Genomic DNA, 72,089 nt, shown 5'->3' on the forward strand with positions numbered 1-72,089 from the left:
TCTACTCTGTCTGGGATTGAAAGGTAGGCCTACTCTGTCTGGGATTGAAAGGTAGGCCTACTCTGTCTGGGATTGAAAGGTAGGCCTACTCTGTCTGGGATTGAAAGGTAGGTCTACTCTGTCTGGGATTGAAAGGTAGGTCTACTCTGTCTGGGATTGAAAGGAAGGCCTACTCTGTCTGGGATTGAAAGGTAGGCCTACTCTGTCTGGGATTGAAAGATAGGCCTACTCTGTCTGGGATTGAAAGGTAGGCCTACTCTGTCTGGGATTGAAAGGTAGGCCTACTCTGTCTGGGATTGAAAGGTAGGTCTACTCTGTCTGGGATTGAAAGGTAGGTCTACTCTGTCTGGGATTGAAAGGTAGGCCTAACTTTTGAAAGTTTCATGCTCAGATTTCTAATGAAGTCTCGGATTTAATAATTTACAAACAGGAAGAGTTTCATTACAAACAAAACACTGATTTGGCATTGGAGAAATGTGATAAGATGAACAGGTAGGCAGGCATACGTATAGGCCATTTTGGTAATTTGTGTGGTATTAAAAAGGATTCTGTTAACATGTTGAATTGCATGACATTTTTATGAAAGGCAATTTTTTCTGCAAATACGAGGATAGATTCATGCAATACTTTTACTATTAAGGAGATATTTCCACTCCTACTCTTGTACACAGTGGTCTGCGAACCCTCAACCTTCTGCCTCACAGCCCTGTGTGTCATCAAATGTATTTAGTTTGCCATGTAATGCTCATTGGACCAAGAACAGTTTCGAAACTGCATATCTAAGAACCTGGTCTGTCCAAGAAGTGAGGGTAAATGGTAGACCTCTCTTTGACCTCTCTCTCTCTTTGTTTGAATTATTATTTTTGGGGAAATGGGAGGGTCACTTGTTTTTATTCAAGTGTGGGAGGGTCAGGTCAAATGTATTTTGTTGAAAGGAGGACCATCCGTTTTCATTTCAGAGAGGTCCGATTTTCTCCATGTAACCCTTATTATAAATAACGTTCACTCCCTAACCACATATGTTATATCTGGTGTCCGACGGTAAAGTCGATGATGTGCGGTGCTGCTCGTGGCATACTCACAGATATTCCCTCTTTATCTCTAAATCTCCCTTTATTACTCTTTGTTTCTCTCTCCTCCAACATGAAACTGTTGGCTTGCATAACCAAAGAATTTCTCCACAAACTGTCAGAAACCGTCTCAGGGAAGCTTATCTGCGTGCTCGTCCTCACCGGGGTCTTGACTTGACTGCAGTTCGGCATCGTAACCGACTTCAGTGGGCAAATGCTCACATTCGATGTCCACTGGCATGCTGGAGAAGTGTGGCTCTGTGTGGGCAAACGGTTTGCTGATGTCACCGTTGTGTACAGATTGCCCCTATGGTGGCAGGCATAAGCTATGGACAACGAACACAATTGCATTTTATCGATGGCAATTTGAATGCACAGAGATACCGTGACGAGATCCTGAGGCCCGTTGTCGTGCCATTCATCCGCCGCCATCACCTCATGTTTCAGCATGATAATGAATGGCCCGATGTCGCAAGGATCTGCACACAGTTCCTGGAAGCTGAAAATGTCCCAGTTCTTCCATGGCCTGCATAATCACCAGACATGTCACCCATTGAGCAAGTTTGGGATGCTCCAGATCAACGTGTATGACAGCTTGTTCCAGTTCCCGCCAATATCCAGCAACTTCACACATCCAATGAAGAGGAGTGGGACAACATTCCACAGGCCACAATCAACAGCCTGATCAACTCTATGCGATGGCGGTGTTGCACTGCACGAGGCAAATTCTTCTACTACTTCTGTGGATTTTATATGGCGGTTGGCAACCAACTTTAAGGTGCATTACCGTCACCAACTGGACTCGAGTGTGGACCAGAGACAGGGAAGGTCTAAATCCTTCCCAGTAATTTTGTCTCCCTAAGGAACTACATAAATAAATACTACATCCCCTGATGATTTCTCCAGCAGTTCATTTAATCCTGGCTCTTCAAACGCATTACTCCTCAAATCTAATAACAATTGCTCCCTTTCTCTCACATATTTCTGGCACTGAAATACATGTTCCACTGTCTCCATCACCTCCTGACAATGATCACACCTCCCAGTCAGATGTTTCCCCTCCACTTTCAATGTACTATTTAGCCTTGTGTGTCCCAGTCTCAGCCTTGTGTCTACAATTTCCTCCCTTCTTTCTCGGCCTGAGGCCCTTCCAGCCGCCCGCCGTCAACTTTCCTGGATCTTATACAGGTGTCTTCCCTTACTCTCCCTGTTCCACAAACATGAGCCAAATGGTAATCACACCAGATACTGACTCGTTTTCTGATCCACACCCCTACTTTTTTTTAAAGGCACAGTATCAGTGACCAACAGATGCATATCTGTATTGCCAGTCATGTGAAATCCATAGATACATTTTTTTATAATAATACCATTTTTAAAAATACATAGATTAGGGCCTAATGAATATATTTCAATTGACTGATTTCCTTATTTGAACTGTATAGTTTCAGTATAGTTTTTGTTTTTCTAACGGGTTCATTCATTATTTTATTTCAGTTTATTGAATTGTTTTTTTAATTATATCGTTTTAGATTTAGTTTCACTTTTAGTTTACTGTAATAACTGACTCAAGTATGCTTGGTTTCCTCAGAGTTCATTGAAATGCAGTAGTACAGCTGTAGACATCCTCAGACAGAAGCCCTGGTTTTCTGACACTCAAATGATGTAGTTAATAGCATATATTTAGTACATTGAGGTTCTTGAAAAACGTCCCTGCCTCTACCCCTACACATGTTCATTCTAATTTGACAGATCGGACAATGCTTTCTCTGCAGTTGTAGGCTACCTGTGTTTGAGTGCCTCCCTCCAAATAGGCATACCCCTCCCCCTTGCTACTTTAGGAACTTGCACCCATTCATTCTGATTCATTAACATTCCTGCCACAGATTTCCACAAAGAACCGGAGTGGACGACAGAACAACAGGCACAGAAAAGAGGTAATGAAATATAGTGGACTGGACTGGAACAAGTTGATGAACAGAACATCCCCGGCTGTTACGGTGTTGCAATAGAGATGCACACACACTATGATCTAAAGGTATGGTGCATCTCATGCCTCCAGCTTTTACTAGCCTACTGCATTTTAATGCGTTGTCAAATTAACTCAAATTGACTAGATCTACCTATTTCAACTAAATGTTGAATTAAACACATTCAGTCTGTATCAGTATTGAACTGAGATGGTTATCTGTTGTTTTTAAACTTTGGTAAATTGAGGAGAACATGTGAAATGGACTGTGGTTATGATGCAGTAGGTCACATTCTAACTAGCACATCAAAAAACCTTCTGAATCACATTACTCATTGCAGGGTTCACCACAGAAATAGCTAAATAGTAGGCTGTGATTTCTGTCCCTTACTTTTGTATGGCATTTTATTACCGTTTTTACGTCATCATGAGTGGGTTTAATTTAGTATTTTTAAAGCGTTCCAAATGTTAAAATCCAGGACAGTTGAGGCACATTTCATTTGATTTCAAGTGCTCATATTTAAAAGGGCAACAATCAGGTTTAGATCCATGATTCAAATGCAACAGTCTTTGTAGACAGGTAGTTGATAAAACATGTTGGAATCTTGGCTCAAATAAAATAATCTTCCCCTTATCTGTTCTGATCAGTAAGCTGCCCTTATTTCCGTGTCGGCTAGTTTACCATGCTTACCTGTGCACGGAACAAAGAATGCTTACTATGTAACTGCCAAGTCGTAGTGCTTGATGTGTGGCAAGGTGTACATCATGCTTTCTCACACTGGTAACACTGCTGACAACATAACTTAATATTGTTAGGAGTAAATGTAAATGAGATGTTTCGTCTAATAAATATGGATATTGTTTTAGGACCACACACGTTTAAAGGAATGTTTTTGATGCTGTTGCCATCTTCCTGTTCATTGTCGGATGTTTTTATGTATTCGTATTGTAATGGGGTAATTTAACATCACTAAAGTTCGCATTTAGTTTAGACTGATCAACACAATGTTTAGCATATTCAGATTTTCTCTAATAAACATAAACATAAAGTGTTCTATTTGTAACACTCAAGGGCTGTGTTTAGACAGGCAGACAAATTCTGATATTTTTTCCACTAACTGGTCTTTTGACCAATCACATCGGATCTTTTTCAGAGCTGATCTGATTGTTCAAAATACCAATTAGTGAAAAAAGATCCAAATTGGACGACCGGTGTAAACACAGTTAAGGTGTGAGTTGATGGTCACTCGACTTGAAGCAGAATGTTATGGATTATTCTCATATCTGTTGATAGTGATTGATGCCAGACTGGGTGTACAAGGACACACGGATTATTCACTGTTGTGTTGTATTGATGACATTCTGTAGCAGCTGACAAAGTCTCTTTTTCAAGAGAGCCCTGGGCAAGAGGTGGTGGATTTAAGGGAGTTCCCCCCACCATCCTGAAATTCAATTCTGTAAATTTTTAGTCTCTTCAGTTGTAACCTAGTCATCTTACATTTCACAATGGCAAGGCATCTGGTTTCATGCGGTAAAATCTATTCAGATTTCTAGGAGTTTCACTTATTGCCGACTTGCTCAGACATGCCCCTGTGTGATCATAAGGTTCATATGAGCCTGACCGGAGGGCTTTCCACAGCACAGAATACCTTCACACTGCATGTGCCCCTCTCTTTAAAGGCTAACTCATGCTTTAAATATTTTTTGATCAATAGATGGTCTAATGTCAATTTGCTTTTCAATGTTGTAGAACGGTTTAGAAATTCACTGACTCAGGTAGAATAGCTACGAGTCTGTAACTTGAAATGTGTATTTCCCCATTTTGTTGTTCTTTAGGAACTGGGCACCCTGCCCTAGTTTCTTATCAACACCCCAGTAAAGAGAATAACAGCATGGATCTGCCTCAGCCTGTTCAACCCTCTGTTAACCGTCTTTATACAGTAACATTTTAATATTGTGAAGCTTGATGTCTTGGTTTGGTAAGACCAGGATGCCAGTCCCCCATACTAAACCCCTGGTTGAAGTCTCCTCCTCCTTCCTCTCCGTCCCTGCTCCCACCCTGTGTATGGATGTGCCTGTCACTGTCAGTTCTCCCGTATTGTATTGGAATGGAGGCCTCTTACAGAACCCCACAGGGTCGGCCATTGTCAGCTCTGTCAGCAGCCAGCCAGGCCGGCCCCCAACATAGAAGCTCTATTCAGGGATGTATTGAACAGGGATGGCCCTAATACTCACAGATATTCCCTCTTTATCCCTCACTCTCCCGTCCTTACTCTTTTCGTCTCTCTCTCCTCCTACACTGTGTAGGTTTAGAGTGGTGAGTCAGCCCTCAGCAGAGTGGAACCCCTCTCCTCACATACAGAGCACAGAGCTGCCAGACAAGGTGTTCTCCAGGAGTGTTGCCCACCCCCCACACACCCCACCGCTCTATCCAAACCCTCTAGGACAGACACTCCTCTGGACAGGACCTCATTTTTGTTTACTGTGAATGAAGAGATAAGGTGATGATGTCAGATGACAGCTGTTGCCGAATATGCTGCAGGGGGGTGTATAGCTGCTACTGGAGGCACCCGAGTGAGAGGATACGAAAAGTGAGTACTGTATGCCTAGAATTGTATTGTGTGTAGAATATACTGTAACTTCAGGACATTCATTAAGACAATTATGATTTTTGGCACCAACTTCTCACTATCCTCACCTTTTGGTTAATGTACATTTGACATTTGACATTTGAATAATTTAGCAGACACTCTTGTCCAGAGCGACCTATAATCAGTGTATTACTATGCACTGTAATTCCATCTAGCTCAAATGTTGTTTTAGTGATTTCTCTCAGGTCAGAGCTACAGTTGGTCTACAAGGAAATGTTCACACTGCTTTGATATGTGTTGCAATAAAAATCATCATCGTCATCGTCACCCAGCAGCAGCAGTCCCTGAGACACTGCCAAGGGAATTCAGCTTTGAATTTGCTTGCGCCTTCTCTACAGTTCAATTTCTTGTACCTGCATTACCGGGATTATAATGGATTAACATTCCATTGGACAGCATTCAGTGGAAGCGTGAGGATTTTTCCCCTTTATAAACTCATTGTGGTTGTATAATCGGAAGCCTCTATTCCTAGGCCAGTGAGATGTGGATGGATGTTATTGGAGAGGCATCCATTCATTCAGACCTGTTGTGTAAATAAGAGCAGGATAATTGGGAGGGAGATTGCGATGCAGAGTAGAGCATGTGCATGTGTGCCAGGACTACTTTCTGAACTGAACAAACAAGCTCCTACTGGCTGGGTAAAAACTTATCTGGGATAGATCAAGTGCTGAAAAAAAGTACCCAAATGTCATACTGGAATAAAAGTAAAGATACCTTAATAGAAAATGACTTGAGAAAAAGTTGAAGTCAACCAGTAAAATACTACTTGAGTAAAAGTCTAAAAGTAAATGTAATTGCTAAAGTATACTTAAGTAAAAGTATAAATCATTTCACATTCCTTATATTAAGCAAACCAGACAGCACCATTTACTTTTTCTTTTAAAATGTACGGATATCTCGGGGCACACTCCAACACTCAGATATCATTTAAAAACAAAGCATTTGTGTTTATTGAGTCCGCCACATCAGAGGCAGTAGGGATGACCAGGGATGTTCTCTTGATAAGTGCCTGAAGTGGACCATTTTCCAGTCAAAATGTAAAGAGTACTTTTGGGTGTCAGGGAAAATGTATGGAGTAAAATGTACATCATTTTCTTTAGGAATGTAATGAATTAACAGTAAAAGTTGGCAAAAATATAAATAATAAAGTACAGAAACCCCCCAGAAATGACTTAAGTCATTCTTTAAAGTATTTTTGTTTGGACACAATTACGGGGGGGGGGGGGGATGGTGGTGGTTTGATTCCTTTTATGGATGAATGGAATAGCAGGCGAAACCAAACATGAAGAGGCATTGGAGAGGCTCCAACAGCCCTGAGGGAGCTAACTGCTGAGCCCTTCAGACTCACACACACACACACACACACACACACACACACACACACACACACACACACACACACACTTACATGCACACAAACAAACACACAGACTCACATGCACACAAACACACACACACACACATGCACATGCACACACAACACACTTGTTGATCAGAAGTACAATAACACTCAGAGAATATGTATTTGTAAACCATAGCTAGTGGTTATATGTACACGATTATTCGAATCATTTTCAAATGAACCCCGGAGATCAATCAAATTCATTGGATGCAAGTCCTGCAAACAGTTTCTGACTGTTGAAACAACCCGTTTGCATACTTTTTATTTCATCCTGGAAGTTAAATGTCTTCCTGACAAAGAAGTTTAGTCATGAGATCTTCCAATGTCAGTAGAAATGAGAACAGGTTTAGGGCTCCAGGAGTAATTGTTGACTCTCCTTGCTACAGTGCTCCCGCTGTAGGTTGTCAGTCCTTACCGCTGTGTCCCTCCTCACTCTGTTCTGGATGTACGTCTGTCTGATGGCCTTCAATGACCGCGAGGATGTTAACTGGTGAGCTTGGTCATACACTCTGTGTGTGCATGTGTGCACATACAGCTGCAGACACAAACGCAAACACACACACGCACACACTGACAGCGATGGACTCAAACCCTGTGATCTGCCCTCAATTGTCCCCTACCAGGAAGGCCTTTTCCATTCTGAAACTGTGGGTGAACTGGTTCATGGTGCTAATCATCATCTCTGCTGTATTGACCATCTACTGCACCCTATTACTGGTGAGACACAATGCACACACCTGTCAATGTATTTACGGTATGTCGTTGACATCAGCTGAGTTGTAATGACTGTACAATTGCAGGTCTTTGCGCTGTTCCAACTTGCCTTGAAAGAGCCTTTGGACTTACACTGTCTGCACAAGGTATTAGGGACATTCTTTGTTTCCGAGAATGTTTCCCTTTACATGTTATTTAAGAAGTGCACAGCTATAGTGGCATAACATGAATGGCAATAGCATGGCTGATCAACAATAGTAAGTCACTTCAGGTGTAGCTTAGGTATTGACATGTGTTGACTGCATTATATTGTGTTGTGGTTTGCTCTGCCCAGTTGTTCCTGTTTTTAGGTGTGGTCTTCATCACCCTGGGCATCGCTGGAATAAGTCTACAGTGGAAAGAAGAGTGGCACACTGTTCTTCTGTCACTACAGGTATAGTAGGGCCAATGTACAGCACCATGGAACTGTCTGTTAGGTGTGGTGTGTGTGTGTGTGTGTGTGAGAATGTTCAAGCTAGTGAGGTGTGGAGTAAGCCTGTGTGTTTATGGTCAGTGCTTTGCCAGCAGTATGCAGCTCCCTGCTGTGTGTAATACACTGTATGTAACATTGATCTCCCTCAGGCCACGGCTCCATTCCTACAGATGGGAGGGGTTGGAGCCCTGACCCTGGTCAGTTGGCTGGTGTTCCAGGGCTTCCATAGATCCCGCAGAGTAGGTCAGTGCTGAACTTGTCCAATGAAAATACACAAATACTCACTGTGACATCAATAATATGAGATGTCCAGTACACACCTATAGATATGAATTCAATATTGATAGAATATAATTGAGTTCTGTGAACCCTGGAACAATTTCAAATCCGTTGACTATCTTCTTTCCTTGCCTTTTTGTATTCACAACAATAGTTAAAGTATGACTGATTCGTTCGTTAACCTGTGTCTGTCAGCCTCTAAGATCCTCATCATGGTAGTGTTTGCTGGCGTGTCGGTGGCAATGTTCCTCAGCCCACTCCTCATCCAATCCCCTTGTCTGGTGGACGAGAAACAGCTGCCCCCTAAACCTGCCCTCTTTGGTCATCGCGGAGCACCAATGGTGAGGAAGTGCCCACTTCATTTATCATACTGTGGTTCTATGGTCTCAATATTTAAGTGCTAAGCTGGGAAATGCTAAGCACCTAAAGGTGATTAGCTACCGTAGTCATACAGTGGATACGACTTGATTACAGAGCTATAAGACCATCATCCAAAAATGGCTTATGTGTTACACTTTTACTGTTGACATAAATTCCATAATCATCCCTTATGATTCAGTTTATATATGAACCAGAGGGCTGAAGCGTGAATTGCTGTCGAGTCATGTGATGGCACCACAAGGCATGTTGCTCTGCCCCCATTACCTTGCTCCAGTCCTCTCCACTATCGCCACCGTAGGCCCACTCCGCTCAGCTGTGACATATGCAGCATGGCTCAGTGTTCACACAGAGTCAGGGTAGTCACCGGAGTGTTTCTCACCCATCTGTCCTCTCTCTCTGTGTTTTCAGCTGGCCCCAGAGAACACCATGATGTCGTTCAGGAGGAGTGTGGGGTGCAACGTGACCGCCTTTGAGACGGACGTGCAGCTCAGGTACCCGGGGGACTAGGGCGGCTTCCTGTACATAGACGTGGCAGAGTCGGATCAAAAGTGCACTGCTGTTTCAAATTGTTTTCAGTTTAATAATAAGGATGCATGGGATTTATATAGCGCTTTTCAAAGACCCAAAGAGGCAGTTTATTGACGTTTATTTCTCCTCCAGTAAGGACAGAGTTCCTTACCTGATGCACGACAACGGCAACCATTTCCTGAGGAGGACTACAGATGTTCTACAGAAGTTCCCTGGGAAAGACTTTAACCACAGCACAAACCTCACCTGGGAGGAGCTACAGGAATTAAACACTGGTGATTGGTTCCTGAAGGTAAGGGTGATATCCAATTTCATCAGCCTCCCTTGTATTTTGTAGTGGGGCGGCAGGTAGCCTTGAGGTCAAAGCGTTGGGCCAGTAACCAAGAGGTCGCTGGTTTGAATACCGGAGCCTACAGGATGAGAAATGTGGCCCTGAGCAAGGCAGATACACTAATTGCTCCAGGGATGCTGTACAATGGTGACCCTGGCTGTGACCCCAATCCCTGCAGATGTCTCAGGGGGGAGTTGGGATATTAAAGAAACACATTTCCATTACACAGTATAAGCACCCTTCAAATTATTATTAGTTGGAAATAATTTCCGCTTAGTTGAACTATACCAACTCATTGACTAGGGGCGTCAGGTAGCCTAGTGTTTAGAGCGTTGGGCGAGTAACCGAAAGGTTGCTCGATCGAATCCCCGAGCTGACGAGGTAAACATCTGTTGTTCTGCCCCTGAACAAGGCAGTTAACCCACTGTTCCTAGGCCATCATTGTAAATAAGAATTTGTTCTTAACAGACTTGCCTAGTTAAATAAAGGTTAAATAAAAAAAGAATTGACATAATGACATATATACTATGGATATCTCCCTTTCAGACAGATCCATTCCGTTCAGTGTCCCAGCTCTCAGAACAGGAGAAGAAGACAGCTGGGAACCAGAGTGTTCCCTCCCTTCTGCAGCTGCTTGACCTGGCCAAGACTCACAACACCTCTGTCATCTTTGACTTGAAGAATGACAACAACAATGACACTAATGACACTGTGAAAACCATCCTCAACTCTGGCATCCCCCACGACAAGGTTAGAGGAATGTCTATCAGTGTCACTACTTCACCAGTTCTGTGTAGTTATACTCTTATTACAGTTGTTTGACAGTGTGTTTCTCCTCTCTCTAGATCCTCTGGCTTCCCCCCACACATAGGGAGGATGTGAAGAAGGTTGCACCAGGGTTCAAACAGGTTTACAACAATGTGCTTGATATGAACCTTGACGGAGCAGATCATCTGAATGTCAAGTACAGTGCTTTGAGCTTCGCAGAGATCGGGTGAGTAGCCTACCTCAAAGCGCCCACGCTTTTCTCAGAGCTGTGGCCAAATAAACCTTCATTCCAAAACCACATTCTACCTGTCTGTGCTGACAGCTGCAGGTGTACTGGTTTCCTAATTACAAGTGTTTATGTTGGCGTGCTGAGACAAGGAAATGGCACTATCTTAGACTGAGATACACACAATGCCTCAGGGGGGAATGAGATTCAAATCATGTTTTCGCACAGGTGGATTTCGAATGGCTGAGAGCCCAGTAGTGAAAGTTCCTCATGGGATGATTAGTTTCTGTTGATTTAGTGAAATGAATGGGAAAGTGTTGTCTGAACAAGCATGATGTTTCCTTTAATAGTATGACATCTTACAGTATGATTAACCACTCCTGTCTGTAGTCTTTAACAGGTGTCATGTTTGCTGAAGTAACTCTGTCTAAGCTGAACTCCTACTACTGATTATATGTTGCTGATCTGAGCCAGCTCTTTCACCTAATCTTTTCATTCGCTACTGAATTTGTGTTTGTTTGTGTGAGACAGGGAGCTTCGGAACAGGAACGTTTCGGTGAACCTGTGGGTGGTGAATGAACCATGGCTCTTCTCTTTAATGTGGTGCTCGGGGGCCAGCTCTGTGACCACCAACGCCTGCTCTGTCCTACAGGTCAAGAACCAGCCTGACTGGACAATGGTGAGGGACCAACATCAAACCCCATCTTCTTCACTCTCCCATAGTCACTCCCTCTTCAAAGGTCAAACAGATCACCCCACCCAGACATTGTAATTCTCACAAAGTCAACGTTGCTTTTAAACATTAGTTAACATATACAGTTGAAGTCGGAAGTTTACATACACTTAGGTTGGTCAGAAGTTTACATACACTACTTTGTGCATCACACAAGTCATTTTTCAAACAATTGTTTACAGACAGATTATTTCACTTATAATTCACTGTATCACAATTCCAGTGGGTCAGAGGTTTATATACACTAAGTTGACTGTGCCTTTAAACAGCTTGGAAAATTCCAGAAAATTATGTCATGGCTTTAGAAGCTTCTGATAGGCTAACTGGCATCATTTGAGTCAGTTGGAGGTGTACCTGTAGATGTATTTCAAGGCCTACCTTCCAACTCACTGCCTCTTTTGCTTGACATTATGGGAAAATCAAAAGAAATCAGCCAAGACCTCAGAAAAAAATTGTAGACCTCCACAAATCTGGTTCATCCTTGGGAGTAATTTCCAAACGCCTGAAGGTACCACGTTCATCTGTACAAACAATAGTACGCAAGTATAAACACCATGAGACCACGCAGCTGTCATACCGCTCAGGTAGGAGATGCGTTCTGTCTCCTAGAGATGAACGTACTTTGGTGCAAAAAGTTCAAATCAATCCCAGAACAACAGCAAAGGACCTTCTGAAGATGCTGGAGGAAACAGGTACAAAAGTATCTATATCCACAGTAAAACAAGTCCTATATCGACATAACCTGAACGGACGCTCAGAAAGGAAGAAGCCACTGCTCCAAAACCGCCATAAAAAAAGCCAGACTACAGTTTGCAACTGCACATGGGGACAAAGATCGTACTTTTTGGAGAAATGTCCTCTGGTCTGATGAAACAAAAATAGAACTGTTTGGCCGTAATGACCATCGTTATGTTTGGAGAAAAAAGGGGGAGGCTTGCAAGTCGAAGAACACCATCGCAACTGTGAAGCACGGGGGTGGCAGCACCATGTTGTGGGGGTGCTTTGCTGCAGGAGGGACTGGTGCACTTCACAAAATAGATGGCATCATGAGGAAGGAAATTATGTGGATATATTGAAGCAACATCTCAAGACATCAGTCTAAAGCTTGGTTGCAAATGGGTCTTCCAAATGGACAATGACCCCAAGCATACTTCCAAAGTTGTGGCAAAATGGCTTAATGACAACTAAGTCAAGGTATTGGAGTGGCCCTGACCTCAATCCTATAGAAAATGTGTGGGCAGAACTGAAAAACCGTGTGCGAGCAAGGAGGCCTATAAACCTGACTCAGTTACACCAGCTCTGTCAGGAGGAATGGGCCAAAATTCACCCAACTTATTGTGGGAAGCTTGTGGAAGGCTTCCCGAAACGCTTGACCCAAGTTAAACAATTTAAAGGTAAATGCTACCAAATACTAATTGAGTGTATGTAAACTTCTGACCCACTGGCAATGTGATGAAATAAATAAAAGCTGAAATGTTTATGTAAAATTCTGACTTCAACTGTATCATGATATCCATGTGTAGAATTGAACTTGACATTTTCTTTCATCTTGTACGCCACCTATGGGTCGTATAAATGTACCTACTCGGTTTGCTGGTACGTATTAGATGTGTGTCTGTGTGTGTTTCAGGGACGTGATACATACAGATGTATATGGATCACATTGGACCTGGGGTCATTGCTCATAATGTTCGCACTCTTCATCTTAAAGAGGTGAGTAGCACACTAGTATTGCTTGTAAAAGACAATGGAAACAGTCTGGAATTTTAAGACTTGATTTGTTCCCTTTAGTTTTCTGCTTTGAAAAAGGTGCTGTCTCAGTCATGCTAAAGATGGGTTTTGCTAGTAGACATTGATGATCAATATAATCAACATGAAGAAATTAAAATTGATTTCCCTTTTTAGCAATGTTGACAGTAATTCTGTACGGTACTAACTACTAAGATAATTGCTATCTGCAATGCCTTCAGAAAGTATTCATACCCCTTGATTTATTCCACATTTTGTTGTGTTACAGCCTGAATTTGATGAAAACATTTTTTTATCACCCATCTACACACAATAACCCATAATGACAAAACATGTTTTTTTAAATGTTTGCACATTTATAGAAACTGAAATACAGAATTATCTAATATACATAAGTATTTATACCCCTGAGTCAATACTTTGTAGAAGAAACTTTGGCAGCGATTACAGCTGTGAGTCTTTCTGGGTCTCTAAGAGCTTTCCACACCTGGATTGTGCAACATTTACCCATTATTCCTTTCGAAATTCTTCAAGCTCTTTTAAATTGGTTGTTGATCATTGCCAGGCAACAATTTTCAGGTCTTGCCAGTAGATTTAAGTCAAAACTTTAATTCGGGCCACTCTGGAAAATTCACTTTGTTCTTGGTAAGCAACTCCAGTGTAGATGTGTCCTTGTGTTTTAGGTTATTGTTATACTGAATGGTGAATTCATCTCCCAGTGTCGGGTGTAAAGCAGACTGAACCAGGTTTTCCTGAAGGATTTTTCCTGTACTTAGCTCCATTCGGTTTATTTTTTATCCTGAAACTCCTCAGTACTTAAAGATTACAAGCATACCCATAACATGATGCAGCCACCACTATGCTTGAAAATATGAAGAGTGGTAATCAGTAATATGTTGTATTGGATTTGCCCCAAACATGACACTTTGTACTCAGGACAAAAAGTAAATTGCTTTGCCACATTTTTGCAGTATTATTTTAATGCCTTGTTGCAAACAGGATGCATGTTTTGGAATATTTCTTATTATGTACTTTTCACTCTGTCAATTAGGTTAGTATTGTGGAGTAACTACAATGTTGTTGATCCATCCTCAATTTTTCCTATCACTGTTTTAAAGTCACCATTGGCCTCATGGTGAAATCCCTGAGTGGTTTCCTTCCTCTCAGGCAACTGAGTTAGGTGTAATTATTAACTTCACCATGCTCAAAGGGATGATCAATGTCTGTTTTTTATTTTTTAAATTTCCCATCTATCAATAGGTGCCCTTCTTTGTTCGTAATTCACTGCTTGACTGAGGGACTTTACAATTATCTGTATGTGTAGGGTACAGAGATGAGGTTGTCATTCAAAAATCATTTTAAACACTATTGTTGAACACAGATTGAGGGCATGCAACTTATTATGAAACTGGTTAAGTACATTTTTAAATTTTGAATACTTATTGACTCAAGACATTTCAGCTTGAAAGTATTAATTTGTAAAAACAAACTAACAAAAAAAATCCACTTTGACATTATGGGGTGTTGTGTGTAGGCCAGTGATTAAAACAAAACATCTAAATGTAATCCATTTTAAATTCAGGCTGTAACACAACAAACTGTGGAAAAATGTAAGGGGTGTGAATACATTCTGAAGGCCCTGTATGTCTCTTTAATGATGAATGGGACTGATAAATATGGATTATACCATGCTCTCTTACCATAATACATTTCATTCTTGTGTTGGTGTAAATCATTTAATTTGTAGTGTTTCGGTTGCATTAATGACATGCAAAGAAAATAACTGCTGTGTTTGTGCTTATGATCTTATAAACTAGGACACAAGAGCATCATATAAAGATACATTCTATAATGAGGAAGTGGAATAATGGTTTGTGTCTGATTATCTCTAGAAGAAAAGAGATGCACACATGTTCTGCTTTGGAATCAAGAGAGCTATCTTCCTTCTTACCATCTGAATAGTTCAGCCTGGATCCAGAAATCCATCCCACCCCACCCTACTGTCTGAATGGCTCAGCCTTGTATCAGGAAGTAATTAGGCTAATTGAAAAGACAGTATCTATTAAAAATGTGTGGATCACATGCGTAAAGTACATTTTTCATTCATTATGAGAATTTATGAGCAAAGGTGAAAATACCACATGTGTTGCCACAAGGATGGCTATTCAAGAAGTAATTTCATTGTCATTTTATTTCAATACATTTTAGATGCTTTTTGTGACCATTTGTAAATAGTGTTTTCCTATAGAAAATGTTTGTGTGACACTGTATTTGTAAAAAAAGATATATTTATTTGTTCACTGTATACATTAAGTTTAAGTTTACATTAAGTCTTATTTGGAAACTACTGGTGTTGGGTTCACTGATAAATGTCAGCACTATTTCCACTGGGGCTTACATTCTGAATGAGAGATTTACAAAATGATCACAAATCATCTTATAGCCTATTTTTTTTGTATAAAAATGTTATCTGGATTTGACACCTGTCTGTGTGTGTGAACGCGCCCGTGTGTGTACGCGCCCGTGCGTGAGTGAGTAGTTGTATGCGTGAGACAGAGCGTGTGTGTTTCAGAAAATTACATGTCATGATTTGTCTGTGTGAATAAAAAAAAAATGGAATGTGTTGGGTTCAGTTGCTGCAGATGACTGGTCCTTGGCAATATGAACGTCTCTTCTGCAACCAGTAGATGGCAGGAGTAACCAGGTTTTTGTGCGATGGTCAAGTGTCAAACTATTGAATATTTTTGGTTGGCTATTTTAAGAAGTTGGAACTTAAAGTAATTGTTCCTAGGTGATACTGATGATAGTAATCGGGTTGGTGGTGGTGGATATGAAGACGATGATGATGATAATAATAATTAATAATAGTAATTCAGTTAATTTGTGAAGCACTTTTCTCACACCAAGGGGCAAATTTTTTTTTTTTTTGAAATAATAATAATAAAAATTACAAAAACAATCCAGAACATAGAACACAGGCAACAAACAAAGTTATATACAGGTGTCATCAGATCGGGAGGACATGAGAACAGAATTAGCAGAGATGAATGATGAAGATGAAAATTATGATTTTAGTCCATGAAAATGATCCCACAAAAACCTGGATATATTTTTGAATGACAAGGAATGTGTCGGTGCTGGGCTGCCTATAGACCCACATCCCCATGGGTGGGCTACAGACTCATTCATATACAGTGATCACATGTTTAGGCGAGGGGCCGAGGCCGCGACAGTGGCGCATAAACACTTTCACTATTTCAACAGAATTCCCGGGAACTTCACATGAAAGAAATTCTTCTCGTGCGGAGTGCCCTGCTGCTGCTACGGTTAAAGTAACAGTTCAGTGTAGAGCGAATTTGGGAGTGTCTGTTTTGGTGGTTGCGTTTATAACTGCGGGATTACAGTTGTTTTGGTGAAGAGTAACGGTACAACATTCAACGCCGAATTTCAACTTGTTACTTCTGATTTGTGGGTTAGTTTTCGGCTTGCCTCGAAAAGTAGTTCTCAAAATATTTTATCCACACCATGGTCCACAAGTATGGTAAGTGCCTACATAATGTTTCTCAGGAATTTAGAGGAAAAGTTTTAAACAAAAAGTCTATTCGAGGCAGTTTTTAGAACGTTTAGGCTTATTCGCTGTTATAGTTGTTAAAGTAATGACACGTCGAAAATAGCAACTACAATTGTAGGTTTTCCGTGGTTTTGCCACTGTGTTGTCAACTATGAAGCATGAACAGAATGAACTAGTGCATTTTTGGAAGAAACTTGAAATCTTCTAAGCGAAAACAGGAAGTATGTTTCCATGAACTCATATATAGGCTACTGCCATGGAGCACTTTCACGCTGCCAAGGGAAGTAATTCAGTTTACTCATAATAAACTTTATGTGGTTGTAGTAAGTGAGGGTGGATCATCTCAATGCTGTTAATTAGGCTACCTACACCTCCCACCTGGCTTCAGCAAACAGCTGTGCACCCTCATGCAATGTAAACAGCAGGGGTACTCAAATACTATACTGAACAAAATTCAGAACGCAACGTGTAAAGTGTTGGTCCTATGTTTCATGAGCTGAAATAAAAGATCCCAGAAATGTTCCATATGCCCAAAAATAATATTTATTTTAAATGTTTTGAACAAATTTGTTTAGTGAGCATTTCTCCATTGGCAAAAAAAATCTATCCACCTGACAGGTATGGCATATCAAGAATCTGATTAAACAGCATGATCATTACAAAGATTCACCTTGTGGGCAATAAAAGGCCAGTCTAAAATGTGCAGTTTTGTCACACAACACAATGACACCGATGTCTCAAGTTTTGAGGGAGCGTGCAATTGGCATGCTGACTGCAGGTATGTCCGCCAGAGCTGTTGCCAGAGAATTGAATGTTCATTTCTCTACCATAAGCTGCCTCTAATGTCATTTTGGAGAATTTGGCAGTACGTTCAACCAGCCTCATAACCATAGACCACTTTTAACCACGCCAGTCCAGGACCTCCATATCCGGCTTCTTCACCTGGGATCGTCTGAGACCAGCCACCCGGACACCTGAGGAGTATTTTTGTCTGTAATAAAGCCCTTTTGTGGGCAAAAACTCATTCTGATTGGCTGGGCCTGGCTCCCCAGTGCACCCTTGTTCAGTCATGTGAAATCCATAGATTAGGGCCTAATGAATTTATTTCAATTGACTGATTTCCTCAAATGAACTGCAACTGTAACTCAGTAAAATCGTGGAAGTTGTTGCATGTTGCGTTTATATTTTTGTTCAGTATATTTGAGAAGGTCCGGTCACATACATTTTAGCTATGGTCCGGATGGATAATGTCATTTATCGGCGTAGGTACAAACCCTCAGCTCGCAACCCATGTGACCCCAAACTGTTCACATCCCTCTTGTTGGCAGAGGGAAAAATGTGCCGTTTTAAAGCAAATTTCCTGCAATTCTACACATTTTCCATGTGCTATGTTTCTTCATATGATACCAGGAGTTGAATCCCAACCAAATTCCCCAAATATCAATATATATTGACCCACCTATTGAGTATAGCTGCTATACAGTATAGAGTATGTCTGCTATACAGTATAGAGTATGGCTGCTATACAATATAGGGTATGGCTGCTGTACAGTATAGGGTATGGCTGCTATACAGTATAGACTATGGCTGCTATACAGTATAGAGGATTGCTGCTATACAGTATAGAGTATGGCTGCTTTTCAGTATAGAGTAGACATACTATACTCTAGTTCTGATAGTACTCCCCTTTCCTGCCCATAGCAGCACTAAAAGTCAGACAAACTCTTGAGCAATGAACAAAACCAACTCGATCCTAAATTGCATAGTAGCCTATCACAAGTGTGCCTCTAAACCCTAATTTTAGGAATTTCCTACTGCTTCACGTACACTTAGACTTGTGTTATGCTAATGGTGGAATAATATTGTTAAATGTTTGAAGGACCATAATGGTAATGTGCACTGCACATCTGATCAGTTTCTTAACTTTTTATCACTACGACTGGCTCTGTGAGGGTGTTAACATGAAGCATCCATGTTGTCAGACACAGAGAGGGCAGTGGGTCTGCTGAGACAATACCAGGATAGTCTGACCAGGCCAGAGGAACAAGCCCTGAAGACCAGTGTGGGGAAGGTCTCCGCCATCTTCGGCAGCCAACTGTTTCACGCCCTACTTGGTAAGACGAGGAAAATACACACATGCTTTCACTATTATTATTTTATGAATAAAGAAGTCTCAGTCCAACCAGACAACAAATCAGCTAGTGCAGTGTTTCCCATCCCTAGTCCTCGAGTACACCAAACAGTATACATTTTTCATTACAGCCGTGGACAAACACACCACATTCAGCTCATTGAGGGCTTGATGATTAGTTGACAAGTTGAATCAGGTGTACTTGTCCAGGGTTATAATAACAATATGTACTGTTGGGGATACTGGAGGACCAGAGTTGGGAAACACTCAACTAGTGCGTTTAGTTTCAAGAAAATGAGCGAGGACTCACTAGTTGTTTTTGTGTGGAGGGTTGTTCTTGACCAGAGCTAAAATACATAGATGGCACAGTCAGGTTATATTCATTTTTGTGGGAAGAGCCTAAACGTTTTTCAGTGAAGTCCCATGAAAGAGGCCTTTCAGTTCAACTCACAAAAGGTTTTGCTGTATACCCCCCCCCCCCCTCCTCTCTAATGTACTCGGATGGTAATGAAATCCTATTAAACATGCCCGTGACACTGTCTATGGGCTGATCACAAGCCGGGCCTCTCAGAGAGCTCAATGTTTTACCAGAGGCTCACATTTCTTTACCTTGTGAAAGAGTTACACATATTTTTTCAACTTGCACATCAATCAGTATTTGCACTGTGCCATCTTATGTGGATGTGGTTCATTCGCAACAGCCAAAACACTGCTGTATGAGCTGTAATAACAGGGTGTTACCAGTCCAGAATAGATTTTTGCAATACCATGAATGTGCATGACCTCACCACCTCGACAGTATCATTGCTTAACTGGAACCATGAACTAAACTGACTCTTGAGTGTATTGCAATGATACCTTAATAAGCAGTTATGGCACCAAATCAGCTCCTGTGAAACTATATTTCACTTTAGTCTTTTTACCCTGCAAAGGAGACAAATTAGTTCCATTTAACCAATGGCTGAGTGGCCCCTCTAATTATCATGGCCATTCCCGAATGATGCTACCCTGTGGGTCTGCTGCTTCGGCTGCTCTACCCAGAAATCTGGAGCCTCCATGGGGGATGGGGGTCCATGGAGCAGGGGGGAGGACTGGAGAAGAGGGTAGACTGAGGAGGCTGTCCACCATGACCAGTGGTCTCTCCAGACGTGCATGCCTGCCTGTCCAAACTCGCTGAACAGATACGTAGATGATAATGTGCTATTAGCGAAACTGTTGCTGCGGTCTAACTAGAAAACAATGTGTTAATCCCAACACAGAAAATACCAGATATATTGATCTATCTGTCAGCCTGTTCGTGTGGTCAATATCTCCAGTATTCAAAGGATGGCTTTGTAATCCACATATGACTATCCCAACAGTTTATGTCTGATTTATTAAAGAGGTTGCCTCCATCTCAAAAGAGTAGGCTGGGGTACAGCGAGGGGGTTTAGGATTCCGAATCAGGATTCCAAGCATTCCACTCCAAAGAGTCTGGATCCCGGGGCAGGAATGTGCAGCCATAGTCTGGGGCTGGAGGTACGGTAGAGTAGAGTACTGTAGAAAAAAACTGCTCATGGCTGCCTTTGCCCGCGCCATCCTCACCCTCTGTTTCTCCTGGCCTGAGTTCAGCCTGAGGATACAGCCGAGAGAGTCTGTGGGTGAGAGAGAGAGTCTTAGACGCAGGGGCAGAGCGGGGTCAAATGAGGCCCCGGTTTTCTCCTCAACATGTGGTTTTAATCATCAGCCCAGGCACAGGGGAGGTGCTGAACGTTTACACAGCTAACGGGAACACAGGGTTATTCAAACATTACTCACCGCATTAGCCTCCCAGATGCTCTCTGCTGTTTTCCTTCAGGGCCGAGGTTTGTTTGCTACTGTCACTACTGTACATTTGTACAGTACCTATTTAAATAGAGGTAGATGGACTTTGTTTAGGCTACTTGTTGTAGTGGGATTGTTGTAGTGGTTGTATTTCTTTGTTGTTTTTTTGTTGTTGCCAATGTATCGCTATCGGTATGCTCTGTCACAGTGGGAAAATGTGTAAATGAACCGTATTGGCACTGTGTCAAACAAGGTATTATGAAAGTGAATGAAAACTGGCATGACTGGTGTAAAGAAGTGTTCATCAGTTCAGCTGTGGGCAGCATTGTACAGTATTTGAGTATTTGATGTGTGAATGAATGGGAGTGCCCTTGCTTGTGATGCACTGTGGGAAGTTGGAGCACTGAGCGCTTGATTGGATGTTTTGCATGGTTGCACAATCATGAACAAAGGTCGCCTTAACTGCGGACTCATCTCTTTGTTCCCCGACATGCAAACATGCAGGAAGAGGTCGTGGCTAGAGGGGGGGGGGGGGTTGGGCACACACAAACACCCACCCACCCACGCACACACATACACACCCACACACAACACTCCCACAACTTAGTCCATAAGTAGTGGAGCAGGGTATTATTGTAGGGTAGGAGAGGAGGGAGGTTGGAATTGTACGCTCCTTTACCTCTGACCCAATTTTGTTAGATTCTAATGAGCAGAGTGTCTTTCTGTCTGTTGCTCATTGTCATCCCATGGAAAGCACTCAGGGCCACATTATTTTCAGGCTGATTCACCCAGAGCTGGCCTAAGAGTGGAGAGATGTCTCCAGTACACTTGAATAGGTCTACCGGATATACGTAGAGGTGGGTCTAACATGGGTGTATACACTCACACACACACACACACACACACACATACAAAGCCCACGGTGTCGTTTGTAGAACAGAGAGAAGTAACAGCTGGAGGGAGACATTATAGACTGACTGAGGCACACATTCTAACCAGGACATCCCAAAACGGGTCCACAGTGCTGAACAGAGATCTGTGAGAGACGGCCTGTGAAAGAGGTAACCGGGATAAAACAGGGTTTGTATTTCCTGTTCCGTGGCCAGGAATTGATGTGGTCTTCGAGGGTTGGAAAATGTTTTGGAAAGCTGGAGAAAGAGGAAGCTGCAGCCTCTGAGGTTTCATCTGACTCTGGGTTTTGGGAAAACATTGCATCTCTTCACAGCTCTGAACACACTGTTCTCTGTTGATAATGCACCTTTTTTAAGGGTTTGCCGTGTGAGAATGGTTTCATATAAGTGGTGGTTAGTGCAAAGTAATTTCACATAAATTGAACAATTTACATGAGCGATATGCAGTAATATATTTATCTCAATTATTTTGTTTTACTATCAGGGCAAGTTATATGTTTGCATTGTTTGTACAATGTTTACAACAAAGCTAAATACTACATTGTAAAATCATAAGACTAAATAATAGTGTGTGTGTGTGTGTGTGTGTGTGTGTGTGTGTGTGTGTGTGTGTGTGTGTGTGTGTGTGTGTGTGTGTGTGTGTGTGCCTCTCAAACCAGCTGGGCAGCAAAAATCTCTGCTTCTACTCCTACACAGTCAGACACTCTTACACAGTGATGATTCACATGCCCCCTTCTTCCACTTTTGTTCCCACTGTTGGGATACACACACACACACACACACACACACACACACACACACACACACACACACACACACACACACACACACACACACACACACACACACACACACACACACACACACACACACACACACACATTGGTACATACAGTGCCTTCACTCCTTTAGCTCTAGTTCACAGAAATCACATACATATTTGTACACAATACATATTTATACATTTCAAGTTATTGTTGATCTTCTTTCTACACATTGTTTCTGTCCATGTGTCCTGGCATTGAAGCTAACAAAGTTGTAGCAGGAGCTCTTATGAGAACAGCGATCTCTTTATGTCAACAGTTCAGCAAGGGGGCCAGTGTGTGACATCAGCAACAATGTCTCCCCGCATTCTCATCAAGCGGCTGCCAGTCAATAGGTGACCACAGGACACAGCAGCTAAATGACCCGAAAGGTGATGAAGGGAGAGGAGAGGGAGGAGAGAGAGAGAAAGGTGGTAGCAGAGGGGAAGGGAGGAGAGAGAAGGAGAGGAAGGGGGAGGAGAGGGGAAGGGAAGGGAGGAGAAGGAGGAGAGAGAGGAGGAAGGAGAGGAAGGGGGAGGAAAGGAGGGAGAAAGGAGGAGAGGGAAGAGAGGAAGGGGGAGTGTTTTAGAAACTCAATTAAAGAAGGTGGATGAGTTGAGGAAATGAAGGCAATGGTCATGGTAGGAGAGTAAGCAGGATTTGGGAGGGTGAGAAGTTTTGGGCTGGCAGTGAGGGAGGCCTGCGGTACAGAGCTGGCCACAGTGGAACACAGCATGGCCTAGTGGTGATGGAGTGAGAGGAAGTGACACAGAACAGGAGTTTTTCTTGATCTGACTAACATCTAGGTATAGGAACCAATGACCTCAGGGGGTCTATGGACATCACAGACAGTCCAACATCTTCATGCCATACCATTCGTGCAGATGGGGTATTTGTGGAGAAATCTCTACTTCTCCCATCTAATTTAGTCTAAACTCAATTCCGTAAGAGACAGAGTGCTGATCTTTATTAGACCATACAAAGGATGACTTGTTGTTGGGGCAGATTGGACATTGAGCAGACAGGATTTGAGTCATGCAACAAGTGTAGAAAAGTTTTAGACAAAAACATAAATGAGAAATAGTGAAGAGATGTCCCACCCATACAGAGAACCACACTGAAGGAAACAAACCATTTTTTTTGTGGATTGTCTTTCAAGTACTCACATCTGAGGAGACAATGGCCTTTATTTCGATAACTTGGTGTTTATTCAATTCCTTGCAGATATCCAAGAATGTTACGAGGTGACCCTGCAACTGAACACAACCCAGAACGCAGTGAAGGAGGCCAGTGCTGAGGATGCGGGGGAGGTGAGAAACTTCCAGAAAGTCCTGCTTCACTTTCTCAGTCAACTTGTACACAATGTAAAAATCTGTAAACCAGATTTTTTTTAAATCCCTTTAAAAATGCTCTACACATCTTGCATAATGCACAAAAGATTGTAGCGATCCTTGCTAATGTGAGCCAACTCTATTGGTGCTATGCGTAGGGTGTTTACCTTTCACTCCAGCAACCCAGATTCGCTCCCCTGTCCCGCCATTTTCTACACTGGTGTCAGAAGTGGAGAGAGAGAGAAAGTAGTAGTTGTCTGGGAGAGAGACAGACAGAGAGAGACAGACAGAGAGAGAGAGAGACAGACAGACAGACAGAGAGAGAGAGAGAGAGAGAGAGAGAGTGAGTGAGTAGTGGTTGTCTGGGAGTGATGGAGGAAGACAGACATCACAGCATTAGTCAGTTCAACAGTGGTAACACCATGTGCTCATCAGTGGGCTGCTGATGACGATGTCACACGATGACGATGTCACACAGACCTTTCATTACAAGTGTTTGCAATTGCATCACATGGTCACCACCGGTAATATTTATAGACCAGCTCAGGAAAAATAAACACTGAGAAGTTTGGTAGCAAGTAATTCAATCCAAAGCAGGAGAGCATAAAACACAAACTTTCTAGTAGGGTGTACACTTCAGTAAATACAGGCCATTTACTCTAGACAACCGCCTGTGAATCAGGGCCCTATGTATCTGCTCTAAAGTAGTACCTTGTTGTGATTGATGTTGTAATGGTCCCTGAATGGGAGGTGACACCTGATTTCATATCACCTGAATGATTCAATATTGCCTCATAACTTTGTTCCAGCTAAGTCAAAATGTTAATGAAATTGATCCTTGGCTGATTTCTATGGCCCATTAAGGGAACACTTTTTGGCCTGGCTTTAGTACTGGGATTATGAAATACTACGGCCTCGTATTACACAGTGTGTGTGTGTGTGTGTGTGTGTGTGTGTGTGTGCACGAGCACTCATGCATCCGCTACAACCGCTTTTTCACCTGCTTTAAGTGAAGTGGTTTTTAATGTAATATTGATAGGACATAATAAATCAATCCAGGACATCCGATAGAAATCTCGTTTACCTGGCATGTTCATTCTGACAAAATTGGGTCTTATATCCCGTCATGATTTAACCAGCCCCCAAAACAATCAAGTAATGGCAATGTTTTTTAAAATCCATGCATTAATAGCATTACGTATGGTCAGTCAAATAGGGAATGGGCAATAAACATGTCAGTAATCGCTTACCATATTGAATTGAATGGACGAGTTAACGCAGAAGATTGTGTTGTACAGTTCATGGCTGCTACACGTATCTTAGTGTGTGACATGACAGAAATAGGAGCCAAGCCTGGAGAAAGGAACCTGATTCCTTTGTTGAAGGTGTGAATGCTTTTAGAAAGATTCCAGTCACAGTACTTCAATGTATTTGTTGGCTCTAGGGATTCCTATATGTACCATCTAGTTTAAACTATCCAACCTTAGTGGTATTGCACTGTCATGAACCAATCATTTCCCTGACATAATCAGATTTTCGTTCATTCAATGAATTACAGTCAGATTTAATGCTCACGTGACAGATATCATTTTTCAAATCCCTCATCTTATTGGCCCATGTCAAACACACACTGTGGTCACGCGTCACATCACGTCAAAGGCTTTAACCAAAGACCTAGTGCCCCACCCACCTTTCCTCTGATACACCCTGGTGCTGCTTACAACTACATCAGCCACATGCCCAACCCCGGCCCATACTCAACACCAGCCCCATCCCTAGCCTCCGACCCATCCCTCAGCCCAATCCCTCAGCCCAATCCCCAGCCTCAGCCTCAGCCCCATCCCTCAGCCCCATCCCTCAGCCCAATCCCCAGCCTCAGCCCCATCCCTCAGTGCCAGCCCTAGCCTCAGACCCATCCCTCAGCCCCAACCCTAGCCTCAGCCCCATCCCTCAGCCCAATCGCCAGCCTCAGCCCCATCCCTCAGCCCCATCCCTAGCCTCAGACCCATCCCTCAGCCTCAGCCCCTTCCCTCAGCCCCATCCCTCAGCCTCAGCCCCATCCCTCAGCCCAATCCCCAGCCTCAGCCCCATCCCTAGCCTCAGCCCCATCCTTATCCTCAGCCCCATCCCTAGCCTTAGCCCCATCCTTCAGCCCCATCCCTCAGCCCAATCCTCAGCCTCAGCCCCATCCATCAGCCCCATCTCTCAGCCCCATCCCTAGCCTCAGCCTCAGCCCCATCCCTCAGCCCCAACCCTAGCCTCAGCCCCATCCCTAACCTCAGGCCTGGCCAGTGTGGGCTATATAGGGAGGCAGCAGCAGGAGAAGTAGCAGTGGGGACTAGTGAATGGGACAGCTCAGCTCAGTGGCTGGTCAGTGAGGAGGCCCTAGCAGTGGGGGCTAGTGAATGGGACGGCTCAGATCAGTGGCTGGTCAGTGAGGAAGCCGTAGCAGTGGGGGCCAGTTAATGGGACAGCTCAGTTCAGTGGTTGGCCAGTGAGGAGGCCCTCATCAGCATTCCAGGCATGCTGTCACCTGAGTGGAGGATGGCAGGGACATTAAATGAGTCTGCAAATTCACTGATTTGGTGCAGTGAGGCAGGTTAGGGGGAGAATAGCTTCTGTAGAGATGGAATGAAGGAAGCTGGCTAAAGAGAGGCCTGATGTAAGAGTGGAATATATTAGGTTATCTGACTACATTTAATATTATAGAAATACCATGTGGAATCAAGTATTATGCATTTAGCTGACTAAGAGCAATACATGGTCATGGGAAGTGAATGCAAAACACAAGTATTATTTAATAGGTTAACTTACAGGACAAAGAGGCCTAGAAGCCTAGGAAATATAAAAATATCATACAACCATTCTCTAATGGACTGGATACAGGATAAGAGAGAGGACAACAGACCATTCTCTAATGGGCTGGATACAGGATAAGAGAGATGACAACAGACCATTCTCTAATGGGCTGGATACAGGATAAGAGAGAGGACAACAGACCATTCTCTAATGGGCAGGATACAGGATAAGAGAGAGGACAACAGACCATTCTCTAATGGGCTGGATACAGGATAAGAGAGAGGACAACAGACCATTCTCTAATGGGCTGGATACAGGATAAGAGAGAGGACAACAGACCATTCTCTAATGGGCTGGATACAGGATATGGGAGAGGACAACATCCCATTCTCTAATTGGCTTTATATAGGATAAGAGAGAGGACAACAGACCATTCTCTAATGGACTGGATACAGGATAAGAGAGAGGACAACAGACCATTCTCTAATGGGCTGGATATAGGATAAGAGAGAGGACAACAGACCATTCTCTAATGGGCTGGATACAGGATAAGAGAGAGTACAACAGACCATTCTCTAATGGGCTGGATATAGGATAAGAGAGAGGACAACAGACCATTCTCTAATGGGCTGGATACAGGATAAGAGAGAGTACAACAGACCATTCTCTAATGGGCTGGATATAGGATAAGAGAGAGGACAACAGACCATTCTCTAATGGGCTGGATACAGGATAAGAGAGAGGACAACAGACCATTCAATTTCTACCAGATCTGACTTGTTTGTATACAAAATCAACTGGTGACCAGTCCTCGGACCAAACCAAAAGTAGTAAAACTAATATATTGAACCAGCCAACCTCTAGGAAGGGGTCACGTCTATTTGTGATGACCTGCAGGGTAGGCTTGTTACCATAGAGACAAGACAGCATTCCTGAGAAGATGATTGCATACAGTATCATCAGAGTTCACTCTGAAGAACTACAAGTAAACACAGAGATCACCCATCCATATAGATGACATCAAAGTAATCCTCAGAGAACAAGTTTCAGATAGATACCAGACATGGCAGCAATAGTGTTATTCTAACACACATTTCTGTAGTCAATTCTCTGGTTACTGTTGGAGGGAGAGAGCGAAACATTTTGACCCCTCAGAGGGGGGCAGTGAGTACTGGCCCTTAAATCAATGTCCTTTGTGTTTTCCTTGTGTTCCTGGGCTGTTTGCCATGCAGCCCCAGGTGACAGAGAGCACAAAGAGTTGAATCTAGTTCGGACCTAAAAATGTGATTCCTGATACTGTAAATATGGAATGTCCTATTTGTGTGATTGGTCTATTTCGTTACCATGACTGTTCATAGGAATGTTTCTAGTGAACACTGCATGCTGTTTGTTGACTCATGATAAGTAACTCATAGACTCATCTTTCGACCATGCATGTGCATTCATTTGAAATATGATACAACTGTCTGTATGTCATCCTTTTTACGGGATGAGGGATGTGTTTAACTCAAGCTCTTGCTCAAGTGGGTGTGGTTGAGGTCAAGTAGCCTGCATGCTTCTGTTAGTGTGGTGTCTATATTACACACATCAGCCTCGTGTTAAGGGTAAGATCAGGACACGCTTTCACTTCTGCTGGGAGGACAAAGAATCGCTGGAGCCTTGATCATCAGGATAGTAATCAATCCAATTTTGTCCCGAGCCTTTTGTGACCTTGGCCTACTCTGAACGCTGCCCTCTGCTGTCTGTTAAGGGTCTGTGCGGGTTAAACTGTGGCCACAGCAGCTCACAGGTAGGCTAAGCCTCTGTCAGATTTAATGTTGAATAACGTGGTGTGTAAGAATCAATAGCTGCCAACATCCTCATATCCTTTCATACAATTACAGTCTTTAGGCTACCAGCCTGTCCTGCTTTAGCCTGGAGCACACACACCAAGGAATGAGGGTTCCTCGGGAGAGGGGATGGTTCTATGTGGAACCATACAGACCCAAAGAACCCTTTGAGCCCTTCAATGGATCTTTGCAGTTCAGAAAAGGGTTCTTTCCTCTTTTAGTGATAATGTAGGGGCAGCGGCTCATTAGAATATTATGGGGTGTGGTTTGCGCACAGCTCATTTTGTGCAACTGTGAGTGAGTGTGTCATTCCAATAGATCTAATATGTTGTGTTATGCCATTACAAGTTAAATATGACTATGGACAGTGACGGTGTCTTGTGAAAGACTCATTGAGCGTCAGTTGAGAACTATTGTCTGAATCAGTGGTCCTCGTTTCTCCCCAGGGGCCCCAAGTTGTTCCATAGCTAGAATAACTGATTCAATTTGTCAATTAACACAATAATAAAACCTATGGAATTTTAAACAATATACTATTGCTAACCAGGAGAAGTAAGCCTGTCTCATTCTTCAAAAGGTTCTTTGTAGAATCTTTGAGATTGAGAATGGTTCTATACAGAACCTTTCTCCATTAAGGTTCTATAAAGAACCATTCAAAGGGTTTTAATGATAGTGGAACCCCTTTTGGAGCTATATAGAACCTGGTGTAATAGTTCTTTATAGAACCTTAGGAAAGGGCTCTTTTATAGCACCATAACGGTTCCATTTAGAACCATATGAGCATGGTTCTTTATAGAACCTTCCAAAAAGGGTTCAGTACAGCATCAAAAAGGGATCCGATATGGTCACAATCCAAAGAACCCTTATTTGACACAAATTGAACCATTTGTTTTTAGTGTGTAGGAATTACTCCTGTCATGTTTGTCATGTTCAACAGATCTTTGATAGACTGGTCCGTCCAGTTTATACTGTGGCTTTACTCCATTTGTTCTACTGGGCCCCGGTGACTGTTTGCACAACAAATATCAGTCAGTCATTGGTCGTTAGCAGAGAGGCAGGCGGAAAGAGTGCCCAGCCGCTATATTACTCATAGCTACCCATAAACGTTGTCCATAAAGAGGTCCATAAACGTTGACTCTTTACTGGTTTTACTGTATTGGACTCTTCTCTGGCAGTGAACACTGTGTGAATATTCATCTAGCAACGCTCATCCAAATTGATTTGATTGGATGAAGATACTCCAAACGTTTTGAATTGTTGTAATCAGAGATTGTCTTAATTATAGCAGATAAAACATTTTACTGGCACAGAGTTCAGGGATTTTGGTGGGAGTTCAGGTATTCAATTTATTGTCCAAGACACCTTTTTTGTTGTTGTTGATTTCACTCATCTATAAATGTGCTTATTGTATCAGGTATTTAAAAATATACATTTTGTGTTAAAATAAAGAACATGATATGTGCCTCATTTGCATAAACATGCCAACTTTATTTACATATATGAATAAAGTAACAGAAATGAGTGGAACAGGGCTGCAACCACTAAACACCTGCTCTGTCTACCCTACCTGCACTCACCTGCTCTGTCTACCCTACCTGTATTCACCTGCTCTGTCTAGACCTACCTGCACTCACCTGCTCTGTCTAGACCTACCTGTACTCACCTGCTCTGTCTAGACCTACCTGCACTCACCTGCTCTGTCTAGACCTACCTGTACTCACCTGCTCTGTCTAGACCTACCTGTACTCACCTGCTCTGTCTAGACCTACCTGTACTCACCTTCTCTGTCTAGACCTACCTGTACTCACCTGCTCTGTCTAGACCTACCTGTACTCACCTGCTCTGTCTAGACCTACCTGCACTCACCTGCTCTGTCTACCCTACCTGCACTCACCTGCTCTGTCTACCCTACCTGTATTCACCTGCTCTGTCTAGACCTACCTGCACTCACCTGCTCTGTCTAGACCTACCTGTACTCACCTGCTCTGTCTAGACCTACCTGTACTCACCTGCTCTGTCTACCCTACCTGCACTCACCTGCTCCTTCTAGACCTACCTGTACTAACCTGCTTTGTCTAGGCCTACCCGTACTCACCTGCTCTGTATAGACCTACCTGTACTCACCTGCTCTATCTAGACCTACCTGTACTCACCTGCTCTGTCTAGACCTGTACTCACCTGCTCTGTCTAGGCCTATCTGTACTCACCTAGGCCTACCTGTACTCACCTGCTCTGTCTAGGCCTACCTGTACTCACCTGCTCTGTCTAGGCCTACCTGTACTCACCTGCTCTGTCTAGACCTACCTGTACTCACCTGCTCTGTCTAGACCTACCTGTACTCGCCTGGTCTGTCTAGACCTACCTGTACTCGCCTGCTCTGTCTAGACCTACCTGTACTCACCTGCTCTGTCTAGACCTACCTGTACTCACCTGCTCTGTTTACCCTACCCGTACTCACCTGCTCTGTCTAGACCTACCTGTACTCACCTGCTCTGTCTAGGCCTACCTGTACTCACCTGCTCTGTCTAGGACTACCTGTACTCACCTGCTCTGTTTAGGCCTACCTGTACTCACCTGCTCTGTCTAGGCCTACCTGTACTCACCTGCTCTGTCTAGGCCTACCTGTACTCACCTGCTCTGTCTAGACCTACCTGTACTCACCTGCTCTGTCTAGACCTACCTGTACTCGCCTGATCTGTCTAGACCTACCTGTACTCGCCTGCTCTGTCTAGACCTACCTGTACTCACCTGCTCTGTCTAGACCTACCTGTGCTCACCTGCTCTGTTTACCCTACCCGTACTCACCTGCTCTGTCTAGACCTACCTGTACTCACCTGCTCTGTCTAGGCCTACCAGTACTCACCTGCTCTGTCTAGGACTACCTGTACTCACCTGCTCTGCTCTGTTTAGGCCTACCTGTACTCACCTGCTCTGTCTAGGCCTACCTGTACTCACCTGCTCTGTCTAGGACTACCTGTACTCACCTGCTCTGTTTAGGCCTACCTGTACTCACCTGCTCTGTCTAGGCCTACCTGTACTCACCTGCTCTGTCTAGGCCTACCTGTACTCACCTGCTCTGTCTAGACCTACCTGTACTCACCTGCTCTGTCTAGACCTACCTGTACTCGCCTGATCTGTCTAGACCTACCTGTACTCGCCTGCTCTGTCTAGACCTACCTGTACTCACCTGCTCTGTCTAGACCTACCTGTGCTCACCTGCTCTGTTTACCCTACCCGTACTCACCTGCTCTGTCTAGACCTACCTGTACTCACCTGCTCTGTCTAGGCCTACCTGTACTCACCTGCTCTGTCTAGGACTACCTGTACTCACCTGCTCTGTCTAGGCCTACCTGTACTCACCTGCTTTGTCTAGGCCTACCTGTACTCACCTGCTCTGTCTAGGCCTACCTGTACTCACCTGCTCTGTCTAGACCTACCTGTACTCACCTGCTCTGTCTAGACCTACCTGTACTCACCTGCTCTGTCTAGACCTACCTGTACTCACCTGCTCTGTCTAGACCTACCTGTACTCACCTGCTCTGTCTAGACCTACCTGTACTCACCTGCTCTGTTTACCCTACCCATACTCACCTGCTCTGTCTAGACCTACCTGTACTCACCTGCTCTGTCTAGGCCTACCTGTACTCACCTGCTCTGTCTAGACCTACCTGTACTCACCTGCTCTGTTTACCCTACCCGTACTCACCTGCTCTGTCTAGGACTACCTGTACTCACCTGCTCTGTCTAGGCCTACCTGTACTCACCTGCTCTGTCTAAACCTACCTGTACTCACCTGCTCTGTCTAGACCTACCTGTACTCACTTGCTCTCTATAGACCTACCTGTACTCACCTGCTCTCTCTAGACCTACCTGTACTCACCTGCTCTTTCTAGGCCTACCTGTACTCACCTGCTCTGTCTAGACCTACCTGTACTCACCTGCTCTGTCTAGACCTACCTGTACTAACCTGCTCTGTCTAGACCTACCTGTGCTCACCTGCTCTGTCTAGACCTACCTGTACTCACCTGCTCTGTCTAGACCTACCTGTACTCACCTGCTCTGTCTAGGTCTACCTGTACTCACCTGCTCTGTCTAGGTCTACCTGTACTCACCTGCTCTGTCTAGGCCTACCTGTACTCACCTGCTCTGTCTAGACCTACCTGTACTCACCTGCTCTGTCTAGACCTACCTGTACTCGCCTGGTCTGTCTAGACCTACCTGTACTCGCCTGCTCTGTCTAGACCTACCTGTACTCACCTGCTCTGTCTAGACCTACCTGTACTCACCTGCTCTGTTTACCCTACCCGTACTCACCTGCTCTGTCTAGACCTACCTGTACTCACCTGCTCTGTCTAGGCCTACCTGTACTCACCTGCTCTGTCTAGGACTACCTGTACTCACCTGGCCTCTGTCTGCCTACCTGTACTCACCTGCTCTGTCTAGGCCTACCTGTACTCACCTGCTCTGTCTAGACCTACTTGTACTCACCTGCTCTGTTTACCCTACCCGTACTCACCTGCTCTGTCTAGACCTACCTGTACTCGCCTGCTCTGTCTAGGACTACCTGTACTCACCTGCTCTGTCTAGGCCTACCTGTACTCACCTGCTCTCTCTAAACCTACCTGTACTCACCTGCTCTGTCTAGACCTACCTGTACTCACTTGCTCTCTCTAGACCTACCTGTACTCACCTGCTCTGTCTAGACCTACCTGTACTAACCTGCTCTGTCTAGACCTACCTGCAATCACCTGCTCTGTCTAGACCTACCTGTGCTCACCTGCTCTGTCTAGACCTACCTGTACTCACCTGCTCTGTCTAGACCTACCTGTACTCACCTGCTCTGTCTAGGTCTACCTGTACTCACCTGCTCTGTCTAGGTCTACCTGTACTCACCTGCTCTGTCTAGACCTACCTGTACTCACCTGCTCTGTCTAGACCTACCTGTACTCACCTGCTCTGTCTAGACCTACCTGTATTCACCTGCTCTGTCTAGACCTACCTGTACTCACCTGCTCTGTCCAGACCTACCTGTACTCACCTGCTCTGTCTAGACCTACCTGTACTCACCTGCTCTGTCTAGACCTACCTGTACTCACCTGCTCTCTCTAGACCTACCTGTACTCACCTGCTCTTTCTACACCTACCTGTACTCACCTGCTCTTTCTAGACCTACCTGTACTCACCTGCTCTGTCTAGACCTACCTGTACTCACCTGCTCTGTCTAGACCTACCTGTACTCACCTGCTCTGTCTAGACCTACCTGTACTCACCTGCTCTGTCTAGACCTACCTGTACTCACCTGCTCTCTCTAGACCTACCTGTACTCACCTGCTCTTTCTACACCTACCTGTACTCACCTGCTCTTTCTAGACCTACCTGTACTCACCTGCTCTGTCTAGACCTACCTGTACTCACCTGCTCTGTCTAGACCTACCTGTACTCACCTGCTCTGTCTAGACCTACCTGTACTCACCTGCTCTGTCTAGACCTACCTGTACTCACCTGCTCTGTCTAGACCTACCTGTACTCACCTGCTCTGTCTAGACCTACCTGTACTCACCTGCTCTGTCTAGACCTACCTGCACTCACTGCCCTGTCTAGACTGCCTCATTAATTAAAGTGTGTCAATAGCAGGATTCCCTTGGTTTAAAGATCAACATGCTTGGCTCTAGATTAAACCAAGCTATACATACTTTACATTGTTTGCGAGAGCAGACATAATATCACTTTCTGAGTGTTCATTTTCGGAATCTAATTTTGTAAACATTTCAACTGTATTAAATGAATACTCTATTTCAATTCCACACAAAATTAACTACCATCAAAATAAAGGTTCCTTGTGATGTAAGTGTTGTGACGGTGCGTTAAATCCCTGACGAAGGTTTAGCGTTCTTGTTGATTCAACGATAAGACAATGTATTCCATTGATCCCATTTCCACCATTACCGGGATGTGCTTGACAGGTCATTACAAACATTTCCACGGTCATAACGTTAATTGGAAAAAACATCGGGCACAAGCAAGTATGAAAGAGTCGCAGGAGTCAAATGAAAGCAATCAATCTAGCGACCATTTAAGTGACAAATTGATTTTTCACCCCAAAACACAGGAAATAGATGGCTGAAAAAGACAGCTCCTCGGGTGGGCGGGGCATGCGTGTTGCTATATTAATCAGGTATTGATCCATTCCGTCCTGTCCTTCCTACAGAACTCTGAGGAGGAGGAGGGAGTGTCGCGGGTACGAGTGACCAGCAGGAGGAACCCTCAGAAGGTGGAGCATGTGTTGGGGCTGGTGAGCCGCTACCACATTGAGACGCCTAAGGTCAGTCACCCAGGGTCACCCATGGGTCAAATGAACGCTCCATAACGTAAAGGAGCCCAATCAGAGTGTCTCTCTCACACTCCTGTTCCAGCTTGCTCAGTGAAGCGTCACATGGGTGCCCTTTCGTTATTTTTTTCATTAAGCTCAATGACCTTTTTGAACATTTTAATGATCAGAGAAGGATGTCACAGCTCCTGCATCACACGGAATCACAGACAAATCCCAGAGACTCAAATCAGTGATATCAGTTGTCATGACCACAGCCTTTAGTACAATTCATCATATTGTTGATATGAGAATATTTTCAATTGTTGTAGATTTTGCTGGTGTGGGTTTCTGAAATTCCCACCTCTATTTTTCAATTAGATATTTGTGGAGATGGAGGCTGTAAAATTGCTTAGTTTGGGTTCATTATGTCAAATAAGGAAGTGGCAAGCATGTTGACAGCCATTTCAACTTCATATGTAAACACTGGGCAGATGACGGGGCCTGGTAGTTCATGGTATTTAGCTTCTTCTAATTTGGTAAACTGTCATACTTTCGAATATCTTTAAAAATATATATGTTTTGAGACGATATGTAAATTATGTAAATCATGAATGTATGATGGATCATCAAAGACCAAAAATATCTCTATACCACAGGAGGTTGGTAGCGCCTTAATTGGGGAGGACAGGCTTGTGGTAATGACTGGAGCGGAATTAGTGGAATGGTATCAAATACATCAAACATGGTTCCCATGTGTTTGATGCCATTCCATTTACTCCGTTCCAGACATTATTGTGAGCCTTCCTCCCCTCAGCAACCTCCACTGCTCTCTACTGTATGTTAGTGTAATCTGTAGCAGGTCACGTTACCTCAGAATGGAGGGGTGTGACTCACCTGCTGTCACACAGCCTCTGTCTGTCTGTCTGTCTGTCTGTCTGTCTGTCTGTCTGTCAGGGAGCGGGAGGGAGGCCTCCTGTCCATGTTCCCTAGTACAACAGTACAGTACCATGGAAGGCCTTGTTTTCACATGCCTTTCCAATCACAACACGCCCAGCGGCACACGGCAGCATAATACCCACAGGCGCTGGCTTTTCAGCTGAGCCGAGAACTAGTGCATGGGGCGGGGGCGTTAGGAGAGAGGTTCGGGGGGTAGAGGGTAGGGGGCTGCTGCCTGGGTTAAGGCACGGTGGTACAGGATCACTGTGCTCTATGGTAATGTAATATCAGCATAAAAGCACAGTGACAGTACAGTTTGACTCAATGGTGCTCAGTGAATAGCTGGGCTGGATAATATGGAGCTGGGTGGGTAGTGCTGAGTTCCTCTCTCTCTCATGGAGGGAGGGAGCCGAGGAGGCGGCGGGGGAGGGATGAGTGAGCGAGGGAGAAATATAGGGAGAAAGAGAGCGTGGGGGAGGATGGAGAGAGTTAGGCGGCAGAGAAGCGAGGGCCGGTGCAGTGCAACGCGCAGTCAGAGCTGGAACGAACACCCAGAGCTCAGCCTTCATTGGGTTGCCATGGTAACCACATTCCTCCCCCTGCCTGCATCCCTACAGACAGTTCTGACTCTCTCTCTCTCTCTCGCTCTCTTTCTCTCCATTTTTCATTCCTTCTTTTGCATCTCTCTTTTATTCCCAGTCACATTTCCAGCCATACTATACACACACTCATCCGTACATCCTCAAATGATGCTGTATTTAGCATGGATCATGTGATTTAAATACATTGCTTCACTGCAGGAATTAAATGTGTAAATAAACCGGCGTGATTATGCAGTCTCATGCACACACTTGTCTTTATTCTCTCGCTATCTCTCTCTCCCGCTCTCTGTCTCTCTCTCTACCTCTCTCTCTCTCTCTGTCCACCACTACACCTTACCTATCCAACACCCCTCCACCACTACACCTTATCTATCCAACACCCGTCCACCACTATACCTTACCTATCCAACACCCCTCCACCACTACACCTTACCTATCCAACACCCCTCCACCACTACACCTTATCTATCCAACACCCGTCCACCACTATACCTTACCTATCCAACACCCCTCCACCACTACACCTTATCTATCCAACACCACACCTTATCTATCCAACACCCCTCCACCACTACACCTTATCTATCCAACACCCCTCCACCACTACACCTTACCTATCCAACACCACACCTTATCTATCCAACACCCCTCCACCACTATACCTTACCTATCCAACACCCCTCCACCACTATACCTTACCTATCCAACACCCCTCCACCACTACACCTTACCTATCCAACACCCCTCCACCACTACACCTTACCTATCCAACACCCCTCCACCACTACACCTTACCTATCCAACACCCCTCCACCACATCTATCCAACACCCCTCCACCACATCTATCCAACACCCCTCCACCACATCTATACAACACCCCTCCACCACTACACCTTACCTACACTATTCTCTTGACTCGCCCTTTTCCTTGTTTTCTTCCATCTCACCCTCGCTCTCTTGCTCTTATTCTTACCCTCTCTCTTTCTCTTATCCCCTCCCTTTCTCTTGCTCTCTCTCTCTATCATTATTCTATCACTTGGATGTGCTGTGTTGGTGGAGCAGCTGTTTTCTGCCACTGGGGCCTATTAATAGGAGTCACAGCCGTGGAGCCTTTGTTTCCTGTCTCTGTGTTTCTGGTAGAGCAAACTGTAGGCTCCTTGGCAGGTTATATTCTGGTTCAGTGCAGAGTTTGTGTGTGTGTGTCATACAGGTGAGGTCATACAGGTCATACAGGTCATACAGGTGAGAGTTTTGACGATTGATAAGAGTATGTCTTATGTCAATTCCTCTGGATACATTCCTATTGACCATGTTGACCATATTTGCTGTATGGTTGTTCTTTTTCATATTGCTGGGAAGATGTCTTGCTATATCCCTTTTCTTCTTCTGAGGAAACAGGTGGATAGTGTTCTGATGTAGAGATTCATCCTGAGAGAGACAGACCTGCTATGGCATATAGTCATTACTATATTAACAACATTATCTTTTATCTTAACCTCTAGGCAAGTCAGTTAAGAACAAATTCTTATTTTTAATGACGGCCTAGGAACAGTGGGTTAACTGCCTGTTCAGAACGACAGATTTTTACCTTGTCAGCTCGGGGGTTTGAACTTGCAACCTTCCGGTTACTAGTCCAACCAGTAGGCTACCCTGCCGCCCCTTATCATAAACATCAACATTATCCAAACCACAAGCTTACAACTAGCACATTTTCATTTCACTGGCATTCATAGCGAATCCTGACACCACCCGCTAGTTAGAGGGGGCGTGTCCACAAACTTGAATAATGGCGTTGTTTACTTAGAACGACCAACACACAGTAATCTCAGAATTTCTCGAGGCAAAATATTTTTGAAAACGTTTTGTTTACACTAATGGTTGTCATCATGCCTGTGTGGTGTTCTGTGCTAATTACAAACAAGCGCGGAAATGACCATTCCAGAGATTCACACCCAATTAACCCAGATTCTGCCAGTTGCTTGCGTTGCGCCCATCACCAATGATGCAGTGACCAAAGATTATCAGAGGAATTTTCTGGCTGAAATTATGGGGAATCCATTTCGACGACAGCGGAGAAGTGATGCGATACCATCCATTTTTTTCGTTCACAACAAAACGAAAGATTCTCAATTAGAGTTAACCTAGCGTTAGCTAGCTTGCTAGCCTAGCTGGGTAAGTTAGCTAGCTAACGTTACAGTCCTGTATTGAACACTGAAAGCCATTAGCTAAATCATGGGGCTATCTTTTGGTATACACACTGTCAATCAATTTAACCTATGCCATGGTAGTCACTGTTAGACTGCTAGCTACCTTCAGCAGAGTAAACATGTTCTGTCCCTGGCTGATGTTAGCTAACGTAAACTAGCTAATGTTACCAAATACGAGTCTCAATTTGGAAGCTATCTATTCCACCCTTATCTATAAAACACAAGCTGACTGCTATTGACAAGAATGATGTGTCAAAGTCAAGTGGGCTGGGGAAGGTTTACAGACAGTACTTTGAGATGAGGAAGGGGTTTTTGGTTGTGCTTAGACAGTACATGCATTGTTGTGTATGAGAGGGATTGGGGTATCATTTCTCCTCAATCTCCCATACACAACCATTCATACTGTGTAAGAGCTGTCTTCCTAAGACTTTTCACACCTTCTTTAGCCCATTCACTTTGTTGACTGATCTTTCCTCTCAAAAACAGCTCCCAATGCCCCCCTCATTGTCCCTAAACAATACTCTATCCGGTCCCATTTGGTTAACACCTTTACCAACAAAGGCGTGTTGCCCTACGTCCATTCCGCAAAAAGTGTAAAATGCTAAGAACACAACCATGTCTTTCCAGGAGACATGCAGTACCAGCAAATCTTCTGCAAGAGGACAAAACAGTTGGTGTTAAGAAGCCCTACAACACTTTCGTCAGAGTCTTATCCAGCTGGCCGTTCACTGCAGACCGGACAAGACCATCGCCATAAGCATAAAGAGTCCCAGCTTCCCCAGCCCACCATTGCCAGTGTACCGAAGCCGGATAAAGGACTTATTCTGCGTTTACACAGGCAGCTCAATTCTGATATTTTTTCACAAATTTGGACCAATTAGTGGAAAAAAGATCAGAATTGGGCTGACTGTGTAAACGCAGCCAGTGTGGCTCAACATAAGACAGTGTTTCCCAAACTCGGTCCTGGGGACCCCAAGGGGTGCACATTTTAGTTTTTGCCCTAGCACTACACAGCTGACTCAAATAATCAAAGCTTGATGATCAGCTGTGTAGTGCTATGGCAGAAAGCTAAACATGCACCCCTTGGGATCCCCAGGATCGAGTTTGGGAATTCCTGGCCTAAGACCATGTAGAACATGGGGTCTCCAACCCTGTTCCTGGAGAGCTATCCTCCTGTAGGTTTTTGCTCCAACCCCAGTTGTAACTAACCTGGCTCAGTTTATTATTAGAATTGGGTAGGTCCTACAGGACGGTATGTCTCCGGGAACAGGGTTGGAGAGCCCTGCTGTAGAACCACCATAAAATAAAGATGGATATTTTCTATGAATCTTTGGAATATGTCGGCCCTTATGGATTCATAGAAGATATTTATATAAGTTGTACATGGCTCTGTTGCATCAAACAGATGCTAGACATTCAGATTGACAAATAAACAAATGTTCTTTGGATATCTACAATACAGAAAGGAGTGTACACTATTTAATGCTACATCAAGAGAACTGGGTATTTCACAACAATGGTATATGGTAAAAGTAACATACACATTTTAAGTACAGTAGTACAGTTCAGTGTGTCCAAATGAATGTCAGGTGCAGAGACACAGAAGTGCAGAGAACTGTAGTTATAGATTCTTACACCAGATAATGTGATTCACCAAGACGTTTGCAGACATCTTGTCTATGCCAAGTCTTCTTTCATTGATCGAGACAGGTGTATGTCCACCCCAAAGTACCTCATATCATGATGACATAGACCTGTCTCGATCAATGTGTGAGAAGACTTGAAATGGACACGATGACGGCGCACGCACAGTGCATTCGGAAAGTATTCAGACCCCTTGACTTTTTACCATTTTGTTATGTTACAGCATAATTCTTAAATGGATTAAATCGTTTTTCCCCTCATCAATCTACACACAATACCTCATAATGCAAAGAAAAACTGTTTTTAAAAAAATTGTTGCAAATGTTTAAATCCCCCTGAAATATCACATTTACATAAGTAAATTCAGACTCTTTACTCAGTACTTTGTTGAAGTACCTTTGTCAGCTATTACAGCCTCAAGTCTTCTTGGGTATGACGCTACAAGTGTGGCACACCTGCATTTGGGGAGTTTCTCCCATTTTTCTCTGCAGATACTCTAAAGCTCTGTCAGGTTGGATGGGGAGCGTCGCTGCACAGCTATTTTCAGCTCTCTCCGGAGATGTTAGATTGGGTTCAAGCCCGGGCTCTGGCTGGGCCACTCAAGGACATTCAGAGACTTGTCTCGAAGCCACTCCTGCGTTGTCTTGGCTGTGTGCTTAGGGTCATTGTCCTGTTGGAAGGTGAACCTTCGCCCCAGTCTGAGGTCCTGAGCGCTCTGGAGCAGGTTTTCATCAAGGATCTCTCTGTACTTTGCTCCGTTAATCTCTGCCTCGAACCTGACTAGTCTCCCAGTCCCTGGAGCTGAAAAACATCCCCACAGCATGATGCTGCCACCACCGTGCTTCACCATAGGGATGGTGGCAGGTTTCCTCCAGATGTGACTCTTGGCTTTCAGGCCAAAGAATTCAACCTTGCTTTCATCAGACCAAAGATAATCTTGTTTCTCATAGTCTGTGAATCTTTAGGTACCTTTTGGCAAACTCCAAAGGGGCTGTCATGTCCCTTTACTGAGGAGTGGCTTCTGTCTGGCCACTCTACAATAAATGTCTGAATGGTCGAGTGCTACAGAGATGGTTGTCCCTCTGGAAGGTTCTCCCATCTCCACAGAGGAACTCTGACCAAGGCCCTTTTCCCCCGATTGCTCAGTTTGACCGTGCGCCCAGCTCTAGGAAGAGTCTTGGTGGTTCTAAACTTCTTCCATTTGAGAATGATGGAGGCCACTGTGTTCTTCGGGACCTTCAAAGCTGCATGTCTAAAAACCTGTTTTTCGCTTTGTCATTATGGGGTATTGTGTGTAGGTTGATGAGGCGGGGGGGGGGGGGGGTTTATTTAATCCATTTTAGAATAAGGCTCTAACTGGAAAAGTCAAGGGGTATGAATACTTTCCGAATGCACTGTATTGCTGGACGACTTTATGGAGCAAAAAAAGTATTTTCATAACGGAGCATTTTCTGAATTCAAACTGACCCCCTGCAACTGGACACATACATTTTATGAGACTCCTGTTTGCCCAAATCGAGGACGAATACGGCATCGCTAATGTCATGACGTGCCCTTGGGGGGGGGGGGGGGGGGGGATCATAGCCCCCCCTCCCCCCTCTCTCTCTTCACAGTTTTGACTTAACGACAGGTCGTGAATTCCTTGCAGAAACACTCTCTTCACTGCCATGGAGTATTGAGGGAGAGAACCTATGGAGAACAAAAGACACTGTTCCCACCAAGACTCCTACATCCCAAAATTGAAGAATGAAACAATATTCCTATTGGTAGGTGATCGGTGGGAAATCAAAGAACGACCATGTCGAATTTGTTTCATTTTGTGACTTCATGAAAGACAGTATAACCACATTACTGTATCTTTGTTTGTATACACTTCTCAATTATGGGATTTGCATCGGAATGTTGTATAGAATAAATTAATTAAGTATAAGAATACTTTTGGAAAGATAACAATGTGATTTTAGTCTTCTAAATAAGAATTATTTTTCATAGTAACTTATGATCAGTCAGTGACCCCGCCCCAAGTGAACACAGACGTTGGGTGGAAATTATGAAACGCTCCGTTTCTACTCCAATATAAAAAAAACGCGACAAATTGTACATTAGACCAGAGAGCATGGAGCTGTAGCGACGTTGAAATGGTTGGCAATTTAAATACAGACCAGAGGACATAGGGACGCTGTCCATATGTTACAAATGGTTAAGAAGAAAAGTTCTACAAAACTGAAGACTACGCATTCAGTCTGCAGCTGTTTGAGTACATTAGTCTGTTAAACGCAACCGATCGAACGACCAAATGGTACTCTGAAAGGTCCATTCTGGAGAACATTTCACTATCGAATGACAATTGGTATCCCTGACGTATCCATTATAACAAGCTACAACTACGAAAGACTTTGATCTCTAGTGGACAAACCAGAAACTTTCTGTCGACTGATTCTCCAGCAGAGGGACCGGTGATCACAGAGAGAGACAAAAAAGACCTACAGTTGTAAATATATAAAATGCCATTTATTTTTGAATGAGAGGCTGTTCATGTGCAAAGTGTTAGCATTTCCATGAGCCTAGTTATCAGATGTGTGTACGATAGTGGAGTCCTTTGTCTTTCCCACTCTATCTGTCCCCACCCCTTTCCATTGTCTACCAAGCCGTCATATCGGGCTTAGTCCACTAGGAACTTTTCATTGCATTATGTAGTAACCAATGTATAACCTATTCTGTGTGTGTGTTTATGCAATTCTGTGTGATTATTTAGTTAGTAAATAAATAATGAAGCCAATTCCAAGGGTTTGCGACCTTCAGAATATGACTGATGAGGCAATAATACATTAATAAGTGTACAGTAACTCTTTAACCTCTTTGATCTCTAGGGGCGCTATTTCATTTTTGGATAAAAAACGTTCCCGTTTTAAGCGCGATATTTTGTCACGAAAAGATGCTCGACTATGCATATTCTTGACAGTTTTTGAAAGAAAACACTCTGAAGTTTCAGAATCTGCAAAGATATTGTCTGTAAGTGCCCCAGAACTCATTCTACAGGCGAAACCAAGATGATGCATCAACCAGGAAATGAGCAGAATTTCTGAAGCTCTGTTTTCCATTGTCTCCTTATATGGCTGTGATTGCGCAAGGAATGAGCCTACACTTTCTGTCGTTCCCCCAAAGTGTTAGCAGCATTGTGACGTATTTGTAGGCATATCATTGGAAGATTGACCATAAGAGACTACATTTTCCAAGTGTCCGCCTGGTGTCCCTGCGTCGAAATTGGAGCGTAAAGCCAGGTGCAATTATTTTTCCATTTGAGAGCAAGGAGAAACCAGGCTTCCACGAAGGATATATCATTGAAGAGATATGTGGAAAAACACCTTGAGGATTGATTCTAAACCACGTTTGCCATGTTTCAGTCGATATTATGGAGTTAATTTGGAAAAAAGTTCGCGTTTTGAGGGCTGAATTTTCGTTTTTTATTATTTATTTATTTATTTTTTTGGTAGCCAAATGTGATGTACAAAACGGAGCTATTTCTAATACACAAAGAATCTTTTTGGAAAAACGGAGCATCTGCTATCTAACTGAGAGTCTCCTCATTGAAAACATCAGAAGTTCTTCAAAGGTAAGTTATTTTATTTGAAGGCTTTACTTGTTTTTGTGATAGTTGCCTGCTAAATGCTAACGCTAATGCTAACGCTAATGCTAACGCTAAATGCTACGCTAGCTAGCTACTGTTACACAAATGATTGTTTTCCTATGGTTGAAAAGCATATTTTGAAAATCTGAGATGACAGTGTTGTTAACAAAAGGCTAAGCTTGAGAGCTAGCATATTTATTTCATTTCATTTGCGATTTTCATGAATAGTTAACGTTGCGTTATGGTAATGAGCTTAGGTCTATAAATAGAATCCCGGATCCGGGTTTGGTCGTCGCAACAGGTTAAACAACATTTTCCCGTGGTGCCCTGACTTCCTAGTTACTTAATGTTTACGTAATTATTTAAATAAAGTAATAATAATTACACATAGAGAACTGATTTCATATAACAGTTGTTACATTAATGAATAGTCCACAGACACGACACTAAGGTTGGTCAAAACGTCTCTGTGCTACACCAAACAGTACCTGTCCTGTAACTCCCAGTAATAGATAGCAACAATGTTGGTTAAATATCATTATCTGGTGTAACAGTCTGTAGCTAAGAGAACTGGTGATCAGCAGATGATGGGAGAGGTGGTCATGATGGAATTGCTATTCCAAGGAGACATATGGTAAGTTCAGGGAATACTTGTAAAGCTGTGAGAGGAGTGTTTTGATCAAACTGCCATTCAGATTCTCATGAGTCATGTGCTTGAAATTGAGCATAATGTCTAATCCCTCGAGAGGGATACAGTTCACAGGAAACAGTTCTGCTACAATGGCACACGCAGGCAAAGGAATTCTGTTTCTGTATCAAAAATCCAGTTCAGGAAGAAGCCCAGGCACCACACGGTATTATGTGTAAGACAAAAAACAAACAAAATTATACTTTGAACAACAGTTGAACCATGCCAGCACAACATCAACATTAGGGTAGACTAGTTGAACATACAACAATATCAAGCCTAATAAAAAGAAATAGGGCATAATCTTCAACCTTTGCACAGTGACCAGACCGTACAAATGAGCCTAGGTACTGTAGGTAGGCAGACAGTATCTACCTACAACCATGTCTATCAGGCATGCTTAGGCAAATATATTTTAAGGTATAGCTTCAGTTTTAGAGATTTACAATAGTAAATTGTTGTATTATTGTTTCTCCTCACTGTTTGCTTGTAAACTTAGCTATCTATGGCTATACAATACTTGTTATTTACATCTGTTTGGAATCGTATCTTGCATTATACCTATAATTTTTTGACTGAAATGCATCCAAGGTCATAATCATAACCAATGTCAACCCTCGTCAATTTTGTTACATAGCCAACTAGTAAATTACTTACAGTTGCTGATGCGACACGTTTGCTAACAAGTTACAAATGCGAGGCAAGTGGCGCAGCGGTCTAAGGCACTGCATCTCAGTGCTAGAGGCATCACTACAGACACCCTGGTTCGAATCCAGGCTGTATCACAACTGGCCATGATTGGGAATCCCATAGAGCGGTGCACAATTGGCCCAGCGTCGTCTGGGTTTGGCCGGTGTAGGCCGTCATTGTAAATAAGAATTTGTTCTTAACTGACTTGCCTAGTTAAATAAAGTTTAAATAAAAAAATATATATAAAAAATAACAAGTTAGCAGGCACCAGGCTAAATAGCTAGCCAACTCCAGTCATGTACAAATGTTTGCTGGTAAACCTAGCTTTAGGTGTCACGTTCGTCATATTGATGAGACCAAGGCGCAGCGTGATAAGCATACATTCTTTTTGTGCTGACAGGCAACTACACATAGACAATACAAAAACTAAACCAACCACCATTGTCACACCCTGACCTAACCAAAATAATAAAGAAAACAAAGATAACTAAGGTCAGGGCGTGACATTAGGTGGCTGGTTGTAAAGTTGTAGCTTGCTGTTTAGTAGCTAGTCATACCAATGACTAAAAAGAGAATATGTTTATATATGGCTACTGGTAGTTGTTTAGCTAGCTAAATTAGCAAACAGAAAAATTATTTAATTTCACCCCACTGTAGTATGTTAGCCAGCAATACACAATTTGGGTTTCAGTAGATAAATCAAATCAAATGTATTTAAAAAGCCCTTCGTACATCAGCTGATATCTCAAAGTGCTGTACAGAAAACGCAGCCAAAAACCCAAAACAGCAAGCAATGCAGGTGTTGAAGCATGTTGGCTAGGAAAAACTCCCTAGAAAGGCCAAAACCTAGGAAGAAACCTAGAGAGGAACCAGGCTATGAGGGGTGGCCAGTCCTCTTCTGGCTGTGGAGATTATAACAGAACATGGCCAAGATGTTCAAATGTTCATAAATGACCAGCATGGTCAAATAATAGGTCTGGGACAGGTAGCACGTCTGGTGAACAGGTCAGGATTCCATAGCCGCAGGCCGAACAGTTGAAACTGGAGCAGCAGCACGGCCAGGTGGACTGGGGACAGCAAGCAGTCATCATGCCAGGTAGTCCTGGGGCATGGTCCTAAGGCTCAGGTCAAAAAAAGAGAGAATTAGAGAGAGCATACTTAAATTCACACAGGACACCGGATAAGACAGGAGAAGTACTCCAGATATAACAAACTGACCCTAGCCCCCCGACACATAAACTACTGCAGCATAAATACTGGAGGCTGAGACAGGAGGGGTCAGGAGACACTGTGGCCCAATCCGATGATACCCCCAGACAGGGCCAAACAGGAAGGATATAACCCCACCCACTTTGCCAAAGCACAGCCCCCACACCACTAGGGGGATATCTTCAACCACCAACTTACCATCCTGAGACAAGGCCGAGTATAGCGCACAAAGATCTCCGGCACGGCACAACCCAAGGGGGGGGCGCCAACCCAGACAGGAAGATCACATCAGTGACTCAACCCACTCAAGTTAGCTTGGTGCTTTGCAGGAAACATAACTTACTTAGCTAGGCATCGTATTTGTTATCTGCCCTCTTGGTGCTGGCATCAGCTGTAGCTGAGCTTCTAAACCTTTTGTTTCGAATCCTATTTGCTATATTCCGGTTGAAACATGTATGGTTGAATTTCACCAATTTCAGTTGTGCCCAAAGGATTGTTGTTAGTGTCTGCCTCCTTTTAAATAAAGCCTGCCTTGAGGGAGGGACGGGGGCCAGAGCAACACAAGTTGTAGTCTTTCAGCGACTGGAAAATTATGTCTGCTTGTATATTTAGCAATGAATCCGCCAATAGCAACATCGCTGAAAGAAGTCCACTGGCTCTATCGAACAAGGACAACCATATCGACACCCACAAAAATGTTTAGTATGATCAGTAGAACATAGAGCCATCGCAAATGGGTTTTGGTGTGACTGCTCCTTTAAGACAACAGGAGAGGATCAGGATGGGTTATGGTGTGACTGCTCCTTTAAGTCAACAGGAGAGGATCAGGACGGGTTTTGGTGTGACTACTCCTTTAAGTCAACAGGAGAGGATCAGGACGGGTTTTGGTGTGACAGCTCCTTTAAGTCTACAGGAGAGGATCAGGATAGGTTTTGGTGTGACTGCTCCTTTAAGTCAACAGGAGAGGACCAGGATGGGTTATGGTGTGACTGCTCCTTTAAGACTGCCTCAACGTCCTCTCTCCTTACATGGGCATGCATCTTGTCAGGTGACCAGGGAGTAGTCACATTGCTTCTCGGAGAGTGCATAGAAATGACCGAAATGCTCTCTACACATTACACATGCTGTGTGTGCAGGGGGTGGGGGTGTTGCTATGGTGATAATGTGTGTGTGTGTGTGTGAGTGTGTGAGTGTGTTGGTTCTTCCAGGTGGGTTTATATAATGGGGGATGTGAGCGCTAGGTAACAGTACGCTGACAGGCAGATGTGCTGTGAGGCTGTGAGGTGGGATATGCTGTAGCCATCCCATAAGCCAAAGGAAAGGTCCTTCCGTGACACCGTAAATCACAAGTCTCCCCTTTTCATTTGTCAAGGGAAGGTCAAGGGTTGCCGATTTAATTTCAGAAGATAAATCACCATATATTGTTGATACAAATCTTCCCAGCAGTCCCCAAGCCTTTAATTGGATACAGTGTTTACCCAAACAAACACAAATATACGCACACACACACACACACACACACACACATACGTGTATGTGTGCACAAACATACACACACGCACATGTTGTTCAGTTGGTCAGGTGCGAGGTAAATTAGTATGTCTTCATTATTCGCTTCTAGACATTTATATTACCTGATATTGACCCTGCTTTAAGGATAAAAGAGAAATTCATTGTCATTTTGGATATTGGTTATTTCTATAACCAGGTTTCCATTCAATTTTTTTTTTAATGCGGGTAAAGTACATGTCGGATACATAATGTCATAACAGACCTGATGGAAACAGGTAAACTTTCCAAATGTCGATCCCACAAAAGGTGGGATCTTTTTGTGTCAGTAAAAATAATTATGCAAGAAATGTCGATGGAAATGCTATTATACGCAAATCTCGGGATATGTTGTCGGAATTGGTTCAGCCACCGAGCTTCTCCATGCATCGCCCCGACAGAGATAAACACCTCTCTGGGAAGAGGAAGGGCGTGGGTGTATGCTTCATGATGAACAACTTATGGTGTAATCATAACAACATACAGGAACTCAAGTCCTTCTGCTCACCCGACCTAGAATTCCTTACAATCAAATGCCGGCCATTTTACCTACCAAGATAATTCTCGTCAGTTATAGTCACAGCTGTGTACATTCCCCCTCAAGCAGACACTAAGACGGCCATCAAGGAACTTCGCTGGACTCTATGCAAACTGGAAACCATATATCCTGAGGCTGCATTTATTGTGGCTGGAGATTTTAACAGAGCAAATTTGAGAACAAGGCTACCTAAATTCTACCAGCATATTGATTGCGTTACGCGCATGGGCAATACCCTCGACCACTGCTACTCTATCTTTCGCGATACATACAAAGCCATCCCCCGCCCACCCTTCGGCAAATCCGACCACAATGCCATCTTGCTCCTACCGTCTTATAGGAACTCAAACAGGATGTACCAGTGACAAGAACCATTCAAAGCTGGTCCGACCAATCGGAAGCTACGCTTCAAGATTGTTTTGATCAATCACGCGGACTGGAATATGTTCCTGTCAGCCTCAGAGAATACGCTGACTCGGTGAGTGAGTTTAAAAAGAAGTGGATTGGAGATGTTGTACCCACTGTGACTAATTAAACCTACCCTAGCCAGAAACCGTTGATGGATGGCGGCATTCACGAAAAACTGAAAGCGTGATCCACCGCATTTAACCATGGAAAGAGGTCTGGGAATATGACTGAATATAAACAGTGTAGTTATTCCCTCCGCAATGCAATCAAACAAGCGAAACGCCAGTACAGGGACAAGGTGGAGTCGCAATGCAACGGCTCAGACACGTGGCAGGGTCTACAGGAAATCACGGCCTACAAAAAGAAGACCAGCCCCGTCACGGACACCGACGTCACGCTTCCAGACAAACTAAACACCTTCTTTGCCCGCTTTGAGGATAATACAGTACCATCGTCGCGGCCCGCTAACAAGGACTGACCTCCCCCTCCTCTCCTTCTCCGTGGCTGAAGTGAGTAAAACATTTAAACGTGTTAACCATCGCAAGGCTGCTGGCCCAGACGGCATCCCTAGCCGTGTCCTCAGAGCATGCGCAGACCAGCTGGCTAGTGTGTTTATGGACATATTCAATCGCTCCATATCCCAGTCTGTTGTCCCCACATGCTTCAAGATAGCTACCATTGTTCCTGTACCCAAGAAGGCAAAGATAACTGAACTAAATGACTACTGCCCCGTAGCACTCACTTCTGTCATCATGAAGTGCTTTGAGAGACTAGTCAAGGATCATATCACCTCCACCTTACCGGCCACCCTAGACCCACTTCAGTTTGCATACCACCCCAACAGGTCCACAGACGACGCAATTGCCATCACACTGCACACTGCCGTATGCAGTATACCAATGTAAGAATGCTGTTCATTGACTACAGCTCAGCATTCAACGCCATAGTACCCTCCAAGCTCATCATCAAGCTGGAGGCCCTGGGTCTCAACCCGCCCTGTGCAATTGGGTCCTGGACTTTCTGACGGGCTGCCCCAGGTTGGTGAAGGTAGGAAACAGGAAACAACATCTCCACATCGCTGACTCTCAACACTGGAGACCCACAAGGGTGTGTGCTCAACCCCCTCCTGTACTCCCTGCCACGCACGCCTCCAACTCAATCATCAAGTTAGCAGACAACACAACATTAGTGGGCTTGATTACCAACAATGACAAGACAGCCTACAGGGAGGAAGTGAAGACACTCGGAGTATGGTGTCAGGAAAACAACCTCTTACTCAACGTCAACAAAACAAAGGAGATGATCGTGGATTTCAGGAAACAGCAGAGGGAGCATCCCCCTATCCACATCGAAGGGACAGTAGTGGAGAAGGTGGAAAGTTTTAAAGTCCTCGGTGTACACATCACAGACAAACTGAAATGTTCCACCCACACAGACAGTGTGGTGTAAAAGGGGCAACAGTGCCTTTTCAACCTCAGGAGACTAAAGAAATTTGGCTTGTCACCCAAACCCTGACAAACTTTTACAGATGGACAATCAAGAGCATCCTGTCGGGCTGTATCACAGCCTGGTACAGCAACTGCACCAGCCTCAACCCCAAGGCTCTCCAGAGGGTGGTGCAATCTGCACAATGCATCACCGGGGGCAAACTATCTGCTCTCCATGACACCTACAGCACCCGATGTCACAGGAAGGCCCAAAAGATCATCAAGGACAACAACCACCCGAACCACTGCCTGTTCTCACCGCTACCATCCAGAAGGTGAGGTCAGTAAAGGTGCATCAAAGCTGGGACCGAGAGACTGAAAAACAGCTTCTATCTCAAGGTCAGCAGACTGCTAAACTGCAATCACTAACTCAGAGAGGCTGCTGCCTACATTGAGACCCAATCACTGGCCACTTTAATAAATGGATCACTAGTTACTTTATACAATGCCACTCTAAATAATGCCACTTTAATAGTATTGACATATCTTACATTACTCATATCACATGTATATACTGTATTTTATTTGTTTACATATCTTACATTACTCATATCACAAGCATATACTGTATTTTATATAATCTATTGCACCTTGCCTATGCCGCTCGGCCATCGCTCATCCATATACTTACATTTAGATATTCTCATTCACCCCTTTAGATTTGTGTGTATTAGGTAGTTGTTGGGGATCGGTGGATTACTTGTTAGATATTTCTGCACTGTCGGAACTAGAAGCACAAGCATATCGCTACACTCACATTAACATCTGCTAACCATGTGTATGTGACAAATACATTTGGATTTGATTTGATATTGATATCGATATAATGAACATCTAATCAAAGTAAACCTGGAGTCACGTGATGACGTTTTGTGGTCCTCCCACTACGACTCGTCAGGAAAGCAAGTGGTTTATTAGACTACAGATGAAATAAGTTACGATGAACTTTACAGGGTGGTGAAAGAGCACGGTGATGAGCTTGATGCTCCTTTCCAATAAATATCAAGGGTCTTATTCTGGTGAAATGATAATCGATGCTTGGCTTCCGTTTGACAAGTAAAAATAATCTCTCTCTTTAGTCTATAATAATCTGATCGCGTAGACTATACGTACGCTGTGGGCAACAGCACGCTGTTGCTAGAGCGCACGTGCCCATACCAGAGTGGGCACACTCACTATATAACGCAACATTTTTTTGTGAGAAAAGCATCAGTAGAGTTGAAAATGCGATGGAAACCTGTTTAACTTTTTTCACCGCAAAATGTATTTTTATGTGCTTAAAATCTGTTGCCAATTGGACGGAAATCTAGTTTATGATATCCCTCTCAGCATGAAACATGACATACTGTAAACAATCTTTATAGATGTCTTCCATCTCAGTAGAAACGCTCCTCTGTGTAAGTGGTTTGTAGACATCCTACTTGACTCTTGTAAACTAAGGAGAATCCTGACCACTGGTTTGACGGTGCAGCTGTGGTAACAACACAGTGAACACATTTAGCTTTGAGAAATTACCCTCTGAGCTGAGGCATCTGTTCCTCAGCGTGTGAGTGGGACTGCACTGGGATATGGACCCACTCTTAGGATAGTATACTGCTATACGCACTATTCCCAAGCTTCAAGGGCCAGTAAAGAATTTGATCAGAATGACTGTATATACAATGCATCCATGTCAGTCAGTAATAATAATCTTAAAGGCACATCCTTGCTACCGTATAAGCTGATATAATGCACACTATGCCGTGTTGGAGACCATTTCATAGAACCACTGGTCTGATTTGCCATTGGTAACCTCCTGTATCCCTGTTAACCTCTTCCTTCCTCTCTCTCTCTCTCTCTCTCTCTCTCGCTCTCTATCTCTCTCTCTCTCTCTCTCTCATTCCATCTCCCTGTCCTGCTTACACAGAGAGTACCGGTCATTGATTGGTTCTAAGGAGAACTAGCAAAATGTTTTATATTTCATATTATATAATCTTTAAAGGAATAGGATTCTTTTCCTCAGAGTTATTACAAACGCCCACATGCACTCGCACACACACACACACACACACACACACACACACACACACACACACACACACACACACACACACACACACACACACACACACACACACACACACACACACACACACACACACACACACACACACACACACACATATACACACACACACACACCATATCTGTGTTCATACAGTGCAGGCAATCTCTGTTTCTTTGCTGCTCTCCTCCATCTCTCCTGCCTGTACTGTATCCATCTATTTTCATTCCCTCTGTCATATTGTGCCTTTTATACTGCAAACGCCCTCACTGCATACCGCTGGACCGTAAATATGATGCAGGCGATGGGTAAGAGAGACATAGAGACAAGAGAGGCAGAGGGAGGATGGTTCCAACATGTGCTCGGTCATGTGTGCCGTGATGGATATGCTTGCACCTCCTTCAAGCAGCGCCTTCAAGCAGCGCATTCAAGCAGCGCCTTCAAGCACCTCCTTCAAGCAGCGCCTTCAAGCAGCGCCTTCAAGCACCTCCTTCAAGCAGCGCCTTCAAACACCTCCTTCAAGCAGCGCCTTCAAGCACCTCCTTCAAGCAGCGCCTTCAAGCAGCGCCTTCAAACACGTCCTTCAAGCAGCGCCTTCAAGCAGTGATTGGCTTTGACAATAGTTGTGACTACGTCTTCGTAACCGAGATGGGCGTTCTCAGTGGCACCTCTCACTCCGTTAAAAAATGTAAACGTTCCCCCTTCTTTCTGCTCCTCTTGCAGAATCTCCAGAAGTTATAGGAATAGAATATCATGATAATGAAGTGAGTTACTGTTGCATGTAATTAAGTGTGGCTGAGCCTGCTGTTTGTGCCTCCGTGCAGGGCTGCAGTAGCTGTGTACTGGCTGTAAGCACTTACTTAGACACACACACGCATGCACACACACGCATACACTCGTCTACTCTTAAGATATGTTCCCAGACACACACCAAGGTGCATATACACATACATATATCCTTCATGTACACACCATTTAGTGATTCCCAACCTTTTTTGGTTATTGTACCCCAAATCACATTTTACTCTATTCGTAAATCCCACAAAGTACCCCCTCCAAAGTACCCCCTTACCAGTAGGCTTATGGTCTCATGAGTCTTCTCAAGTACCACCTGTGGATAGGCCAAGTACCTCCAGGGTACCCCCAGTACCCCCTGTGGATAGGCCAAGTACCTCCAGTACCCCCTGTGGATAGGCCAAGTACCTCCAGTACCCCCAGTACCCCCTGCAGATAGGCCAAATACCTCCAGTACCCCCTGTGGATAGGCCAAGTACCTCCAGGGTACCCCCTGTGGATAGGTCAAGTACCTCCAGTACCCCCTGTGGATAGGCCAAGTACCTCCAGGATACCCCAGTACCCCCTGTGGATGGGCCAAGTACCTCCAGTACCCCCTGTGGATAGGCCAAGTGCCTCCAGGGGTCCTAGTAGCACAGTTTGGGAACCAGTGCTCTAAGGTACTCTCTTCATAGACAGTTTCTCTCTTTCTCACAACTCAGACACTGTAAATATACTCTCTTCCCCCACACACCCAGGTCTATCTCACCACCACATTGAATGAATAATGTACATATACAGGTCTTTAATGCAGATACTGTAACACACACACGCACACACACACACACACACACACACACACACACATACACACACACACACGCAGATGGATGGAGCTCTTATAAACACTTACACTTATAAGCTTGCATAAGTAGTACACTGTCAGTCATCACTGACTAAAAAACGTAACCACACACATAAATACATGTCCATCCATACTCTCTCTTCCTCGCCGTCTCTCTTCCACATTCTCTCTCAGTCCCTCTCTCCCTCTCTCTCTTCCTCCACCCACTCGAAAGCCCAAGCGTGTAATCTTGTTGGTTGCGTACACATGTGTTGATGTCATCATTGTGAACATGTGAGATATTTCCCCCATGGTTCTTTAGTGTACAATGGAGTCTTAGATGTACGGAACAGCATTGTTTTCTAATAGATATAGTAGTCTCTCCCTGTCAGTACAGGGCTGTGGTCATCATACTATGTTTGATCTCGGGGTGTTTAGTAATACGTGATTCAATATTGTTCCAAGCTTGCTGAAAATGGAATACATTGGTATAGGTAGAAGAGGGAGGGATCTATAATAGGGATTCAGAGGCACCCTTTATTACAAGGCAAAGCCCTATAATGGTAATAGATTTTTGTATCATAACCCCTAGTATTTTTTTGATAATATACCATTTGTAACAGGATTGTCATGTGAATGTGAGGCACAACAACACCTGTTTCATTGTTACATCGCGTCTAGATGTTCAGCGCCACAGCATGACATTAGCCCTGAGGGTGTCAATCAATGGCCCAAGACAACAAAGCTCCTGTCATTGAACCAGAGATGACCGTAGAGGCCCAGGGACCAGTCCCAGGAACAGGGCTGTAAATTGGAGGCTGTTTGTTGAATTTTGGCTGCATTGGAACCAGGGAATACATGGATTTCGAATAGCAGCGGTTATGATCTGGCCTATCTTTTACCCCCAAAACACAGTTCACACATATGAAGGAGACACATGTGACTAGGTAATAGCCCTTTCATGTGTGAGGGAGTGTCTTTCCTCCCTATACAGTGAACAGTGTGGTTTACTAGTCAAAAGTTTGGACACACCCACTCATTCAAGGGTTTTTCTTACATTATAGAATAATAGTGAAGACATCAAAAATATGAAATAACACACATGGAATCATGTAGTAACCAGATAATTGTAAAACAAATCAAAATATATTTTTGATTTTAGATTCTTCAAAGTAGCCACCCTTTGCTTTGATGACAGTGTGGCACACTCTTGGCATTCTCTCAACCAGCTTCACCTGGAATGCTTTTCCAACAGTCTTGAAGGAGTTCCCACATATGCTGAGCACTTGTTGGTTGCTTTTCTTTCACTCTGCGGTCCAACTCATCCCAAACCATCTCTATTGGGTTGAAGTCAGATGATTGTGGAGGCCAGGTCATCTGATGCAGCACTCCATTACTCTCCTTCTTGGTCAAATAGCCCGTACACAGCCTGGAGGTGTGTTGGGTCATTGTCCTGTTGAAAAATAAATGATAGTCCCACTAAGCGCTGAGTGTTCACCTACTCTGCGTCTCACAAAGACATGGTGGTTGGAACCAAAAATTTCATATTTGGACTCATCATACCAAAGGACAGATTTCCACCGGTCTAATGTCCTTTGCTCATGTTTCTTTGCCCAAGCAAGTCTCTTGTCTTGTTGGTGTCCTTTAGTAGGGGTTTGACCATGAATTTGACCACAAAGCCCCGATTCACACAGTCTCCTCTGAACAGTTGATGTTGAGATGTGTCTGTTACCTTGAACTCTGTGAAGCATTTATTTGGGCTGCAATCTGAGGTGCAGTTAACTCTAATGACATTAGAGCAGCACAGTTCAGTACAGTTAACTCTGGGTCTTCGTTTCCTGTGGCAGTCCTCATGAGAGCCAGTTTCATCATAGTGCTTGATGGTTTTTGAGACTGCACTTGAAGAAACTTTAAAAGTTCTTGAAATTTTACAGATTGACTGACCTTCATGTCTTAAAGTAATGTGGGATTGTCGTTTCTCTTTGCTTATTTGAGCTGTTCTTGCCATAATATGGACTTGGTCTTTTACCGAATAGGGCTATCTTCTGTATACCACACCTACCTTGTCACAACACAACTGATTGGCTCCAATGCATGAAGAAGGAAAGAAATTCCACAAATTAACAAGGCACAGTTCATTAAAGTGCATTCCTGGTGACTACCTCATGAAGCTGGTTGAGAGAATTCCAAGGTGCGCAAAGTTGTCATCAAGGCAAAGGGTGGCTACTTTGAAGAATATATTTTGATTTGTTCAACACTTTTTTGGTTACTACATGATTCCATATGTGTTATTTCATAGTTTTGATGTCTTCACTATTATTCTACAATGTAGAAAATAGTAAAGGTAAAGAAAAAACATTGAATGAATAGGTGTGTCCTAACTTTAGACTCGTACTGTAGGTGGCATGGCCCCTTTAAGAGCAGCCAGTGAAGCGCTCAGTCCTGTTGCTGCTGCTGCTGATGATGGCAGTGCTGCCAGTTGATTGGCTGTGGCTGTCAGGGCTGAGGTGCTGGAGGGATGCTCAGTCTCCCCCTCTCCGCCTTTCGCTCTTTTCTCTCTCCCTCTCGCTCTCTTTCTCTCCATCTCGCTTGCTCGCCTCCCTCTGTATAATCCACATCTAGGGCAAGCTGATTGAGAGCCAGTCCAGTGCTCAGCTCCTCTCTGCAGGCTGAGAAAAGAGAGAGAGAAAGACATAGAAACGCTGCTTCTCAACGCAGGAGGAAAAACGGGAGGAAGAAAACGGGTTTGGAAAAAGGGAAGAGAAATACCGAGGAAGATTTCATCTGAGGATATCATTTATACCTGTACATATTGTTTATATATATATATATTTGTACACACGCATATAGATATTTATATACATATTTCTCTGTATATATCTGTGTATTTGTGCTTGTCTGTTTATACTAATATTTTTATATGTATTTGTGTGTGTGTGTGTAAATATATATAAACAAATTAATATATCTATGAATTTATATACATATCACTGTGAAACAAGAGCGGCGAGAGGAAAATGTACCATCGGGGCTGGTCTCTGATTGTGTGATCGTATACAATATTTTCAATATTCTTTTCTTTTATCTTCTACGTCAAGAGGAAGGAAGACTACATACTCATTTTTTGTTTTCCTGTTGCTACTTCCACCTCCTCGCTCTTTTTTTTGTCATCTGAGGGGAATGAAGAGAGGAGAGTAACAGGATTTGGAGAAAAGGGGAAAATCTGTCGAATTGCTGTGATTAGTGTTATTTTCGTCGGTATTAGTGCTCTGCGAGCCGATCGCAGCGTGCTGCGTGTGATCTGAGGAGGCAGCAGAGAGAAAGTCCCACACCACGCCGCTCAGCGCCAGACCAGCTCCAGCCCAGCGCCAGCCCAGCCAGCATGCACAAACACCACCACTGCTGCAAGTGCCCAGAATGTTACGAGGTGACCCGCATGGCCGCCCTGCGCAGGATGGACGCCCCTCAGTACCAAGAATGGCAGGCCGAGCCCTATGGATACCCGGCCGGGTACGGGCCCGGAGGCGGACAGACCTTACCCCAGCCTCCAGTCTCAGGGGGAGGAGGAGGCATGGGAGGAGGAGGGTGCACTCTGGGGAGAAGTAAGGGCAAGATGACATCTGCCGGGGGTCCCGGAGGCCCAAACCCCAAGGGCCAATCCAAGGGAGGCACCAAGGTGAATGGCAACAATTCTGGTGGTCAAGCAGGTTGGTGGCCGGAGTGCACCTGTTCCAACCGGGAGTGGTACGACCAGGTAACTACCTCAACATCCTCAGCCGGCCTCATGGCCTTCTGTCCCACGCCTCTGGGAGCATAGGGATTAGGCAGGTGGCCAGTGGGTGAATGGGATTTGATACGAGGTTGCTGGGTTGGAACAGACACGAGTGTGTACATCTTTAGAGGTGCTCATCTGTCTTGGTGGAGCTTGTTGTGCTGTGGTGTGGTAGCCGGCGCTGATGCCTCATATTCACTCCTTCATCCCAGCCTTCTGCTCTAATACAGATTCTCTGTTCATCTGGTCATTCTCATTCATTCATTTAGGGAGTAGTGGGCTGTTTGCTATACATTGTTCAACTATACAGAACAGGCCGACTATTCTCCATTCACTTCATCATAAGAATGTAATGCCTTACATAAAGGTCAGATGGGATTGAAATTGCTTATTTGTTTTATTTCATCTAAGGCCTACGTTAGCATTACTACAGCCACAGTGTAGAGGCGATAGAGAGATATGCGTTGAAAGCTAAATGATGCTGAAGCCGGCTCATTACACTGAAATGTAGACAGACATTTGTCTCTATCGGCCCGTTCCAAAAAAAAAAAACATTTTGCCTGACACGAACACCCCATATGTGATGCATGTTTCTCACAGATTAACTAATGAAAGGGTTATCTCTCATCAGGCAGATTTTCAGTAGGAAGGGGGAGAGGAGATGGAGATGAGGGAGGGAGGAGAGAGGAAAGAAGGAAGAGCTCCATTAAGATGTCTTATGTCTGTATGCGGCTAGTTATTCCTTATTAAATGTTAATTTGTCCTGAGGTGGAGGGTTGGATAAAAGCGGACTGACGAAAGGGAAGAAGCATCCATCCTACTGGGTGAATGTGATACTTAACTAGGACCATCTAAACCGGCACCTTTCATATTCGCCATTTAACATTTCCTTCATTTTCCCGGGGCCTCTATCATCTCAGTCTAGACATATCGCTTTTGACTAAAGCTAGGAAGTCAGTGTGCGTTTGTTTGTGTATTTGAGCAAAGAGCATCGAATGGCAGGAGAGTGAGAGAGTGAGAAACATCATGGGGGTAAAATGGAGGCTGAAATCTCACTGGCAATGTTGGAGAAATTCTACTGAACACAGAGCACAGATGAACAGCAACCTGACTGATATCACTAGCTAGCCTTCCTCTACAACAGGGATGGGGGTTACAAAAACATCTGAATCCGATGATGAGGGGCCACAATTCATATTTTTTTTTAAGCTAGTTTGCTGCAATGTTACACATTTTGTCATGGAGCAGAGAGAATATTTAGCAATTTTATAACTACTTTCATGCACTTTTTTTTGTTCCTGCTATTCTACTCATTTGGCCATGGGGTGGGGAGACAAATGAGCAGTTTTACAGCTAATTTCTTGCAATTCTACACATTTTGCCATAGGGTGGAGAGACATGTTTGCAGTTTTTACTATGATATCTGAATGAGACTGATTAACAAAATCAAAGAGGGGGCCCCCGGGCTCAAATTCGACATTACTACAAGTTTAGATAGCTGTCCGCTAGACTAATTCACCAATCTTTAAACATCTAGCTGACATGGGCTAATTAAGTGACTGTCAGCGACTGACATAACCAGAGAAAAACTGCTGACCCGTAACTGAAATTGCACTTGGTGTATTCTACTTTTCTATCTCGCAACAGTAAATTGAGATCCCGACTGAGTCCCCTCCCCTCTGATACATTTTTTAGGGGTGAAAGATGCCCATCCCTGCTCTACAACAACCGTGGAGGGAGAGGTTTGAACTGTAGGAGAAACAGTGAAGTAGTCCAGGATTTGCTGCACCCTTGACATAATAGTACCGTGATGATCATCTACAGTATTCTAACCGGTCCTCATCCAATCAGACAGATTTCACTTCTCACACGTTTAAAATCTCACAGCAGTTTTGATCACGTAAGCATTTTTCGTGGCTACTATTTATTTACCATCATCAGTACAAATGTCCTCCTGCCAACTGCTCGTTCCCAGCGTATATTGAATGTCCCGATTTCAAATTAATTGGAGCCAATATCTCATGTGAGATGTTTTTCGGTCGCTCGTTCATTTATGTGGCGGCTTGTTAATTCATGCAAAGGAGGGTGGGTTATTTACAGCATGCATCATGCATTAGCCACAACCTTTACAGCATGCATTAGCCACAGCCTTTACAGCATGCATTAGCCACAGCCTTTACAGCATGCATTAGCCACAGCTTCTGATAGATGAAATCAGTGGAGGTAAAAATGATTGGTCCTGCTCCTCTTCTGTCATCCTGTCAGAGGATCTTTGGGATGGTTCATACTGCACATACTGTAGCCCAGGCAGTTACACATTATCACACATCTTTGTTAGGAGGTAGTCTGGGTGTACATAGAAACGTTTGAACGTGTGTCAAATACAGCATACGAATCCAAACAGTGATAATCTGCCATGTAACCGGCACAACAGAACTGGAAACACAGAGACAGAATAAGTGGTGATAGTAGAGGTGAAAAAAAGAGAGAGAAATAAGCCAATAAAGGTGGCCGACCTGGAAATGGGGAGGGGTTATGTGTGTGTGTGTGTGTGTGTGTGTTTGTGTGTGAGAGAGAGAGAGAGAGAGGCAGGCCTCTTTGTCTCTAGTACAGCATCAACATACAGTAGCACCGCCCTCCCTGCTTGTTGTGGCCGCCCACAATACATAGCATAGCCTTGGATGGACCCTGTAGCCTCTGTTCTCTTCGGGTCCCCCTCCCACACCACCTTTGCAAAACTCACAAGAGGCCAGAGACCAGGTCATGGACATGTGTAATGCTCATATTAGACACAGCCACTCAACCACTGATCTTTCTGATACATGCATTTCTTTGAAGATTTTTGGGAGACTGAAATAGTTATTAGTAGTCATCTGACATATTCTCTCAAAAGTAATACATGATTACAGTCGGGTAACCTATTTTCATATCATATATTTGTTCCAAAGGATTTCGATAGACACAAGTGTCCCCGAAAATGCCCAAGATCTTGTTTCAAACTAAACAAAGTGCAGTATATTACCTTCCATTTAACCACACGTCTGTGTTCCATTCCCTCCCCACCATATCTCCTATAAAGCAAGATAATGGTCTATTGTCGGGGGGGTTGGTTAGGTTAATTATGGATGGATGTTCATGAAGCCAGTTGGGATTAAAAGGAGCATTTCCTTTAAACAAGAGCAGTTGAATTTCCATCTGAGAGATGAGGAGACTGGCCTAATGGGGGGGGCTTCACTCAGAACTCTCCGTCCCCCCCCCTCAGGCTCCAATCTGTCTGTGTGTGCTCTCCAGCTCTGTGGCTATGATTAGCTTTAAATGTTAATTGGATTTTACTTTATTTATTACGAGCAAGATATTAAATATTTTCCAAACTGCTCTCCAAATCCCCCATGCTCCGTTGTGGGTCTATTGTTTACCTGATGATTGGTGCTCTGTGGATGTACAGGATCATTGTAATGCATGGGTATTGGGTGAGCTTACCTCATTAACACTCCCATAGGTGGTCTCCTGTCGAGAGCCTTTAGGGTCGGATCAGAAATGTCCCTTTGCCTCGATAGTTCTGTGTTTGGATCGCTCTTCAATATCTCCATTTTAGACGATCCAACCACCAGCTGCGTCTAGTTGAATAGGAAAGGAACAGTAATTAACAGATGGACCAATGTTTGTGCTTTTGATTGTCTTTCTTTGATACTTATTAAATCCACATATCTGTGTGTTTGTATGATACCACATTTCATGCAGTATGTGTAGATAAAGCAATTTGATTTTGTGTGTTGTTGTGTTTGTACATCCATGTGAAGATTTGGTCCATTTATGATGTCATTTGCCAGGCCTATAACAGGGGGCCCAGCCCAGGGGCTATTACAGGAGAGGATTTCCAAAGGCTTTTTTTTACCCAAATGTCTTAAGCTCAGACCCCTACCGTGACTTAGACAGCCTCCATCTGAACGCAGCAATATTCTCATCAGCTCAAGAGGGATTTATCTCTGAGCTGATCTCAAAATAGGGAGCAAGGAGGAGGTGATGTTGGCTCGATAGGCTATGGCTACACTAGACTGGGACTGGAGCATTGTAGCATCCTTTTTACAGGAACACGCAATAAGGACCAGCTGTATGGCCTTTCATTACATATATGCTGAGATCCGTACACCCTGGCCATTGTTACAGATGATTCCTTCATGGTTGTCTTTTAAGTGTCTTTATCAAGGTGGAGGGGTCATTTGCATATATAGCATGTAACGTTACACGCCAGCTATTATTCCTCTCTCAGACGGGGAAGATATGTCCCATCTATATGACATATGTCAGCAGATATCCAGAGTACCATGTTGTCACTGGAGCCTCGGCAGTGGGCTGCTCTCTGGGCTGGTCTCCATGGAGGAGAGGAAAGGAGAGGAGAGGAGAGAGGGGATGATAGGAAAGGAGAGGAGAGAAAGAAGATGGTATGGGATGGAAGGGAGATGATGGGAGGGAAGAGGAGAGGAGAGCAGACGAGAAGAGAGCAGAGGAGAGGAGAGGAGAGGGGAGGAGAGAAAGAGGAGGATGGGGTAGGATGGAAGGGAGGGAAGAGGAGAGGAGAGGGGAGGAGAGAAAGAAGAGGATGGGGTAGGATGGAAGGGAAATTATGGGAGGGAAGAGGAGAGCAGAGGAGAAGAGAGCAGAGCAGAGGAGAGGGGAGGAGAGAAAGAAGAGGATGGGGTAGGATGGAAGGGAGATGATGGGAGGGAAGAGGAGAGCAGAGGAGAGGGGAGGAGAGAAAGAAGAGGATGGGGTAGGATGGGAGGGAAGAGGATAGCAGAGGAGAAGAGGGGGTTGGTTAGTTGGTTTTCGCTATTTGTCTGGCCTGAGATGTCACCCCTGGGACATGTAAAGTCAGTAATAATGCATAGCTTTCTAACAGTACATCTGGAAGGTTACTGAGAGCCATAAGAATCAGGAGCAGCTAGGTTCCTGGTGGTGAAGCCTGTCTGTCAGTGAGTGGAGGGGATTGGTGAGATGCTGCCTCTCCTTTTGACAGAGACAGGGGTGGCAGACAGAGAGTGTTGATCACAGGCCGCCCCAGACAGAGATGGGGTTGGGGTAGATCCCAGAGGGCCCCACCCCCCATCCTCCATCCTCCCTGACCATTATCTCTGGTGACTCTAAAAGGCCAGACAGCTTGGCATCCGGAGAATGATGTCATTTGAAATGTTGTGCGTGTCTGTACAAAAGGGGGGTATGAACAAGGAAGAAATAGGGATGGATGGAGGTCTACACGCTTGTTTCAAAACAGAGCTCTGTGTGCCTGTTTCTGACTAATCACTGGGGCTGAGTGCTGGATGGATGCTCAGGGGTTACAGAACTGGATGTTCAAAGTCTGCTTGATATCAGACAGTGTGGGATGTTCTGTGCTTGGTTTGATAGTTATTGGAATGCATGTACTGTAGGCCTACACACTTTTGTGTTACTCGTAGCTTTTACGAAATGCAATTGCTACATAGTGCTACGTTATAGATGAGACTCATGGGATCTCAGCCGTGAACATTTTGACATGATACAACATAGAACAGTAGGTCTGTCGGTTTCTCTTTGTGCACATAAAGCTGGATTTGGGTAAACAAATTGGTATTGTATAACCTCCATGCCAAGATGGCCCTGTGAGATGGGGAAGAGGAGAGGAGGGGATGGGAGAGGAGACGTCCAGCTAGCTGATGTGGTCCAGTGTAACACAGTTACGCCATAATCGTATTAGCTCTGACAATCTGCTAGTCTGGTTAACAGCCACGAGACTTTCTACCCTGTAAGTAATTGCTATGTTGTCTGACTTGCCTGTCAGCGGCTGGCTGCACACTGATGCTCACTTGCAGTATCAATTGTCATTTTACAAGGACTTATTGCCTGTGGACACTGCCTGTCCAATACTGTATTTATCCATCAATATGTCTCCCCTCTTTGTCTCTTACGATCTCTCCCACACACACACATCCCTTCATGAAACACACCTTTGCCTAAAACCAAATGTACCAACAAGACACATAAAGGAGAGCAGCACGGTGAATCACTACAAATGCACTATGAAACAGAGGGCAGAAGGTGTACTGCGATATTAATGTGCACTTTTACAAAAGTCTAACTTTTTCAACTTTTTGTTTTCAGCTTAATCTCTGAACGGCGGGCAGGTGTGTTGGTTTAACTATGACACTGGACTGGAGCGGTCTAACCTCACCTCCCATACCTCCTGTAAAACCTGCTGCTTTTTCACATCATTCATAAAGAGGTGGACCTGCTTTGTTTCAACGTTAGGCTTACTGTAAATATACATATTGTACTCAGCATATAGTACAAATATGCTTCTCAGATGCAACCAAACCATCATGAAAACATAGCGATCTTGTGGAGTCCTTTATAAAAACATATACTGCAGAATTTGAGTAACGTGTTTATTGGGCTGTTTGTACAGTATGTGTACACAGCTGTGTCTGCTTTCTATGCTGTTTGTCAGAGCCCCGGCCTGGGCCCAACCCTCTGCCTCTCCCAGCCAGCCAGCCAATCAGCCAGGGACCATAGGAGCGAGGGGAAGGGCTGTTTGTTTGCTTGTCTGCTTTGTTTTATTTCGCTGTTTTTGCTGATCACAGTAGCGACTGGCCTAGAAAACGGGACCGTACTTCCTGATTCTGCAATGGAACCATCGTTCCCTTGTTCTGACAGGAAGACAAAAGAGAAGGAATAGGCCTTTTATTGGGTGATGATGGGGGACATGGTCACGCCCCCTACTGCTGTAACTAATGATGAATACTAAAGGATATGTACAGAAAACAGTGCTGTAGGATTTATGTAGGGTGCTTCTACAGTCTTATCCTATTGCTCTTGGCTGTGTATGCTTCAGATCGCAGCACTAACATCCTGGCCAGAGCGTACTAGAACACCCCCACGCTGCCACAGAATCTGCATGCATCACAATCGATAACGCTGAAGAGTGGGCCTATCCCCAAGCCTTCTGACTCCAATTCTTTTTTTGTGGGTGTCCGTGGGTGCTTTTAACAGCCCCCGCGCTATTGTTCCATGGCTCTCAATTTTAGAAACGCAGCTCTGGCTCCAGTGGATGCATGTACTGTGTTGTAGCGGCGTGGACCAGGGCCTGCACGTCTAGAATGTTGTAGCAGTACGGTGTCGCTTGGTTCATCTGAGCATTGACGGGATGCTGTTATTCATGCAGTATCGTGAGGCGTTTAGCTGCTGAATGAAAACTAGATACTAAAGCTGAAGAGCTGAAATGCACAGATTTAGACGTCTTCCATTTTCTGGAGAGTTGTGTCTTGTGAGGAGGACATTTGGCGATGGAGACAATGCGTTTCTTCCCATGTGTAGCGTAGTCACACTGAGTGCCATCCCCATAATGCATTATCCAAGCAGCCCTTCAGCCATTTGGTCTGCTGGCCTCTCCATTTTTTTCCTTCCGTTTTTCTTTATTTCTGTCATCCTCCTCTGCCGTCTGTCTTTCTTATACATCGTCAGAATCAAAAGTTCCATTTCAGGGTGTCGACTAGTGAGGGTATGTTGCAGCAGGCTGCTTCAGCTCTGTGCGTCTGTATAATTAGCACAGCTTTTCTCTGCCGTTTTAAGAGGATGTGCTCAAGCTGCCGTTTCATTAAAATACAGCCGCTATGCCTTTAAAACAATCACGTCTTTAATCTTTGAATACAGCTTTTTCTCCTTTCGAAATGAGGCCTTGACCAAATGTAATACATTAAAGGAAATGTTGAAGGTTGATCCGTGGTTGAAATACGTGGATTACTTTTGACAAACCTATCAATGAAACTGTGGAAAGATCTTTCTGAACCTGCTGTTCAATGCACATCTGTTTAACATAGCGCAATTGGTCTGGAATTATTCATGTTTTCAATGCCATTCCTGTAGTCTGTCTTATTCGTTTACATTGCTCTTTCTATTGGTCTTAGTCCATGTGTCTCTGCAAAATCAGTCGGCTCCTAAAGGGATGGACACAGTACAAGCACCATATAGCCACATATAGATGCATATGTTTGTCTGCCACTGCATTCTCCCTCCATCCCTCTCTCCCTTCTCCTCCCCAGTAAAAAGACAGGATGAGTGAGAGGGTGACTCATGTTATCCAAACATTTGTCTATGCTAGAGCACAGACCACATAATATCCTTTAACAGGCCCTTGGTTCATTATCAGTCATTATTGCCTAGTGGATATATACTGTGTCTGCCCATTGACCTTAATGTGCCCAAGATAGTGTATCTCTCTCTCCCCTCCTCTCTCTCTCTCTCTGGGAAATGGAGACAGATATCCCAGCCTAGAGACAGAGAGGGCGAGAGAGATAAAGACAGAAAGAGAGAGCACAACCCTACCCGTTCCTGGTTACAAACAATACAAACAATCCCGTCTTAATATCCTACTTCTCATAGCACTGTAGATGGGGTACACCGGCCTTGACATAGCTTATTCTGGATTTATTACATCTCTCCCTCTGTTCATCTAGGGTGTCTGTGAATATGCCATATTTGAGTGGAGGTTGGATGTCTGTCTGTGTCTTGTCTACACTGTATGATTGCATTGTTGTCCCTCAGGTACGCAGCTCTCTCCCTCATATTTCCTTTCCTCCCCTGGATTTCCATTAGTTCTGTAGTATGGGTGTATTTGACTGTGTTCATTAAGACCACTAAGACACTGGCCTGCCCAATGTCTCAGGACTACAGAGCTGTACTATGCCTACGTAATATTTCCCTGTACTGTGGGCCTAAGTGTCATCTCTGCATCTCTCCGTCCCCTGACTGTACTGTAGTACTGTATTTCAGATTTAACACAAGCAGAGTCTGTCCAGATTACGTGCTGGATTACCATGGTATGTTATCAAAGTTTCTAAGTAGTACATGGTCAGCAGGCAGCAGCCCAACGTTGGAGCTGGCTGGGCTCAGCGGGCCATACACAGTAAAACAATAAGAACTTCATTTGGCACTGATGTCATTGTCTTTATGCATCAGTGTAGCACCTCTGCTGCTCACTGCTATTGTGATGTTCTTCATGACTGGCGGCCGAGGCAAGGCACTCGTGGGTAATTGAGTGTGTGGTTGATTTCTAAGTATTGGAAGTATAGAGCGTTGGCACCATGACACCATGACGTTGAGGATTGGCAGTCGACCACATTTTTTTGATATTGAACAATAAACATCACAACATTGAAGTAATGGCTACAAAATGGATGCTGTTCTGTTAGTATAAAGATGGCATGATAATGTTACACTGAGTCATGGTGCCAACGCTCTATACTTCCAATACTTAGAAATCAACCACACACTCAATTACCCACGAGTGCCTTGCCTCGGCCGCCAGTCATGAAGAACATCACAATAGCAGTGAGCAGCAGAGGTGCTACACTGATGCATAAAGACAATTACATCAGTGCCAAATGAAGTTCTTATTGTTTTACTGTGTATGGCCCGCTGAGCCCAGCCAGCTCCAACGTTGGGCTGCTGCCTGCTGACCATGTACTACTTAGAAACTTTGATAACATACCATGGTAATCCAGCACGTAATCTGGACAGACTCTGCTTGTGTTAAATCTGAAATACAGTACTACAGTACAGTCAGGGGACGGAGAGATGCAGAGATGACACTTAGGCCCACAGTACAGGGAAATATTACGTAGGCACAGTACAGCTCTGTAGTCCTGAGACATTGGGCAGGCCAGTGTCTTAGTGGTCTTAATGAACACAGTCAAATACACCCATACTACAGAACTAATGGAAATCCAGGGGAGGAAAGGAAATATGAGGGAGAGAGCTGCGTACCTGAGGGACAACAATGCAATCATACAGTGTAGACAAGACACAGACAGACATCCAACCTCCACTCAAATATGGCATATTCACAGACACCCTAGATGAACAGAGGGAGAGATGTAATAAATCCAGAATAAGCTATGTCAAGGCCGGTGTACCCCATCTACAGTGCTATGAGAAGTAGGATATTAAGACGGGATTGTTTGTATTGTTTGTAACCAGGAACGGGTAGGGTTGTGCTCTCTCTTTCTGTCTTTATCTCTCTCGCCCTCTCTGTCTCTAGGCTGGGATATCTGTCTCCATTTCCCATAGAGAGAGAGAGAGGAGGGGAGAGAGAGATACACTATCTTGGGCACATTAAGGTCAATGGGCAGACACAGTATATATCCACTAGGCAATAATGACTGATAATGAACCAAGGGCCTGTTAAAGAATATTATGTGGTCTGTGCTCTAGCATAGACAAATGTTTGGATAACATGAGTCACCCTCTCACTCATCCTGTCTTTTTACTGGGGAGGAGAAGGGAGAGAGGGATGGAGGGAGAATGCAGTGGCAGACAAACATATGCATCTATATGTGGCTATATGGTGCTTGTACTGTGTCCATCCCTTTAGGAGCCGACTGATTTTGCAGAGACACATGGACTAAGACCAATAGAAAGAGCAATGTAAACGAATAAGACAGACTACAGGAATGGCATTGAAAACATGAATAATTCCAGACCAATTGCGCTATGTTAAACAGATGTGCATTGAACAGCAGGTTCAGAAAGATCTTTCCACAGTTTCATTGATAGGTTTGTCAAAAGTAATCCACGTATTTCAACCACGGATCAACCTTCAACATTTCCTTTAATGTATTACATTTGGTCAAGGCCTCATTTCGAAAGGAGAAAAATCTGTATTCAAAGATTAAAGACGTGATTGTTTTAAAGGCATAGCGGCTGTATTTTAATGAAACGGCAGCTTGAGCACATCCTCTTAAAACGGCAGAGAAAAGCTGTGCTAATTATACAGACGCACAGAGCTGAAGCAGCCTGCTGCAACATACCCTCACTAGTCGACACCCTGAAATGGAACTTTTGATTCTGACGATGTATAAGAAAGACAGACGGCAGAGGAGGATGACAGAAATAAAGAAAAACGGAAGGAAAAAAATGGAGAGGCCAGCAGACCAAATGGCTGAAGGGCTGCTTGGATAATGCATTATGGGGATGGCACTCAGTGTGACTACGCTACACATGGGAAGAAACGCATTAACAGCATGAAAATACCCTCAAATAAAAGGTGACGTTATGTACTGTCACCTCATATAAAAAATATGATCTCATATCCAAAATGCTGGAGTCAAATGAAAAGTTTTAGCTTCACTTTCCAAATAAATATGTTGGGGATTGTAGTTGCGGTGTGAACATGGATTATTCTAAATCCCAGTGTTGATTTGACTGTCTTTTTTACTGTTATAGAGTTGGTCTGAAGAGCTGGTTTTAGGAGAGACTGCGTATATATTCTATGTATGTTTGCCTATCTGAATGGTGACCAGTATAAAGACCTAGTTTAATGAGACGTAGCACGGAGAGGAGTTGTGACTTGGAGGACTTTGCTGGGCTAGAAAGCCATGCCTCAGATCTTTATGGGCTTATACACGACTACCACCTGGAAACACCACAAGTATGTCATCTCCCTTTCCAACACTGGCTTTTGTGAGTCTCCTACCAATACGTTGGTGGGATCGTGCGGTATGCATGGGCACGTGACATGCGGATGGAATTTGTGGAAATGTTACCTTTTATTCCGTCTTTTCTCTCTCGAATTGATCCTCACTTAAGCAGTAGCCTTGGGTTTTTCTCTGGAGGCAGATATTTCAGAGACTGCAGGGAAGAATCCTTGACATGGAGATGGTGTGTAACCATACAGCTGTTCGTAAGTACTAGTGATGGACACTGAATGGAACGTCCATATTGAGATCAGTTACATTTTTCCATTATCGATATCATACCCCCCTCCTCAATAAAACATTGCCACTGTGTGAATGCTCTCTTGTTGACCATTAGGCCAGGTGTGAATGTTCTGGGAGCCTAAGACCTACCCAACCAGTCTGAATGCAATGGCCATCAATCGATGCACCATGAGCAGGCAATTAAAGGGACAGTGAGACATTTTGGCAATTCATTTTGTCTACTTACCCGGAGTCAGATGAACTCATGGATACCATTTGTATGTTTCTGCATGCAATTTGAAGGAAGTTGAAGGTAGTTTCTGGAGCCATTGCAAACTAGCGTTAGTACAATGACTGGAACTCTACAGGAACAACTAGCATGCTAGTATCCAAAATGGTATCCTTGAGTTCATCTGATTCTGGGTAAGTAGGAAAAAAAGGCTTGGTTGCTAAAATGTCACACTAACCTTTTAAGTTTGCTAAGTCAAACGATATCAATGTCATATCAAATTATCGATATTGGTGCCCACCACTAGTGAATGCAGTACAGGCCTGTTGTCTGTTGGGTATTGAGGGTTAACTGTGGACTCTTTAACCTCAGGCTGATGGTGTCCTCTTGAAACCTGAGTCCCCCAAAACTCGTGACAAGTGAGGAAAGGGCTGTGATGCTTGAAGAAGCACAAAATAGATATGTGCTTTGTGTTTCATGTTGCATCTGGCATAAACAGAATAAAAGAAGAAGAGCAGTTTATTATGTGACGTTAGTGATTGCTATTTTCAGAAGGGCTGCTTCGGGAAACAGGAAAAGAGATGTGAACTCCCGTTAAACCTTCGAAATAGCGAGATGCCTCAGCCTGCTCGCTACATTTACACTCGGAGCAGCAAAGCCAGGGCTGGATGGGCTTGAACCTGGGGTTGGTTGCCTGCTCTCTCAGTCGTCTCAGTCTGTCTATTGGCCCATGGTAATGTCACAGAGCTCAGGCTCCTAGCGTTGGTCCCTGAATGTGCAGGGCTATTCGTGTCAATGAATCCCAGAAAATGATCAACGATCAGTTGAATGGCCTGATCATTCATGTGTCTCAATATCACTCTTGCCAGCCTTTTACAAACAAAGATTCACTGAGGGCAACTGCGTGATGTCTAAGCACTGATGTTAGGCACCGTATCTTGGAGATGGCCCTAATTTGTAGTTGAACTGAATTACATAATATCCGAGTACATATATATCCCTGTGTTAGAATAAGTAAGACAGTATGTTGAGCGCTGCCTTCCCACACGTGAAGCCATAAGGTGTCTTAAGCTGGGGCGGAGGAGCTTGAGGAGAGGAGAGGAAGGGAGAGAGAGATGAGACGAGAGGAGCTGAGGAGTTGGGATAGGAGTTGAGGAGGGGAGGGGAGGGCAGGGGGAGGGAAGAAGAGAGGAGTTGAGGAGAGGAGGGAAGAAGAGGGGAGTTGAGAAGAAAGAATAGGGGAGGGGAGAGGAGAAGAGCCACTGTGTTGCCATGGTGCAATCTTAACCAGAGCTGTACATAAGCTCTGCTGCTCAGTTAATTATGGAGACTGCAATGTTTACGTGCAGGCAGCAAGGCAGGCAGCAATGCAGGCAAGTAGGCAGGGAGGAAGGCAGGCAGACAGGCAAGCAGTAAGACAGGCAAACAGACAGGTAGTAAGACAGGCAGTAATTCAGGCAGACAGACAGGCATTAAGGCAGGCAGTAAGGCAGGCAAGCAGGCAGCCAGTAATGCAGGCAGGAAGACAGACAGGCAGTAAGGCAGGGCAAAGGGCCTTTTTTAGCAAAGGATGTTTTCATGCCACTGTAGATATGGAGTACATGTAGCTAGTAAACACACACACTTGTTGTCATTAAAATAAATATTTCACAAACATGTAAAATGAAGATGTGGAGTATAAATCCTATAGGCTCCCACTACTATTGCACAGGCAGAGAAGGATGCTGTTTTAGGTAGAGGCAGATAGCGGAGGAATGAGGAGCCATTCTGGTTCTAGTCGAGATGCTACTTCCCTCTCCTTTCCTGTGTTACCAAGCGTCCCACTTGTGTAACACAGAGAGGTCTTCCAGGCAGCCGAGCCCCAGAGCCTTGCTGTGAATAGGCTGCTGGAGAGGCTGCAGATCATGATCAGACAGTTTAGAAAACCCAATATGGGCTCATGTGGATTAATATTCCCCATTTCAAATTCAAATGATGTAATCAGACAAATCCAAGCGAGGCATTTGCTCATTGGAATATCTCTGAGCCTGATGACGTGTCTGGCAGGGATGGGCCGAGAGAGAGAGAGAAGAGGGTGGAAGGAGGGGGGAGCTTGGAAGTGAGAGCAATGATGCAATATCAGGCTGTGCACTTTGAACCCTGGAATGTCATCTCCTGTGGATGCTGTTTCCGCTAGGCAGGCTGACCAGGTAATGCCATGGTTACATGTGGTTGCGCTGCTATTTACAGCGCATTATCAAAACGAAGCCAATGACACCGCAACACCAGATTGCTCTCACTTGTGCCCAGGAGATGAAATGCTGTTCGAAAACTCTCCTCCCAGCTAGAATGGCCATAGGCAGTATAGTATTAG

The 72,089-nt window shown here is 44.1% G+C and overlaps 3 protein-coding genes across 11 annotated transcripts; all 3 read left to right on the forward strand.

Annotated features, from left to right (window-relative positions):
* The first annotated feature begins 2,659 nt into the window (after positions 1-2,659).
* Positions 2,660-15,896, forward strand: LOC139391114 (glycerophosphoinositol inositolphosphodiesterase GDPD2-like). 7 transcript variants are annotated; one of them, XM_071138643.1, is made up of 15 exons: positions 2,934-3,108; positions 5,347-5,630; positions 7,479-7,582; positions 7,716-7,809; positions 7,893-7,952; positions 8,141-8,239; positions 8,428-8,521; positions 8,753-8,898; positions 9,347-9,429; positions 9,599-9,758; positions 10,344-10,547; positions 10,643-10,791; positions 11,323-11,470; positions 13,155-13,237; positions 15,166-15,896. In XM_071138643.1, the coding sequence occupies exons 2-15, from the start codon at positions 5,544-5,546 to the stop codon at positions 15,233-15,235; spliced, it is 1,581 nt and encodes a 526-aa protein (XP_070994744.1). In that variant the 5' UTR covers positions 2,934-3,108; positions 5,347-5,543; the 3' UTR covers positions 15,236-15,896. The 7 variants fall into 7 exon arrangements, with proteins under 7 accessions (XP_070994748.1, XP_070994744.1, XP_070994746.1 ...); XM_071138645.1 differs by having other exon boundaries at positions 15,169-15,896; XM_071138644.1 differs by having other exon boundaries at positions 2,938-3,007.
* Positions 15,897-16,475: 579 nt separating this feature from the next.
* On the forward strand, positions 16,476-40,531 carry LOC139390938 (disks large homolog 1-like). Of its 3 annotated transcripts, XR_011629551.1 has the most exons (6): positions 16,550-16,814; positions 18,827-18,958; positions 23,717-23,802; positions 34,660-34,773; positions 39,135-39,486; positions 39,604-40,531. XR_011629551.1 is itself a non-coding variant. In XM_071138343.1 (5 exons), exons 1-5 carry the CDS (start codon positions 16,799-16,801, stop codon positions 39,186-39,188), a joined length of 396 nt encoding a protein of 131 aa, XP_070994444.1. In that variant the 5' UTR covers positions 16,476-16,798; the 3' UTR covers positions 39,189-40,531. The 3 variants fall into 3 exon arrangements, 2 of the variants coding, with proteins under 2 accessions (XP_070994444.1, XP_070994443.1); XM_071138343.1 differs by having other exon boundaries at positions 16,476-16,814; positions 18,833-18,958; positions 39,135-40,531; XM_071138342.1 differs by having other exon boundaries at positions 39,135-40,531.
* A 13,181-nt stretch (positions 40,532-53,712) lies between these two features.
* LOC139390937 (disks large homolog 3-like) lies at positions 53,713-59,303 on the forward strand. The gene has a single exon (XM_071138341.1). The coding sequence runs from the start codon at positions 57,392-57,394 to the stop codon at positions 57,824-57,826; it is 435 nt and encodes a 144-aa protein (XP_070994442.1). The 5' UTR covers positions 53,713-57,391; the 3' UTR covers positions 57,827-59,303.
* The last annotated feature ends 12,786 nt before the right edge of the window (positions 59,304-72,089 follow it).

The sequence above is a fragment of the Oncorhynchus clarkii genome, chromosome 31 (assembly GCF_045791955.1).
Source record: "Oncorhynchus clarkii lewisi isolate Uvic-CL-2024 chromosome 31, UVic_Ocla_1.0, whole genome shotgun sequence".
Taxonomy (NCBI): Eukaryota; Metazoa; Chordata; class Actinopteri; order Salmoniformes; family Salmonidae; genus Oncorhynchus; species Oncorhynchus clarkii.

Coding starts and splice junctions, on each gene's coding strand:
- LOC139391114 (XM_071138641.1), top strand. CDS start 5,544: ATGATGTCAGATGACAGCTGTTGCCGAATATGCTGCAGGGGGGTGTAT. Junction 10,792..11,322: donor TTGAGCTTCGCAGAGATCGG/GTGAGTAGCCTA, acceptor TGTGTGAGACAG/GGAGCTTCGGAACAGGAACG. Junction 13,238..15,090: donor GCACTCTTCATCTTAAAGAG/GTGAGTAGCACA, acceptor CTTATAAACTAG/GACACAAGAGCATCATATAA.
- LOC139390938 (XM_071138342.1), top strand. Junction 23,803..34,659: donor GTGCTGAGGATGCGGGGGAG/GTGAGAAACTTC, acceptor TCCTTCCTACAG/AACTCTGAGGAGGAGGAGGG. Junction 34,774..39,134: donor ACCACATTGAGACGCCTAAG/GTCAGTCACCCA, acceptor ATGTCTTTCCAG/GAGACATGCAGTACCAGCAA.
- LOC139390937 (XM_071138341.1), top strand. CDS start 57,392: ATGCACAAACACCACCACTGCTGCAAGTGCCCAGAATGTTACGAGGTG.